Here is a 72,089-nt window from a genome sequence, read left to right on the forward strand (position 1 = left end):
GTATGTTTAGGCATTGCATTTGGTGGACATGTCTAATGACATACATGCCACATGAGTTGTTGTATGATATGATAGGTGTCATGGGTGACCAGTAGAGAATGAATATTACCTCTGTCAACATAGATATCAAACCTTATGTACTGTTAGCATTCAGCAGCCATGGACTTATCTTTCATGTGCATGTGTGTAATGAATGTAGCCACCTGTATGTACAAAGGACAACAACAGCTATGGTATTTTCATTTCTGTTGTATGAGTGTGGGATGTACATATCCATGGCAGGTACATCTGGGTCATATCCAACCATGAGGGTGTTGTTTACTGGTGTACATAAACAGTCAACTGTGTTAATGCTGACAACATCTAAGGGACCCTGGTATGTGTACAACTGACCTGGTTACAAACAGTGGTATTATTGCATTGCATAACACATTATGCAACTGTGTCAGTACATGAGTACTTTGCACAGTTGATGTAGGGCTAGGTACAGTTCACCAGTCAAAGGTTATTTGGTGTTCTACCATACTATTTCATACCACATTTATGGATGTGTGTTGGTAGTCTGAGGACATGGTGGTGGATGTATATGAGGATACAACCTGGAATGCAGTTTTTGCCATGGTCACCTGTACCAGACTCATCTGTGATGAATTATGTTGGAGTAGTGGTCTTTACATGTGACTAGCCTTTATGAATATGTGGACACTATCACATGGAGTGGTCCGTACCAGTGTTATGGCCCACATCTGGATCTGAGTTATATGGTGGTAGTGCTATTGTGAACTACAGAGCATTCAGCCAGGTGTTTCTCACTGCACAGATGTCAGTATTCACCATTGTAGGTTCTACATTGAGCAAATGGATTATGAAAGCCACACATCTAGCACTGGTTAGCATAAGCATCCAATGCAATTGTCTTGTAGGTGTCAGGGTGTTACTTCTGTGTTTAGGATATTTGCCTTGGAATGGCACTATATGGGTAAATGCAACCTAGGTATTATCCACACTCCCTTGAATCATGGATGCATGTGATCTGTGACAAAGGCTTTTCTTCTTTCAGTCATGACATCCTGGAATGACAGGCACTGGACAACCTCATAATTACAGCAGGGCATTGGCTCATTGTTTTGGTCAAGCAGTTGCCACAGGTACCATGACATCACTGTGAGTGGCAGTATTGTGCTTGGTATCAAATGCTACATCTAAGGTGATGGACAGCAGCAGACATTGTGTAGATGACCAATGTCAGATATACTTAGTGGAGTGGTCCTGCTAATAATGACATCTACTAACACAGCCGGGAGAGGTCATCCTGACACCTGCCCCTCAGTAACATTAGACAATGGGGCTCACATATTATGCTTGCACATGCCACTGCTCCAAGTATAATGCCACTGTCCACAACCTGATATCAATGTATGCCTTTCAGGGCAGCAATGCGTGTGACACATGTTGTACTTTGCATCCACCTGTGTGCCCCAGTTAACCAATTGTCTGTCATTTCCACACATGCATGATTGTGTATACTTCACATATATATGGCAGTACTTCATGTACATGTATGCATGTGTATCACACAGCACAGATGCAGATGTATCATTTACAGGCCACATACAGGTATCTGGTAGTAAATCTGTATGATGTGCATATATACTGACAGTTAAGATGTACATAGCTGTAAACCTGTGTGTTTACAATAGGAGTCCATTACAATGCGTTCTGTACATCTAAGTGTTTGAACATGCACACTGTGGCCTTCTGTGGTTAGAATCAGAGTGCATCCCGAACAGCCCTGTGCTACTAAGTGTATGTGCATACCCACTGCCACCTTGTGTAATTTGAGTCAGTGCGTCCAAACAAACCCTTTGTTTTTAAGTGTATGAACATGCCCAGTATATCCTTGTGTAGTTGTAGTCAGAGTGCATCCCAAACTGCCCTGTGCTACTAAGTGTATGAGCATGCCCACTGTCACCTTGTGTAATTGGAATCAACGCATCCAAACAAGTCCTATGATTCGATGTGTATGAGCATGACCACTGTAACCCATTATAGTGATAGTAGTTGTCCATTCCACAGATAGGCATACTCCATTTCAGGGCTTGTTGTGCTACAACTATACCTCTAAGGCCTACCTGTGTCTTACCTGCAGATGTTGTGTCTTGTTTGTGCATACAGGTTGTAATGGACTTCTACTTTAAACACACAGGTTTACAGCTATGTACATCTTAACTGTCAGTATCCCTGTTGATGTCCTCAATTTTAGAAGGGCATTCTAAGTGCCTTGAAATTTGTAATCTCTGTAGTGCATCTCGTAACTGCATAGTACTATAATAGTGGCCTTTAGATAGGCAAGAGTTCTGATCCCACCACTGGCAACTGTGTGTGCATCAGTAAATGGCTGAGTGTGGTTGTGTGTGTGTATTTGTGTCTGTATCTTGTCATAGCAGTGGGTTTTATTGCTTTCCAAAGAGAAACCACCGTTTGCACTGGTTTTTATCCATGTCATCTGCTAAACCACCCTTTTGCCCCCTCCCCACTGCAAATAGTCAGTCCTGTGATGTCACCCAGATCAGAAGAAGAATGAGATTAAGAGTAATTTTATGGGTTCTGTGGCACATACCCCAACTACATACCACTCTACTAGTTAACTTTACATAGGTAAGACTTGTAAGCACAATACTGGCAACTATGTGTGCATCTGTGTGTGTGTGATTGCCATGTAGCCAGGCATACACATGTGTTATGTCTTTTAACATGCTGCACACCATGGTAGGAATAGAAAAGAATAGACAGTCAAGAACGACTACTGTTGGGTATGTTATTTTCCTGTGCCACTGTTGAGCAGTGACACAGAAGTGGTCCCCGGGGTATATGCCCATACCCATCATTCCCCCACCCAAACTCCACAATCCCCGAGGTATATTTCCTTAGCCATCATTCCCCACCCCAAACTCCACATACACAACAACCATCCCTTCTCTGGTGAACTGATTATGATTTAAATGTTATAACACAAGAGTTGTCTCTGTTTTGTGTACACGCCAATTCCTTTGGAACCCTTCTGTGTCACAAAGGGTGTTCAGACATGTATATATATATATATATATATATATATATATATATATATATATATATATATAGCTATATAGCTGTGTCTGTGTGTGTATATATATATATATATATATATATATATATATATATATATATGTGTGTGTGTGTGTGTGTGTGTGTGTGTGTGTGTGTGTGTGTGTGTGTACACACCCCGTAAGTGCATATATGTATTTAATATTTAGTTATGACAGTTGTACATAAGTAGACTTGTCTATGTTGTTTCACAGAGTACAATACATTCAGGGGTACTGTACATATATATATATATATATATATATATATATATATATATATATATATATATACACACAAAGTGACTGTCCCATTTGTTTTCAGTACTGTGGAATACCTGTAGTAAAATGTGTATTATAAAAGCCATGATGCATGTATCCAACACGATGGCTTAGTGATAAGTCCAGTGACCTAGAAATACACCTTTGGGAGTGCTGTAACTCAGTAAACTCTGTAGCATGTCTTGTAACTGTGTAATGGTGTAATGTAATAACCTAGTTTGGTAGGTGTTCTAATCTCAGACTTGCCAACTGTGTGTGTGTGTGTGTGTCTATCTGCCTGAGAAGCAACAATGCTTTTTCGAGTACCCACACTGCTTACAAATCATATACTCAATTTTTGCAAGGATGCTGATGTCACCCATCTAGATATACACCTCTGGGAGTGCTGTAACCCAGGAATCTCTGTAGTGCATCCTGTAACTGTGTAATGCTGTAGTGTGATAAACTAGTTTGGTAGGTGTTGTAATCCCAAAGTTGCCAAGTGTGTGTCTTTCTGCCTGAGAAGGGAACAATGTTTTTTTTTTTTGAGTACACACACTCTTTACAATTCATATACTCAACTTTGGCAAGGATGCTGATGCCACCCATCTGGATATACACCTCTGGGATTGCTGTAACCCAGGAATCTCTGTAGTGTGTCCTGTAACTGTGTAATAAACTACTTTGGTAGGTGCTCTAATCCCAGAGTTGCCAACTCTGTGTCTGTCTGCCTGAGAAGGGAACAATGTTTTTTTATAGTACACACACTCTTTACAATTCATATACTTAACTTTGGCAAGGATGCTGATGTCACCCACCTGGATATACACCTCTGGGATTGCTGTAAGTCAGGAATCTCTGTAGTGCCTCGGGAAACAGCGTACTGCTGGAGTGTGAATTAGAACTGTGGTAGGGTTCCATCCACAACCATGGCAGTTATGTATGTTTTGTGTGTATTTCAATGTATGTGTAGGGAGCAATGCATTATAGCCTACTCACTCGCAGGACATTTACAATGCCCTACTTTGGTAATTTTGCTGATGTCATTCCTTGTCAACTACACCTCTGGGGAATGATTTCTCTAGTAATCCTCATGGTGTGTCCTATAACATCTCCATGCAGTAGTGTGATGTAGATCTTAGTCATCGGTTCTATATCTACACATATCAGTTATGGATGTGTTGTGTGTGTCTCACTGTCTGCTTTGTGAGCAATGCATCTTGGGCTACTTACTTGCAGGAAATTTGAAATGCCTTACTTTGGTAAACCTGCTGATGTCATTCCTTGTTAATTACACCTTTGGGGATGAGGTAGCTCAGTAATGTCTGTAGCGCGTGCTATAACTGTGTAATGCTCTATTGTGATAAACTATTTAGGTAGGAGTTATATTCCAAGACATGGCAGATGTGTGTTTGACAGTCAGAGCCTGTGTGGAGGTGGCTGTGAGTGTCTAACCACTGGACATGTTGAGGAGCGGGTTTTGTAGTTTTCCTATATAGTGGCCATATTATATGTCACAATGTCCACCTCACGAGGATTACAGATTTCAGTCAGTCAAGAGACTGGGTTGGCAAGCCATACCCCTACATCTGGCAAAAGGCCTGGTGAACAAAGTAAGCAACCCTACTATTACACAGAATACGGTCTAAACCCATGTGTCATACACAAACACACTTGCCTAGAAAATCACGCTATGTTGCTAGAACCCAGCACATTGTTGACAAATACAATTGTTGACAAATAGTAGGCATGGTGTGACTGCAGTGGGCTGCAGAGGGCATGGTACCCTGTCCACCAGTACAATAGGCACATAATTGCAGACAATGCGCCTTCACTATGTTCCCCACTGGACACCTGCAGCATATGTGGTGCCATCAAATGTGATCCACAAAGAGCATACAATGCCTTACACACATGCCCTGTATGGACAGATGCCACTGACACGAGGGAATACCTGTATCATGATATCAATGCAGGTGAAGTTCAATCTGCTGTCTATTAGCAGGTCCTGCCACACCAGGCCAGGATTGACACCTCTGATGATAACAGTCTGTGTACATAACATGTGCCAGGCAAACCAAGTACACTTAAACATGTCACTGTACATTAATGTGGGATGTGCAAATCCCAGGCAATGTCCATGTCAAGGACTATCAAACACAGACATGGCATGCATTGCAAAGCAATGGCCACACACAGTAGTAACCAGGACGACAGGATGGTTAATACAATACCCATCTCTGTGGGACACTGCAGACACTACACCCCTGAACCACACTGCAGACCATTGTCAGGTGGCCTGATGCCAAGGATTACTCCTTACCCAGCCTTTTACAGCCAACCACTACACACCCATGAAGCCATGCACACATGCATGTCAGTACTGGCACCTTGTGTCTGCATGTGGGGTATGATGTTCCCAACCACAGTCACACCCAGTATAACTCCCATTGGCATACTGACTGATGTCAGACACGTTCACATGCCCTAGCCCATAGAACCTCAGTATAACCCCTGTGGTGCATGTAATACCTGTGCATTACTGTAGTGTGGCAAACTAAGTAGTTAGGAAGTGTATTTGTGAGCCTGCCAAAGTGTGCCAATGTGTCTGAGTCCCTTAGACAGTGTGGTTGTGTTGACACTGACATCTGTTCATGTGGACAGCCATATGTGCTACACCTAATGTATGTCTACTATATCTCTGCTGCAGATGTCGCTCACCAGCTCACATTTATGTTCTTACAGCACACCAACATGTCAGCTATGTGGCACATGGAGTAACTGCATGTACTTGTAATAGTAATGGCTAGTCAGTCAGGGGTTTGAACCCCTGTACTGGTAGGTCTGTGACAGAAGATGCTTGGGTTTTTGTCTCCCAGCCCTTCTCTGATGTACTTTGCCTCTGTCTGTCCCTCCCACACACTCTCTGGTGGATGTGGAGATATACATCTGCTCAGCAGCAGCTTGTGTTTTGTAAGTGATGGTCATGATCAGGTGATGGCATCTGCACCTATTGCAGTCCTTCTGTAGCGGATTGCATGTGGAACAGCTGTGGTGACATTCCCATAGCCAATTGCATGGAAACACAGTTCAATATCTAGGAACATCATGCTGGTGTTTTCCATGACAGTCGCTGTGAGTGGAACCTGGATCTGATGTTTGGTAAACAGCATCACAGATGAAATCTGGATATTCCTCAAACAACATACACAGTGGAAAATAGCCTAAAGACAGGAGGGTGATGTGCCAGACATGACTACAATATGTAAGTGTAGCTATGCTTCATTCAGACTACTGCCAATTTAACAGGTTGTGTGTGGTAATGGCTAGTCTGCATTTTTTAATAACTGACAAGACAGTGCTTTGTTTGTGAGGAAACCCCCATCTGTAGGGTCATCTGTGGACTGGTCAGTGTGTGGAACCATTTGTTTCTTGTGTTACCCACAGAACACACATCTGTGAACTGCAGAAGCATAGTGTGAGGATTGCAGTCAGTACACGGTGACAATGATGAGAGTTACTGCCATCACATCCCTGATTGGACATACATCACATGAAACAGTGGTATGACAGTCACTGTCTGAGGTTATCACAGTGACATGCCAATAATGGGCCACTGTTCATAGCTGCAGTCACAAGTTATCTACGCTTTGGACTGATGTCATGCAGTATATATGCATGTGTTGTGCTCCCTCTGCAAATGTATGACATCTGTTGTCCTGGGTTGATGGTAATATCTATGCATGCTGTTATAAGTAATCCTGAATGCTGTTGACTATTACTAAGCCTTATCTGTGTTAAAACTGCAACACCATAGGCTGTATGGGATTGGAGGTCCCGGCGGAACCACTTGTCACACTTCAGCTGGCCATGGCACTGGGCACCAGCACATCTGGGACCCAGCCTTGGACCTCCACCTCCGTTGGCTCTGCACCACCTTCTGGTGGAACCACCACTGATGATGGGGCTTGCCTCCCCTGGGAGCAGGTCCAGACAGGAACATGTCAGCCGTCGTATAGTCCAGGCCATGGTGTATAGGGGGCTGAATAAGGGGTTTCGAGGCCAGCTATGCCAGCTTGAGGGCAGAGTGGCACATTTAGAGGGTGAGCCTGCCCCTCCTAGACAGCCCCCAGCACAGCCACCTTTGCAGCTGTGAAGGTGTAGTTGTGGCTGCCCATGAGTGGGGACCTCCATCCCACTGTTTCCATTTGGGGGCTTATGGACTTGTGACTGCCAAACACCCCTCCCTGTCCAAGGTGTATCCCCCCACATGTGTCATATACCACCCCTGTGTGCTGTCTTGTCTGTCTTGTCTGTCATCCTACCCAAACTATCCTCCACGAGCATACCTACTCTCCTTCCCCAACATCCCACTCTCACCATAGGAAAACGGAAACAAAAGGCCAATCTGTTCCCAGAAAAACTTTTGCCCCATACATAGCTGTCCATTTCACACACGTGTCCACTAGACACATGTAACCTTTTTAATTTGCATCACAATATACTACTGTTGTCCTCACCCCTCTCTCAGGCACACGATCCTGGTATGCACATGACTCCTAAAGGCTCCAGGTACACGTGATGCAGATGACCCCATTGTACACATGACACTACCAGTCTCTCTATTGTTACCCCATTAAACTTTTTAATGATGATGATGTTACACACAGCACCTTGCAAAAGTACTGTTCTCACATAATGATTGGACAGGAACTGTTTTGTTAATGTAAATAAAATGCTCAAAGTAATGTATTTGGGCAATGTAAAAATGTTTGCGTGTATTAATGACACATGTCTGTCTGAGGGAGTCTTGATATTACATAGGACAACACCACTACATAATACAGGAGTTGCTGGTGTTTCCCTTTTCATTCTTTTTTAATGCTTTGTTGTCACATGGTATGTTCTTGATATATCTATACATATCTGTATCTATGTATGTATATATATCTGGACATAGACACACACACAGCTACATAATGAAATATATTTACTATACTGTTGAATGACTGTGCTGGATGATATGTTGGTGATAACATCCAATGTCTCTATATCTGCCATGGCTTACTGGTAAATCACATTGGCTGTGGTGTACAGGTTCCTGGTTTTGAGCCTTGCAGAGGCTGTTTATTTTCTTGCTGGGCAGAACAAGGGCCATAGGATACGGAGTGATTAAGGCACTTTTAAGCAGTTGTGAGCGGGTGTGCGTGGGTTTGCGTGACGGTAAGTAGTGGTTACTTTTGGTTACAGTTCCTAACACTCAATTACCTTCTTGATTGCTTAACCTGTTTAGGCAGTGCTTACCCCCTGCACAAACAGGCTAAAACCTGCTCACTGCTACTTAAAGGTGCTTACTCCTGCTTACCCCCATGCTAATTTCTTTAAAAGAAAAGAAAAAAAGGGTTGATAGGAAAGTGATAAAAAAGGGGTACAAAGAGGGAAGGACAGTAGGCAAAGTAGCTAGGGGTGTGCAGGAAGGGTGTAGGGCGGGTTCATAGCTGTCCATTTCTTCTACAGCAACGGCTGTGCATATGCAATAAATTTGGCGGTACATTTGGACACTCGCAACCCTGAGAGAGGAGTGAGGACAACAATAGTATGTTGTGATGCCAATTTGAAATGTTTACATGTGTCCAGTGGACATGTGTGCGAAATGGACAGCTATGTATAGGGCGTGCTTTCTTTGCGGGAACAGATTGATCTTTTTTTCTTTTATGTTTAGGTGAGAGTGGGATGTTGGGGAAGGAGAGTAGGTATGATCAGGGAGGATAGGTTGGGTAGGATGACAGACAAACAAGACACATACAGGGGTGGTACATGACTCATGTGTGGAGGAAACACCTTGGACAGGGAGGGATGTTTGGAAGTCGCAAGCCCATGAGCCCACAAATGGGTACAGTGGGACTGAGGTCCCCACCTATGGCCAGTCACCACTGCACATTCACAGCGCTGAAGGTGGCTGTGCTGGGGGCTGTCTAGAAGGGGCAGGCTCACCCTCTAGTTGCACCACTCAGCCCTCTAGCTGGCATAGGCGGTCTTGAATCTCCCTGTTGAGCTCCCTATGCAACACAGCCTGGAAAGTACCACTGGTAACAGGTCCCTGTCCGCTCCCACTCCCAGAGGGGCTGAGCCCCATCCCCTGTGGCAGTTCCACCCGAAGGTGGTGCAGGGCCAATGGATGAGTAGGTCCCAGTCTGGGCCCCAGATGTGCTGGTGCCTGGTGCCATGGCCAGCTGAGGTGGGACAGGTGGGTCCACTGGGATTGGCCTTCTCATACAAGCTATGTTGTAGCATGTTTTAGGCAGATATGGGTTAGTAATGGTCAGCAGCATTCACAATTAGTTTTAACAGCATGCATAGGTATTCCCATTACCCAGGGCACAAGATATAAAATAGTTGCAGAGCAGGCAGAACACATGCATATATGGGTAAACAGTTGCCATTACAACATGCAGGTTTCATTGATGGCAACAGGACACCAATATTGGGAGTATTTTAACATGGAACATGCATAGAAACAGATGTGAATATTTATAAACCAATAGGCCATATGTCCCAACAAAGGTTAGGAGTGTAGACATACCAACTTGAGTTGTGTAAATCAGTTATTTTTGCACATATGGTAGGGGTGAGAGAGAGACAGTTCAATTAACAACTAATAAATCCTTGTAGTTTCCACAACATTCATATTCACTGCAGTGGTCTGTCCCTTACATGTATTATTACACTACACATTGGTGTTATATTGTGCAATGGTATGTTTTTAGATTAGTATGTAAAGGACCTGTGTCTTACGTACAGGCTTGACAAGATGCAGGTGTTAATGCAATATGTTTTGAGACTGCTGTCATATACTTTTTTTGAGATGCTGGGATGACAGGTATGTTTGCATGTACATTCTCTGACTATGTACAGGTCTAACTATCAGTTATGTGTCATTAACAGCTGCCTACATTTCTAGGATCATCACACTGATCTGTCAGGGGAACAGGGTAAAAGGCAGGTGATGTGGGTCATTTATCAGGACATACTGGGTAGACTGGAACAGTTGAGGGGTATGAATATGCATACCACTTTCTATATGAGCATTCTAGCAAACTCTGTACGGTTGTTAGGTGTATATATGCATACAGCTTTCTCTCTGAACATTCTAACTAACTGTGTGCAGTTGTGTGGAATGATTATGCATACAACTTACTGGTGCTTCTGGGATCCAAAGCCCTGCTGTGTGTGACAAAAGCATTACAGTTAAGATCACTGTACACTATGCTATCAGGCAATTGTTGTGAGGCTTTGCTATGTATTTAGTCTAATATGACTGACCTGTTTGGACTTCCAACATTGTTATACAGCACTTCATACACATTTTATCTGCATACCACAGTGTGGGTAACACTGCTTACAACAGTACTATTTAATAACTGCAACAGTACAACAACATATGTCTGCAGAGTAAACAGAAGCAATGCAGATGGGTTACACCTTTATTCACAGCATATTACACAATTCTGCATACTAGAACAATACTTTCTGAGGCTCTCACATTTATTTGTTATGACAGTACATGCAGGCTATTTACTAACCTGCCACACGATGCATCCTTTGCAGCCTAGCATCATAGGCTTGCTGGTGTGCAGCACACTCATCTGCAGCTGTCAGAGAAGTACAGTGATATTTAGCCATACCTATCCATAGTATACACAAGCTAGGCAATTAGTGACTACATAGTGGAAGGGGTACTTACTCAGTTCTGGGGCATTCTGCATCTGCCTTGCTTCCTGGATCCACTGTTCTAGGACATCCCCCCTCCACCACTTCAGGTCTGCATGGTGGTGCATGACCTGCTCACCAGTCTGGGGGATACCTGTGGCACTAGTGAGGTCATGGGCGAGACTGTCCCAGGCCTCTGTTTTGTACTGCGAGCCCTGGTACTGGCCTTGCAGTAGTCTCCTGTCATGGTGCTTTACCAGGAGCCATACCATTAATTTGGACTCCTGGATGCCCCAGCGCTGCTCTCTAAAGCGAGTGCCTTCTCCCACTCCAATCATTCTGCCTGCAGGGGGATGCTACAACCAGTTATGAGCCGTATTCCCGCCTCATTGGTTTAAGTAGGGCCAGATTCCCACACTTTTCCGTAATTGGCCGGATTCAAAAAGGCTAAGCTATGTCTTATTCATTACAGGTTATATATGTATCTGGTATCCATGATTCATGTGTACATACACTGTATGGGGTCCTGGGGACTTCATAACTTTATTACAGTGGCAGCTCAACTCTATGTTTACTGCAGTACTCCAGTTCACATATTTATGGCCTGTGGTGGGTTATAGAACATTACACTGTACATAGTCAGTTCACATTTGTTTCTTTTCCCTGTGGTGAGGATTAGTTTGCTGATACCTCCTTTATATGTATTGCTATCATGGCATAATGGTTAACTATTGTGAGTGTGATGTACATGGTCCTGAGTTCTAGCCTTGCAGAGGCTGTTTATTTTGTTGCTGGCCAGAACATGAGCTGTTGGGTACAGAGTGATTAAGGCACTTTAAAGCAGTTGTGAGTGGGTGTGCTCGGGTTTACGCGCAGCTAAGCAATGTTAACCTCCCGTTACAGTTTCTTACACTCAGTTAGCCTCTACATTGCTTCACCAGTGTGGTACTCACATACCAGCAGCCAAACAGGCTTACACCTGCTTGCTCCCACACTTGCAAATGCACTGCATTTGGTGTTTGCATCAGACACTCACACCCCTGGGTGTGGGTAAAGACTACAATAATACCTTGTGATGCCTATTACATCGGCTTACATGCCTACAGTGGGGTGTTGCGACCATGTGCTCGTAGGTTTTATGTAGTGGGTTATGCAATGACAGATATGGTTATACTGTACTTAGCCATATAAACTGGACTGTGCTGCGGTGGGACCCATATTGGGAATGGCTGCCCATTAGGCATAAGCATGCCGGTCGACTGTACATAATCCGTGGCCTGTCCAAAGTTTGCTTCATACTATTGGTGTGTTCCTCTTACAATCTGCACCTGTCTGGCAAATACCTGGGAACTGACACCATTAAATACAGACAAGTAATTGGGTTTAGGACCCCACATCCTTCAGCCGAGTCATACTAATGCATAACTTATTATTCTATCAGATTTCTAAGGTTGTAAGTGGAATATGTGCTTTCTGTCCCTATTTGTTGTCCCTATTTGTTCCCCCAATGGTTTATGTTCTGTCCTATGATTTTGCTCCTAGGGGTTGAGAGGTATGGCCGTGACTTCTGCCCATTTTGGAATATTACTTACATCCCCAGGGCGGTCGTAATACAACTGCGCCAGCCAACACCAGCATGCCTATTCCCATATTTGCATACCCATAGTTCCCCCACCTGCCCATCCTCTACAGCACACATCCTTACTGTGGGTGCGGGTGGGGTCTAACCACACCACTACACACTACCCACTCTCCAGATGCCAGGACCCATGCTGTACGTTGTGTTGACCCATGGGTCATCAGGCTTGCACAACCTACCAGTCCGTGTACGTATACAGCCTGGTTGGATGAATCATTACAGAAACTGACCCCGATGATCATTCATTTTTGGGGTGTCCCACAAGGGGCATTGATGTCTTTGTTTCAAGATTAGACCTGGCAGGTCTCTCCCACTGGTAGTATCCTCCTGACTGTGGTCCGGGAAGCAGTGGTGTGTTTACTTGTATCTGTGTTTGTATGTTTCACCTGTCTAGGTGGGGGTGGTTGATGCAACATGTTACATGTTTGTTGATTGACCCCTCACCTCCATTTGCACGGCCTGTGAACATATGTAATTCGTAACTGCTGTATCATATCCTAGCTATATATTTACACACGCACACACACACACACACACACACACACACACACACACACACACACACACACACACACACATATATATATATATATATATATATATATATATATATATATATATATATATATATATATTATTTATTTATTTTATTTTACATTTGTTGACCGGGCTAGTCTAACTGGATATATGTCCATTTTCAGTAGAGGCCTGGGGAGATAAGCTCCAAAACAGACATGAACAGACAAGATCCATAATGTTACAAAGACAACAGACACAGAAGAAGTATTTCTACACATTTCATAGAGACTAATCACAATATTTAGAGCTAATTTTTAAACATTTACTAAGAGCTAATACAGCTTCAAATTTTTTGCATATGTACTTTCAAGTTGCACTAAAGCACAGTAATTAGAAGAGTGAGTGGAGTTAGTAAAAATACTAGAAACAGTAATGATTGTTTAGTCAGGGTTACTACAAAGACAAAGCCAGTGAGTTTTCAGGAAGATTTTAATTTTTTGTTTGAAGTGTGATAAGGAAGGAAGGGAAGTAAGTTCTCTAGGTAGAAGGTTCCACTTTTTCCCGACTGCATTTGAGAACAGAGAGTCTCCTGCTATGTTGTTTGCCTTATTGAGGTTAATTAGTAGTTTATTCGATGAACACAAGGTGTTAAGATTTCTATAAGGGGTAATGAGGTCTCAGAGTATTGGAGTGTTATTAGGTTGGTAAAGGATTTTATGGGCAATAGTTAGTTGGTTGATTTGAATCTAATTTTGTAGTTCAAGCCAACCTAGTTGTTTGAGATTATGACAGTGATGGGTTCTGAAAGGTTTACCAGTGGCAAATCTGGCTATGCTGTTATAGGAGGTAGCTAGTTTGAGAAGATTATTTTTAGAAAGGTTGGTATATATTGGTGAGGCATAGAGAAGAGTAGAGATTAGATGGGAGTGGGCAATGGTAGTTCTTGCTGTTGGTATTAAGAAGGGTTTAATTTTATACAGGGAGCCCATTTTTCTGTTAACTGATTTTATAGTGTTGTTAATATGGGTATCAAAGTTAAGGTTGTTGTCTATTGTAATCCCTAGTAGTTTGGTAGTAGAGTCTGGTGATATGAGGGTGCCATGTTTAGAGATTACTGAGAAATCTATTGGTACTGACCTGCGATTAGGTGTAAAGAGCAGGAGTTTTGTTTTTTTGGGATTCAAAAGGAGGCACCGCTTTGAAAACCATGTCTAAACTATGTTAAATGCCTTTTGGGTTTGGAATTGCAGTTCAGGTGCAGAGTTGACCATACAGACTATTGTCGAATCATCTGCATATTGTATACAAGTAGCATTGGGAATAGCTAGGTAGAGATCATTAATGAAAACTGAAAATAAGAGAGGACCTAGAATGGAGCCCTGGGGTACACCCAGTGTGACTGGCAGGTGAGATGATAGGTTATTTTCCCAGAGCACTGCCTGTTGCCTATTGGTCAGGTAGGAAGTAAACCATTTTACAGATAGAGAATCTAGGGAAAGTGATTTGAGAAGATAAATAAGCAAGGAGTGGTTTACCATATCAAAAGCCTTAGAAAGATCAATGAATAAAGCTGAAGAGAGTTTGTTGTTATTGTGGAATCTATTAATGGTGTCAGTAAAGGATAAGAGAGCAGTAGTAGTACTATGATATGGCCTAAAGCCATGTTGGCATTTGGCTAGTATGCTGTGTTGAGTGAGATAGCCTATGAGTTGATGATGAATACATTTTTCCATTATTTTTGCTAGGGGGGATAGTAGGGCTATGGGCCGATAGTTTGAATAGTCGTTGGAGTTACCACCTTTGTGTAGGGGGATGATGTGGGATATTTTCCAGATGGCAGGGATGGAACCTTCCTGAATGGTCCTATTTATAAGGATGGCAATGAGATAAGATACTGCTTTAGCTGCTTTTTGCAGATATGCAGCAGGAATCTGGTCAGCGGAAGGGGTACAAGGTTTAAGTTTAGCTAGGAGTTTGAAAATGAAATTAGTAGAGATGGGTTGTAGTAGGAAGGTAGGAAGTGTGCTATTCTTAGGGGTTTGTAGGCTGGAAGTGTCAGGGGGTAGCTGAATGGCTAGAGACTGGATGGTTTCTGTGAAGAAGGAGTTAAAGTTATTTGCAGTTTGGAAGGGAGTGTCATCATTAGCTCCTATAGAGGTTGGTGTACTGGAGTGTCCTGGGTAAAGGAGTTTATTAATACTTGCCCAGAATTGTTGAGGGTTGTTTTGGTGTGTTTTCTGTATTTTACAGTAAAAGTTTTTTTTGTCTAAGAGTATAGATTTTTTAGCTGTATTTCTCAGATGTCAAAATGTTTGCTGGTCATATGTACTTTTATTAGTTCTCCACTTAGTCCAGGCTTTATTTCGGAGTAGGATTTTTTTGCCTAGTGTCTTTGGAGAGCCATGGGGCTGGTTTTGCCCTGATTCTTATTTTACATTTGGGTGCATGGTGGTCCAGGATAGTTAAGAATTTAGAGTTAAAGTATTGGACAGCCTCTTCTATTGGGAGAGTTTTTAGATTAGTCCAATCACAGGCACTAAGTTCGCTTTGGAATAGAGTTTGGTTAAATTGTTTGTTGGAACGTATAGTCCTGTATACTGTTGGGTGAGAGATATCTAATCTTTGCCTGACTATATAGGTCAAGCAGTGGTCACTTATATCATTAGGGAAGATACCTACTCTATAAGTTTGGTGATGATTATTAATGAGTATCCAATCTAAGGTGCTCTCTTTTTGGTTTGGTTTGTTTATTCTGGTTGGGGAGGTGATGGTCTGAGAAAAGCCATGAAGGTTAATGTGAGAAGTGGGATGCTCAGTATTGATACATTTCCAGTCAATATTGACATCACCAAGGATTATAGTTTCCTGTGAGAAAGTTACTGAGACCCTGCTAAGAATATCTTCCAAGGAGTTAATGTTATTTCCAGGTGGTAGATAGATACATATGATATTTATGGATTTACTAGAATTTAACTGAATCTTTGAAATTAGGATTTCGGCATTACTATCTTTAGGTGGGTTATAAGGTGAGGTGGTAACTTTAAGCCCATCCTTGAAAAGAATAGCTACTCCCCCTCCTTTTTTGTTTTTACGATCATATCTCAATATATTATACCCTGGTGGGATAATTTCATTATCTTGAGTATGTGGCTTTAACCAAGTCTCTGTGAGGCATAAAATGTCAAAAGAGTGTATGTGCAAGACAGAATGAAGATGAGGTACTTTATTATTGACACTTTGGATATTGAGATGTGCTATCAGGAGTGAGTTGGGGAGTTTATTAGGGTTGAGTGTGAAAGTGGGATTAGTGATAGGAAGATTAGAAGGTAGGACACTGGCAGGGCCAGCATTAGGATGGATGTCACAATTTTGTAAGGAATGTATTTTTAGAATATGTAGTTTATAATTTAGATTACTTAGTAGAAACTGAGCTTTCTTGGTTGAGGGATTATAGTATTTGATATGGGATATATCTGTATATGTATGCATACATGTATATATTTATATATTGCTGTCTATGTCTATCTAACAACATATGGGTGCATGGGTGTCTGCATATGTATATATCTATATGTGGGTATGTATATGTATTCCACCTCTGTATGTATACATTTGTACTATGGAGAGGAAGAGGTATATCTCCATGTAGCTATGGGTAGATAAACACACACATTTCTCTACATATTTACATCTACATCTGGTTATTCCGTTCTTTGTCATGTAGATTAGACTTTGCTGCAGTGGGACTCGTAGTGGGTGTGGCTGCAAGTTGGGTGACACCTCTGCTCAATTAACACTGTTGCTCACATCCCTGGGGCTGTCCATACAGACCCACATCAGCCAACACATGCACACCTAGACCCATAACTAGTTACCCATAGTTGCCCCACCCGCACCTCCTCTACAGCACCCATCCTTCCTTTGGGTGCAGGTCGGGTCTGAACACACCACTACACACTGCCCACTCTCCACTTCACAGGACCCATGTCTTACATTGTCTTGACCCATGGGTCATCAGGCTTTCTCACCCTTGTATTCCGGGTATGTACCCACCCCAATCAGAATGGTTGTTGTATCACCGTACTTTGGTTATATGTCAATTTTTGGGGTGTCCCGCAAGGGACACTCCTGTCTGTGTTCCAAGATTAGATTTCACGGGTGCACTCTGTACCCCCCCCCCCCGTTTCAGTCCTGCCTGTGGTCTGGGGAGCAGTGGACTATTTACATTGTTTGTGGGTTTGTGCGTATGTTTGCTCTGTCCGGTTGGGGGGGGAGGTTATGCTACATGTTACGTTTCTTGCTTGGGCCCCTCACTTCCATTGACATAGCCTGTGAACATATGTCATTCTTGTGTGCAATTTCCTATCATAGCTGTATAACTGTGTATATCTATGCACACCACACATACACACACACACACACACACACACACACACACATATATATATATATATATATATATATATATATATATATATATATATGTCTGCAACTATATATATATATATATATATATATATATGTGTGTCTGTAACCTCCGGTTACAGTTTCTTCCACTCAGCTTCTACTTTGCTTAATCTGTGTAGGCAATGCATACCCCTGCGCAAACTCACTTTAACAAGCTTTACTGGTTCTTATATATGCTTACTACTGCTTATTTATGCTTAAACCAATACACTATTGCTGTGCTGCTTCATTTGCATATATACCCATATACCCATGGATCCTAGTTCCCGAAACACCCACCCCAACACTTCACTGATACAGCAGTCATCCATTCTCCAGTTGGATAGACGGTGTATCCAGTCCACTACACATTGGCCACTCCATACTCCTGTAGACCCATCCCATGGGTTGACTCACTCCACATATCCTCAGACATCCCAAACTTTTAGTCCACAAACAGTGGTGAAATGAGTGACCAATTGGACACTATTCACAATTTTTGGGATGTCCCAACTGGGACACACATCTTTATTTCAAGATTAGACTCTGTACTTTATTACACCATTACTCCCGTTAACAAGACACTACAATAAATTAATAACTATGACTATGTGGCAACACACACGTTACACATGGCAGCTAGTAATGTACGAGTTTGGTGACATTATATTACAAAAAGGACCAGTTTAGTGAATGACACTGTAGCAGGAAGCTCACAGGAATGATTCCACTATTTCATAGTGAGAAAGTCCTCACAATTTATTTTTTGATAACAGCACCGACTTCGGACAAAGTACACACAGATTCGTCACTTCCCTCTTATGCACAACCTATTATTTTATCTACTGTCAAGGTTTGTAGGGGCACTTTCATGTTATTTATGTCTGCAAAAGGAACGCATGTGTTACATGGAATGTACTTCTAAATATACATGTATGCATGTGTGTATGCATATATACATATAATGAACTCACTGACCTCCACGAGATGGTCCAATTCGAACCAGGCCATCCAACCCTGACACATCTGGATCCATAATTTCATACCTATGGTTACTCCACCCCACCCGAGTTCAACATACATGCAAACCATCCATTCTCCGGTTGCTATCACAGCCATGACAAACCTCCCCACATTGCCCTCTACCCAGCATTAAGGACCCTACACGTATATTGTCCCAACCCATGTATCATCAGGCTCTCCCACCATTTGGTTTTTGAACATACCTGCCCTTGCTTGTGTAATGGTCGGAAGTCCACTCCGCCTAGCAGTTTTTGGGTAGTCACACCAGGGACTACCCTGTGATTGTTTGTAAAGTAGACTTAGCAGATTGACAATGTTGCTCCCACTGGTAGTGTCCTGCCAGTGGTGTGGGTAGCAGAGATTTGCTCACCCCTGCCCAGCTTGATAAGACATAAGCTGACAGCACTAAATAATACTGGGGTTGCTGTTGATTCCCTTCTCATTATTTTTGTAAGCTTTACTGTCACAATGTTCATTCTTTATATATATATATATATATATATATATATATATATATATATATATATATTATATATCTGTACATACACATGCACATACACATACATCTACATAATTATATACATTTCCTATGTTGTTGCATGCCTGTGCTAGACGATATGTTTGGGATAACATCAGATTTATGCATATCTGCCATGGCTTAGTGGTAAATCACATTGGCTGTGGTATGCAGAGTCCTGGGTTTGCCTTTGCAGAGGCCATTTATTTTGTTGCTGCCACAACAAGGGCCATTGGATACAGAGTGGGTGTGTTCGTGTTTGTGTGACGGTAGGCTATGCTCTCTTCCAATTACAGTTTGTTAAATTCGGTTAGTTTCTACTATGCTTAATGTGTGTGGGCACTGCTTACACCCACGCAAACGGACTTAGACTGACTTACTGGTACTTATATATGTTTGCTACTGCTTATTTGTGCTTACACCTGCTTACTGGTGCCTTATTCATTATGACATTTCCACTTTGATTGAATGACATTAAACATTCCATGCAGTACTCCAGTTCACATTTACATGTTATTATGTAGGTTATACAGAAAAAGGATGTATACATATGTTCATATACACATTCCACATGGAAAATGATATGTGCTATAATGGGACTCGAACCGTGCATGCTTGTTCATTAGCCGGATACTCTAACCACTACACTATTGACTTTACCATTGATTCTGCATGTTATTTTCTTTTTGGATGATTTTGATGTGTAAGCTACGCTAAGCAGAGGCCAACGATGTGCAAACACTCTGCGCTTCCCTTGCACTTTCAGTAATGAAGCAATACAAATGAAGAATAAGGGCATGGGGAATCTAATTGTAATAGTTCTAGGGACAGGGCTCAACATTCCACTACGTGCTTGTGTGTTTACTACTTTGATTTTATTTCAGTGTTTGTGGACACTCTTGTATGCTTAGCATACATTTCAGTATCCACGGACACTGAATTAATTGCTTACTATTAGAGGCGGGCTCTAATAGTTAGCATTGTAGATTGTGCACCTGTGGGGGCATGTTTAAGCCTCTAAAGAGGACTTAAACACGCCCCCTGCACTAGCATTCATTTCCTGTGCATGTTGAGGGTGCAGCAGTGCGCCCTCATAAATATTCGTATGGTGCTGCTGCACCATCTGTGAGGAGGATGCTTGGCGCAAGGCTAAAACCGCCCTTGTGCAGAGCTTCATGAATCCCGGGGACTGTTATTTGTCTCTCCATCTCTGTACGCCTCATCACCTCTTCTGGCTCATCTCATTATAATGTAACATATTTAGTAGGCTAATGTATGAAATGTTCATCGTATATCATTTGACTTCTGTCGTTACTGAAAGGAAGCATAATGCCCTCATTTCACAAGACATACTTTCCATAATTAGGGTATGTGCTGAATCATAATTATTTCAAAATACATGCCATCCTTGTCATGTTTACTACACTGCATAACCAATTAACTTGTGATTTCCCTTGAAGCATGGTTGCTATATAGTAGGTATAAAAGATTATTTCAGAAGACATTACTGACACAATTTTAGGTATTATTTAGGTATTATTATTGATAGGGTGTTAGGACATAGATCAATGAAAAGTGGTTGTCATAGTGTTTTGAACAAAAAAGAAAAGTCTTGGATAGTAAAATAGGAGGAATTGTTTCCATCTGGTCTTAATGAACATTTGTAATAATTGTTTAATGGATATAATTATTCTATTATGTTATGATATATAAGATGGGGAATGTACTGATGTGTTTTACATTGAAAAAGGCATGTGGGCCGAAACAGGTCTGTTTTTGTACATTAAAACTAGATATTTTCTCCACTTGAGTGTTGGCTGTTTTGTTTTTTGATATTGCCTTTTGAGCCTGTGCACCTGCCATCCTTGCAGAGGTTTTAGTTTGGGAAATTCCTTTGTTGCAGTCTGCTGGTGGCATTTGCTGGAGCATCTACCTTTTTATCCAGATGGGGCTTTCTTCAAAGTTACTATTGGAATTATTTGAAACAGACCATTTTTCATCTATGGAAGATTTATAAAAAGGTTTGGAGCTTCCTGTGTATTTGTGAACTTTCATTGGTTTTGTTGGTGTCGCTAACAATGGAGGGTACCTTTTTCTAATGTTTGGCTATGAAAGTTATTTGTTCTTATAATGGACAGAAGTGAGATATTTATTTTTTGGTCTGGGACATTTCTTTCTCACTTGGGCAAGTACTGATGATTTATATTAAATATTATTTAGTCTGTTGTGCTTTATGACTGTTTGGACTATCTCCGTTTGCTACGTCGCCATTTTCATGACATGTATTTGGTTCAACTGGAAAAGTTTGGCACTAATATATTTCTTTGGAATATGCTAGTTATCATGGTGTTTAATACTATAAAACTTATGTTGGGACCTTATTTTGTAAGCTGACTTTTGAAAAAGAACATAATTCTCATTGCTTTTAAATATTTTCACTATGCAGATGTGTGGTCTTTGTGAAAATACTTTCTGGGCATACCATTAAGATTGTGCCCATGATGATTGTTTGTTTGTGAAATGGGGGGGGTGCTCGCTGAAAGTTTTCTTCTTGTCAGCAATTTTTCTCCTTGCATAGGGGGAATATTAGTGTTAAACAATGGTTCATGCCATAACAGAGGTGCTTTTGGAACATTTGTATTGTGAAATATAGTTTTGTTAAGACAGTTGGGCAAATTTAAGAAGGCCAGAAGAGGTGAATACCGTTGGTTCTTCGGAAGTTGTGAACAAGTGAATGGAAGAGGTGAATACCATCCTGTTAGCTTTAAATAAAAGCTCAATGGACTTTTGAAAACTTCTCTAAAGCAAATTTCACACTCCTCAAAACTGAGGTGCAATCCTTCAAAGCCCCCGGGCCTGTGGAAAATACGGCCCAGACCGCAGAATCCTTTATAAACGCATTCTATAAACACCTTCAGGAATGCATGGATCATGCAATCCCAAATAAAACCAAGACCCAATCCTCCAAAGGCAGACGTCCTGTCTGGTGGACCACAGCCATAAACAAACTATACAATAGAAGGAGGAAGCTACTACATGATAGAGCAAAATCCCAAAAAGGGAAGGCATCTCTGATCAGTATTAGCAAAAAACTATGGGCACTCATAAAATCGTCTAAGGCCAGCTTAGAGAGAAAAATTGCACAGGACACTAAGGATAATCACAAGGCTTTCTTTAGTTATGTTAGGAACCTGGGTGGGAATTCCCAGATATGCTCAGAATTAGTCCAAAATGGCAAAAAATACACCGAACCCACAGACATTGCCAACATCCTAGCTGACAGGTTCAGCGCAATCTTCTCCTCCCCCACCAAAAGGGCAAATATCTATCCCAGCAGAGTGCTGCCCCCTGACATCTCAGATGCTCAGGTAAGAGCTGCCCTCTCCAAAGCAAAAAACACAGCATCAATGGGACCAGACGGTGTCCCGGGCTGTGTCCTACATGAACTCCAAGAAGAGCTAAACCCAAACATAAAACTACTGTTCAATCTCAGCCTTACTACAGGATATGTACCCATAGAGTGGCGTACAGCAACAGTGGTCCCTCTCCACAAAGGTGGTGCCTCAACGGATCCTGGAAACTATTGCCCCATAAGCCTGACTAGCTTGGTCTGCAATGCTATGGAAAGGATCATCATGGACCTCATAAATAATGATATTGGGGACCTACAGACACTGGATCCTACCCAGTTCGGCTTTGTTAAGGGCAGATCCTGCCTCTTAAACCTGGTTGATTTCTTTGAAACAGTCACCAAGGCCATAGACGAGGGAAAGGTGGTCCACACAGCCTACCTGGAACTCGCAAAAGCCTTCGATACAATACCCCACTCGGGCATTATAGATAAGCTCACCAGCTTAAATATAAACCCCTATGTCACTAGATTGGTTGCAAACTGGCTCAAGGACAGAACCCACATGGTTAGAATTGCTGGAGCCATGTAAGACTCCAAACCAGTTACAAGTGGCATCCCACAAGGCTCAGTCCTGGGCCCTCTGTTGTTCGTTATATATTTCTCTGAGTTACAGGCCAACATGGAAGGACTGTGGCTGACCAAGTTCGCAGATGACTGCAAACTGGGTGCCATAATCGACTCTCCAGCTGACACAAGCATCCTCCAAAAGGGCATCATAGAAACAGACAACTGGTGCCAGAGCCATGGCCTCAAGCTAAACGCCAAAAATAGTCATCCCCTTTGGCAAAAACAAAGTGCCCACAAATTACCACATAGGTGGTAATCCATTAAGTACAGAAGAAGTAATTAGGGACCTGGGGACCCAAGTTGATAGCAATCTCTCATTTGACAACCACGTGGCCAAAGTGGTTAGAAAAACATTTTATATAGCCCACCTAATCATGAAGGGATTCACATCTAGATCAGGGGAGGTCATTGTGCCTCTTTACTCATCCCTCATCAGGCCCATAATTGAGTACAATGCCCCTTTTGGGATGTACCTTACCAGACACCTGCAGCAACTGGAAAGACCCCAAAAGTACCTCACCAAGAGGATCAAAGGGCTCAAACAGATGCCATATGCTGCTCGGTTAAAGAAACTCCAGCTCTACTCAGTGGCATACCGCCTGCTCAGAGGCGATCTGTGCCTGACATATAAAGCCATGTCCAACCCGGAATTAATGGATATGCTGCACCTCAGAAAATCCAAGTCCCATCAAGCTACGCACTCAAGAGACTTGAACCTCAGCACTGAAATAAATAGGACATGCTGGAGGGACAGATTCATAAACCAGAGGCTCCCTTCACTCTGGAATAAAATCCCAGTCCAGGTTAGGCAGAGTCCCTCATTGACTCTCTTCAAGAGGAATCTTGATGAGTGGATGGGAGATCGTAGGTTTACCCTGGGTATCACTTCTGTGTCACTGTTAGACAGAGGCACAGTATACTAACCTCGAAAAAGGGCATAGCAAAATTAATTTAAAATGGGTTTCGAAAGCCAAACACACTCTGGCTAGGTTTATAAATGCCCTAGGGCAGATAGCCTAGTATGAACCTATGAACTTATGAACCTATATATGGACATGAACTTTAAATGTTTTTCTTGAAAAAAGGAATGTTTTTGAAAATTCAAGGAGCCTCATGTTATACATATAATCATTTAGGGTTGGGAGGGTGGCCTAATGGTTAAAGTGTTTACTTTACAAACACAAGGTGCAGGGTTTGAGTCTCACAAGAGATAATTGGCTAGGCTTAAAATTGCTCGCAAGGCCAGCTAGCTTAATACTAACCTATGATTTTTCTGGACAAATGCTTTAATTAATATGTGCATTATCAATAGCAGTTTGATATAAGATATGTTTATTACATCTGAAAGTAAATGAACGTTCAATAGAAATGCTCTATCATTTTAAAGCAGGGACTGCATTAATATTTGCCATTGGTTGGTGGGATTTATATATGAGCATAACCACATTTTTATGTATGCATAGTGAATTGTGAATGTTTGATTCAATTGGTGTATAAGTCATTTTTTCAAGTATGGATTTAACAGCTATGCTAAAGGGGCTGTCAGTGGAGTGAGAGAAGAAGGGAGCCACTTTTGAGATTTTAAGTATTTTTTCTCTGTTTATTTGCTAAGTTTTTCTGCATAGCTGCCTAGCTTGAGCATTTTCTGGATTGTTAAACTTGATTTCTGTATTAGTAGCTGTATTTAGAGCACAACCAAAAGCTGTTTGCTGAATTTCCTGTTTGCACTTAATTTTAAATCGTTTTTTTCTTAAAACTTGCATATTTTCTGTCCTTGACTTAGCAGTCTTGTGTGGGGTCATTTACTGCACTGTTATAACTTGATATTACTTGTGAACCTCTGCTATCTCTGTAAAAAACAAAAAAAAAAAAAAATCTTGCTTTTTTCCCACTTTTCTGAGAGTTAAAAAAGTTCAGTTACAGGCTTGCTGTTCCTGAACTGTTTGAAAGGTTCTGTGAGGCCATTTTTGCTTGGACTGAAGGAGGGTCTCTGTGTTGATCAGTGGCAGTGAATAACATTGAGCAGCTTCCCTGCCCCCCGTAGAGGTGGTTACTGACTTGAAACTGTAGTTTTATTGGCCACTAGGGGTAATTTCCAAAACTCCTTCATCTTCCTCTCTTAAAACCTAGTTGCCTCGTGGTTTGGGCATCTTTTCAGGCTTGTTGGCTGTTGGTGAAGCACCCTCCAAGAGGAAAGAACGCTGAGAGAAGAAGGAGCCACTTTTGAGATTTTAAGTATTTTTCTCTGTTTATTTGCTAAGTTTTTCTGCATAGCTGCCTAGCTTGAGCATTTTCTGGATTGTTAAACTTGATTTCTGTATTAGTAGCTGTATTTAGAGCACAACCAAAAGCTGTTTGCTGAATTTCCTGTTTGCACTTAATTTTAAATCGTTTTTTCTTAAAACTTGCATATTTTCTGTCCTTGACCTAGCACTCTTGTGTGGGGTCATTTACTGCACTGTTATAACTTGATATTACTTGTGAACCTCTGCTATCTCTGTAAAAAACAAACAAAAAAAATCTTGCTTTTTCCCACTTTTCTGAGAGTTAAAAAAGTTCAGTTACAGGCTTGCTGTTCCTGAACTGTTTGAAAGTTTATGTGAGGCCATTTTTGCTTGGGCTGAAGGAGGGTCTCTGTGTTGATCAGTGGCAGTGAATAACATTGAGCAGCTTCCCTGCCCCCGTAGAGGTGGTTACTGACTTGAAACTGTAGTTTTATTGTCCGTTTTGGGTCTATTCCTGCTTCTTTCCAGCCCCTGCTATCAAGCATGCTTTAACGTGCTTTAGCGCGAATTAGCGCGGAGTTGCCACTAGAGCAGCATCGGGCAGCGCCGGTTAAACAAGGTTAAACTCTTTCTGGCTCCAGAAAGTCTGTTCTTCAATTTTTCCCTTAGAACTGCTCTGTTAGGAACCTAAACAGTTTACACCTTCACTAAAAAGTGCAGCACTTGTTCTAATTAGCTTTTTCTTCTCAAAAAGCTCAGCACTTGTCTTATAAGCATATCCCTTGTCTTATAAGCATTCTCTTTGCAGGTCAAGCACTCCTATATTATATAAATCTCTCACTAGCAAAACCCCCCAGGAGTGCCCACTTCCCTGCTAAGCCCACTACTTTTTTGTCTCATACCAACTCATAATTCTTTCTAGCATGTCGAAGGGTCAGATGCTGGCGTCCTCTCCTGCCCAGTTGGTGAATCTGGGAATTCTGAGACAATGTTACAATTGCCTCATGTACACGGACAACCCTCTCCTCCTCCCACATAACACTAACACTTGTGAGAGATGCAGCTATTTAGCCAGACTGGAGGCTGAGCTCTCTCAGCTCAGGACTGGCAAGACCAGGCAGGAGGAGAAGGCAACCACACACACCACAATATCAGTCTCACATAACTCAACCACACCACTGAATCAAACACATAAACACACTAAGACATACTCGGAGGCTCTGAGTAAAAATTTACCTAAACAGCAGAGGCCTCCAAAGCAGACACCCAAGCAACTGCAAACTCAATACACCACACAAACAACACATAAACAACAAAATCAGTGTGCAAAGCAGTCACTGCCCTTAAGGCCAAATACAACACCAAACATACTTGTCATAGGTGACTCCATAGTCAGACACACTGACGTCCCGCTCACCAGACTGAGTAAGGAGAAGGTCACAGTAAGCTGCCTGTTGGGCGCTAGAATCCACCACATAACGCAAGCACTCAGGTCTCTCAACAGCAGGTACAAGTACGACTCAGTCATTGTCCACGCTGGTGTCAACGACCTGAGACGTACCTCCTTGGACTACATGAAAAGAGACATTGAGGAGCTCTCTGATTATGTAGCCCAGGCAGGTATGACCCTGACCTTGAGCAGTATCCTACCTTCACCTAGAATGATGCCACAATACAGTGATAAGATGATCAGCTTTAATAATTGGCTTAAATTCTGGTGTCATTCAAAGGGGATCCAATGTCTGTCTGCCTGGGATGACATGCTGGACAAGCCACGCTGCTTCGCAAGGGATGGCTTGCACCTGTCACCCCTAGGCTTCTGGATATTGGCAAAGGCTCTTGCCACCCCCATAGTGCCTTTTTTAGGCAAGGCTCAAATTCTAAACCTACCACCCTAGAACACAAAAAAGGAAAAAAACTAAGGGTAATGCTGCTCAATGCCAGAAGTCTCAATCTCAAGATGCACGCACTCGAGGCCCTTCTCAGTATGGAGAACATCGATGTCTGTGCTGTGACAGAAACCTGGTTCAAGGCTCCTGAGAGCACCCCAGCACTATCAGGTTTCACCTCATATCATGCGTTCCGGCCCCAAAATCCGGACAACACCATGAAAGGAGGGGGGGGGTCCATATTCATAAAGGACACCCACACCTCAAGGTTGGTGGCAACGCACGATGCATCGGAGACCATCCAGGTGCAATTAACCATAGGCAAAACTGCTCTGCAATTTGTAGCATGTTACAGGCCACCCTCTCAAACTCAGGAACCTCACATGGCCTTCCTGAAAACATTGGAGGGGATAAATGTATCTCCAAACACCATCATACTAGGTTACTTCAACTACCCTAATATAGACTGGGAACACTACTCAAGCCCAAACACTCTAGCCCAAAGGTTCCTGGAGTTCATAAACTCAAATGCCATGGAACAACTAGTCACCATCCCCACAAGAGGAGAAAACATACTTGATCTCATCATCACGAACATGGGATCACAATGTTCAACACCGGAAGTATACCACTCACTGGTGAGATCAGATCATAAACTAATCTCGCTGGAGGTCCTCATCCCGCCCCCACCTGAAATAAAAAAGACCACAGTGGAAAACTTCTCAAAAGCCGACTTCACACTTCTAAAAACTAGTGTGGTCTCCTTTAAGGCCCCTGAGCCAGTGGTAAACATTACTCAAACCGCTGAATCACTTACAAATGCCCTCTACCAGCACCTACAGGACTGCATGGATCAGGCAATCCCAAACAAAACTAAGACTCTTTGTGCCAAAGGCAAGCGTCCAGTCTGGTGGACCCCAGCCATAAACAAGCTCTACAACAAAAGGAGGAAGCTACTACAAGATAGAGCAAAATCCTTGAAAGGTAAGACACCTTTGATCATTATAAGTAAAAAACTAAGAGCTCTCATAAAATCATCCAAGGCAAATTTTGAGAGAAAAATAGCCAAGGACTCAAAAGACAATCATAAGGCCTTCTTTAGCTATGTTAGAAACCTAGGAGGAAACTCCCAGATATGCTCAGAATTAGTTCAAAATGATGTGAAGATTACTGAACCTACACACATTGCCAACATACTGGCTGACAGGTTCAGTGCAAACTTCTCCCCTCCCCAAAAGGAGAGATATCTATACCAGAGGATTGTAGCCCCCAAACATCTCCAACGCCCAGGTGAGAACTGCTCTCCAAGGCAAAAACACAGCATCCATGGGACCGGATGGTGTCCCCGGCTGTGTGCTCCACGAACTCAATGAGGAATTAAACCCGCAGTTAGGACAGCTGTTTAATCTTAGCCTCACCTCAGGATACGTACCCAAGGAGTGGCGCACGGCGACTGTGGTCCCACTTCACAAGGGCGGTGCCTCCACCGACCCTGGAAATTACCGTCCCATTAGCTTGACAAGCCTTATCTGCAAAGCCATGGAGAGGATCATAATGGAACTCATAAATAAAGACATAGGGAACTTGCAGACTTTGGATCCAACCCAGTTTGGCTTTGTCAAAGGCAGATCATGCCTTTTAAACTTGGTTGACTTTTTCGAGACAGTCACCAAAGCCATTGATGAGGGAAAGGCAGTCCATACAGCCTACCTCGACCTGGCAAAGGCCTTTGACACAATACCCCACTCGGGTATCATCGAAAAACTCATCAGCTTGAATGTAAACCCATACATCACAAGATGGGTTGCAAACTGGCTAAGTGACAGAACCCACAGGGTCAGAGTTGCTGGAGCCATGTCAGACTCAAAGCCTGTCACAAGTGGTGTCCCACAGGGCTCAGTCCTGGGTCCACTCTTGTTCGGCATCTACTTTTCTGAAGTACAAGCAAACACAGGAGGGTTATGGCTGACAAAGTTTGCAGATGACTGCAAACTGGGCACCATAGTCGAAAACACATCTGACACAGATATCCTTCAGAAGGGCCACACAGAAACGGATAACTGGTGCCAGAGCCATGGCCTAAAGTTAAACGCCAAGAAATGCATAGTCATACCCTTCGGGAAAAACAAGGTTACCCCAAGCTACCATATAGGTGGCAATACACTGAGCACAGAAGAAGTCATCAGGGATTTGGGGACCCAGGTTGACAGTAGCCTTTCGTTTGACACTCATGTTGCTAAAGTAGTTAGGAAAACCTTCTACATTGCCCACCTGATCATGAAGGGATTCACATCTAGATCAAGGGAGGTCATCGTCCCCCTGTACTCATCACTCATTAGACCTATGATTGAGTACAATGCCCCATTCGGAATGTATCTGACCCGACACCTGCAGCAGCTGGAAAGGCCCCAAAAGTTCCTCACCAAAAGGATAAAGGGTCTCAAAAATATGTCTTATGCTGCCCGACTGAAAGAACTCCAGCTCTATTCAGTCTCATACCGCTTGCTCAGAGGTGACCTGTGCCTGACATATAAGGCCATGTCAAACCCAGATTTGATGAATATGCTTCACCTCAAAAAAATCTAGATCCCTCAGAACCACAACAGCGGGAGACTTAAACCTTGACACGGTTATTAATAGAACGTGCTGGAGGGACAGATTCATCACCCAGAGACTCCCTATGCTGTGGAACAAAATCCCGGTATATGTGAGGCAGAGCACCTCGCTGGCCTTGTTCAAGAGGAATCTTGACCAATGGATGGGAGATCGCAGATATACCCCAGGGATTACTTCAGTGTCACTGCTTGACAGAGGCACAACAAAATAATAGGCATAGTTTTATTCAAACTAAAGGGGTGGCAAAAGCCACATAACTATGGGCTAGGCTTATAATTGCCCTTGGGCAGATAGCCTAGTATGAACCTATGAACCTATGAACCTATGAAGAAAGACATCCTGGTTTTTGGAATGGGGAAGACAAATATGATGAGTAGTCAGACAGCCAATAATTCGGACCAGACTTGTATTTCTTTGTTTGACCAGCTTATTAAACTTATGAAAAATTTGAGATCTTTTGTGTGGCATTTAAGATTCTTTAAGGCCTATTTAGACAAAGGGATTACTCCCAGAGGCCTAAGAGTCTGTATTAAACCTTTAGTTAGTCAAGCAGATGATATGTTATTGTCATCTTGGTAAGATATTCAGTAGAAAACTTCTTTGCAGTTTGTAAAAACCTTACATGATTTTTATGAATGAAAGATAGCTTTATATATACCAGAAGTTGCTCTTATTTGTGAGAAACTTTAGTCTTTTAAGGGCTCTGTTATTTATAAAGAATGTTTCAATAAGTTGAGAGAAGAATTACTTCTTTTTGAACAAAGTTTAAAAGAAAGAAAGATAGGCAAATTCAATAGAGACTCAAGGGACTACCAATTAGGTAAGCCCTTTGAGTTTATTAAAAATGGCAAACAAAGTAAGAATATTAGATTTTCTCAGAAGGAATGTATGTCTACTGGGCAGAAAAGAAAAAGAAATGTCTATTTTGAAAAAAAAAATCTATGAGTGATACTTCAGGAGAAGACTCATCATATAATGATATAGAAGTAGATAGACAGCAAATGCCACCAGCTACCAAAAAGTCATGTATGGGAATGCAGAACAATTTGTTATTGAATTCTGACACAGCCCCTTTACCTTTAGGAAAAGAATGAGGGGGTAGAAAACATAAGTCCAAAAATAGGGATTGATGGATCTCTGGAAGCCATGCTGAACTTCCTGAAACCCAGATAGTGTCTTCCAGTAATGTGATTAACATCTCTTAAGTGGTTTTGTCTGAATCTGAAAGTTTGTTGCTGAGCAAGGGCCTCAATTTTATTCCAGAGTTTTTTGTTCCTGAGGATGTCTTTGTAGAAGATTTATATGCTTTTTCAAACTGCTTAATTTGAAATTATATTTTCAGAATGGGGAATCTGTTAGTGACAATAGTGGCTTTAAGTTCAATAAATTAATATTTATTCCACCTATGAATAAAAATGTAGAAGTATTTCAGGAATGTGTACTTAAGGAGTTACATTTTGGGCTAAATAGTCAACAATATGTTTCTCTTCTAATTTATCTAGTGAAGAAAGGGATGCTTTGACACAGCTGAAAAATAACAAAAATATAGTTATAGTTCGAGCTGATAAAGGTGGAGCAACTGTTATTATGGATAAATCTTTATATGTCACTGAAGTTGACAATTAGTTGAAAGATAACAGATTTTATGCATGCATGCCTTATGATCCTCACCCATCTATTTTATCAGATAAAAATTATAGGCAAACAAAGTACAGCTGATTTAGTGACTTCATAATGGCAGAGTTCAACAGCTGTGATGACAATTCCTCTGTGGTGCATGCTTTTAATATCCATTTTATTAGTTGGAAGAGTTGTACAGCCAGATGTTCAATTCTAGCACAGGGAATTATTTTTTGTGAGCATACTGATGTCACACAACAGCCATTACATGACATCATCTTACCCCTTGATATGTTGCATGACCACATGTAAAAATAGCCTTGGATTTCATGGCAGTAGACATTTGTTCTGCCAGTTTCATGGTGAGAGTACTACTGTGTCACATGCTTTGAGTGCTCTGGTGTACTCGCTGTGTGAGCTGGTGTGCTCCGGTTCTTGGGTGGTATGTGTACAAAAATAGAACTGATCACAGCTGTATGCATATCAACATAGTCAGTTAATTGTCATCAGTCTGACATGCTGATATAACATTTATTGTAAATACATTTTTGCAATAGAATCATGGGAGGTATCAACTTAATGTTTCTCTAATATGTTGTAACTATACACTCTACTGTCTATGCTGTATTGTATGATTTTGCGGAGCTTTTCTCCCCGGGCCTCCACTGATAAAGGACACATGTCCAGATGGACTTTCCCAGTTAACAAATGTAAAATAAATAAATAAATTATTGTCAGGGATCCTTTCTTAATTCACACATTAATTTCATTTGTTTGTGACAATACCCATTGCTACCTCCAGTGGCAGATGCAGACAATACACAGCACTGGGGAATATATTACATCATGGTGTGGGGTTTGCATCTGCACAATAACTGTATCAGGCAGGAGTGCCTTACACAAGGGTAATATGTATGTCACACTCTGCTCCCATATTTGTAACATCACATAGACCTACATATGGGATGCATAAACTTTACAATATTAAATTGCATAATTCCCTTCAAGGGTGATCCTCCTCATACATGTGTTGTGCCTATTTCTGTGGTATATGCAGTTAATACGCAACACATCTCAGTGGTATCACTGATGGGATGTGTTATATTCTTGCAAATGAAGACTGTGGCTTCTGAGCCTTTCATATTTCTTGACATTTTATATGGACGAAATGCATGCAATACAAATATCCCATAATGTGCATACTCTCATTGCTGTCATCTCATCTCAGCATGTTAATAACATTCATATTTCATGTAATTCTCTCTGTTACAATGTTAATTTGTATAACTGTCACATCCTGTAATATCATGTTATTTACCTATATTTGCTCAGGCAGCATGACCACCATTAATTATTATGATATACATATTGCACAATTTCATTTTTACAAAATTGTCTTTTTGACATAAGCACCTTTAAACCAGTTATCTGAACATTTACTCTCCACGTTTATGTATTTCTGCATACATCTCTTTGATTTTTGTGCACATTACCCTCAGTACATGTTCACTGCCTGGTAACCTGTTTATTGTAGTCGTACTTGTCATTTACCCTCCCCACTTAGTTATTTATTTATTTGTATATTTCATTTATGTGCACATTGCACTCAGTGCACTTTCTCTACCTTGTACAGCTTGCATTATTTGCCCTATGCAACTTGTTGTGCTGCCCACGTGAGCACACTTAAAAGGTTTGCCCATAAGCAAGCTTGTTTGTGTATTGTGTGTGCTTGTGCTGCTCAACATATTTTCATGGCTTCCAACACATGCTTGTATTCATAAAAGTATGATGAGCTGCATGCATAGGTGAATAGCATTGCTGCTGATTGCACTGACATATAAGCATCATGTAGGCTTAGCAGGAAGCCTACACAATTTTTCATAAATCCTAGAGTAAAGGACAATAAAGAGTTTCAGTCATTTCTAAAACAGTGTAAAAACATGATATTTTACATCCTCATGCTTTGATGCCCTGCAACCATCATTATGGATATTTCTCGCTCTTTATGTAGGTAGTAGCCTGTCAAGACATGGTCATTTTGCAGACCAGAATCCTCTACCTTGGTTGAATGACATGAATGGCCACAAGTGCAAGGGCCTGATATACCTCTTCCTGTGAGCATGTGCATTCTTGGATACCTACATAGATATAGGCTAGCACAGCCAATGCCACAGGGCATTTTTTTCTCGCCAATAGCCTGCATTCAAAAATTCTCTGATCAGTAGCTGTCAGCACTGTAGGAAGCTGGACATCTCCCTACCCTTAAAACTTTTGAGTCAGTTCAAGTTACCACAGTCCTAATTTGTCTCCTCCATCAGCCAGATAATTATTTTATCCCAGTTCAGTTAGAATGCAGTCAGGGTTTTAGTCATCTTCACAATGATGCAGATTTGCCATTGTCTACCTAGACAACTTGCCTTAGTATTTTAAAGCAAGGGGTATTTTTCAGATCATTTGAGCCACTTGTGCCATTTCCCTCTCTGTGTCAAACACTGGACCTTATGAAGATGTCTCTACTTAATTTGAGAAGTCTGAACAACAAACCGGCAGACATTGTGGTGCTCCAGCATTTAGAGCACATCCATGTACATGTTGTTTCAGAAACCTGGTTAAAAAGCTCTTAAAGCATTGCCTCATTACCTGGGTTTTATGCTTATCATTTGTAAAGGTCTGATAGAAACTGTGATGGTGTATCTGTATGTGTTACAGACCACACTACCTTGAGACAGATACTTAGAGATACACAAGGAGAACTTCAGAAATTCAAATCACGCTTAGTAGGAATCATTCATCAGATCATAGTATGTTGCAGGGTCCCTGTATTCTTAATGAACTTCTTACAAGTAGGAATGCTGTTTCCCTATGTGATTTTAGCTACCCAGTGATAAACTGTGAGAAATATACCATCAACATAGGATTTATGTGGAAATTCTTAAGATTATACAAACAAGAACTTCCGGTGCCGGATTGTTAAGAAAGTCACTAGAAGACAGAATATATTTGACTTTGTTATAATAAACCTAGCATCTGTATGCACCACCCCCAAGGTAACAACCTCAATGACAAAGTCAGACTACTAAGAAGTAGCCTTTTCCTTCAAAATATCAAAATCTTCAGAAGCACATATCACAGAATTTAAGGATTTCAAATGTATAAATCCTCCACAATTATATGGTGAAGGATCCAGGTTTGAATGTAATGATATCATCCAAATGTTGATACGGCAATGAGTAATGCAGGCAAGCTCTACTCATACCTAGACAAATATATTTACTCCGCATTCCTGACTAGATCCAAGCAAATGAGGAAGTTTAAAAGCAAACCAGCATGGTGATACATAAGCATTAATAAACTACATAATAAAATGGAGAAAATCTTCATCTATATAGCAGAATGAAAGACTTCTAAAGAAAGGAGAACATAAAACAGCAGGATAAGAAACTATAAAAGGGCATCAGAAAAATAAAGGCATCCTATGAATTCAGACTAGTTATGGAAGCGAAAGGCAACTACATATTCTTCTTTAGTTTTGTCCTGAAAATAAGAAATGACACTCAGCATTGTTTGGATATAAATAATAGTGCTATCCGCTCTGATTCAGTGCGTATTCCCAGCATACATGCAAATAAATATAATGCTACTTCACCCAAGAAGCATCACTTCCAAGCCCACTTATTCCAGACAGAATGAAGCTACCAACCCTCATGAATGAATGTGTACTAAAAGTACTCCCAAAAATAAGAAACACCATTATCCATGAGACCTGAAAGACTACTATTGGTTGCCTAATTAATAGCACCAAACAAGCATCTGTGCACCAACTTCTCATACTCTTGAATGTGAATCTAGCAATAGGCTTTGTCTCTCAGGTGTGGCGCACACATATTGTGATGCCACTCCACAAGTGTGGCCCCACCATTGACCCTGAGAATTACAGACCTATCAACCTAACATGCATACCTCTCAACTTCTTAGAGCAAGAAATCTGGACAAAGCCATAAATTATAGGGGACAAATGTCCAAAAATAAGGACAATTTTTAAATATTGCTGATACAAATTTAGAAAGTTGATAGAATAATAGGTTTTAGATTACCATGAATTTTATGAAGGGTATGAGGTTTGGAAGCTCAGATATCTATCATTATTATTTTTTACTTCAATCCTCAATGATTTTCTGATGATTTTCCAGAAAACCAAAATTTTATGGGGAACAGACCAAAATATGAGGCAAAAATCTGGACAATTGAAAGGTATGCTAACAAGTACTTATTTGCAATGCCAAAGAATGTACCATATCTGAACTAATTAACTATACCATTAGAAGACTTATCAGACTTGACCACCAGCAGCTTGTTTTGTTTTTTCAAATGAAGATCTTGTCTGATGAATCTAATGAACTTTTTGGAGAGGATTACTCATCCCATAAATTGCATACAAGCTCTTCACATACCTTGACCTCAATGAGGCATTTGCTACCATATCACATGAAACTGATACTAAACAATTTGAAGAAGCTTTAAATCAATCAATATAGACTTCTACTATTCAGTATATGCTATTGAGAACTCCATATATTAAATGAGGGTCTCATTCACAAAGTTTGTAGATGACTATAAGCTGAGAGTTATTGTCAAGTCCCCCTCTAACACACAGGAATTCCAGCAAGAGATTACAATTGTCAATAGCTTGCATACAAAAAGGGCTCAAACTCAAAGCACCAAAAAGTGCAACATTGCACTATGTAGTAAGCAACCCCTACTTCTGTGTGGTACTTCAAAATGAAAAAATAAAGCGATACCTGGATATTTTTGAGAAGAATACCACCTTCATATCTGACCATCACATTTCAACAGCTGTTAAATTATTTTACCTTGCACAGTGTATAGTAAACAGGTTATCCTCTAGATTGAAATAAGTTCTCACTGCCTTGTATTCTGCATTGCTTAGGCCCATCGCTGAGTACAGTGGCTCCTTTGGGATGTACCTTACTAAGCATATCAATCAGTTGGAAAGATCCCAGAGGTTTATAACTACAAGTTCATAGGTTTAAAATACTAGAGAACTAAGAAAGCCTGGAGGCTTTATCTCTATATTCAGTGTCATATAGACTCTTTAGAGTGATCTGTACCTTGCTTGTAATGCCATATGGGATCCAGTCAGAAAAAGATTTTATACCTTCAACAATCAAACACTCTTACTAACACAAGGGTTGGAGAGCTAAATCAGCTCCAACAAATAAGAAAACAAAGTGGAGGATAGATTTGTCATGCACCACTGACACTGTCTCCCTTTAAAAAGGAGATGGACAATTGGATTCAAATTGATAAATTCACCTCTGGTATGACTGGACTGGCTCTCCTTGAAAAGGCGACAAGTCAAAGGTATGTACTGGCAGTTGGAAATGGCCTTGATGCTCAGTTGCCTTGTATCTCCAATGGTTGTATGATTTTATGATCCAGGTAAAGTTAAGTACATTAATTTGAAACCAGTTTGCCTGCTGCAAATTAGGTTACCATTTCACATGAGAACTAAAATGAGAAAGATATTCAGAGGTTCAAAAATGTATACTAATACAACAATCATTGGTACTGCATCATGGGTTTCTCCCATTGTGATATCTGTCAATCTGACAAATCAAGGAGTAAAAAAAGCAAAAAAGACTCAGGCAAACTAGAGTCTTCACTGTGTAATACGTTAAACCTTCTATAGTGGAAGTGCATTGGATAAATGCAAATCACCCCCTTAAGAACATACCAGTGTTTCAGCTTCACCTTCACAGCCTGAATGCTGAAAGATTTGAAAAGTAACAACTAAAATGTCATAGTCTTTTAGAAGCCATGTAACTGAAACACTGGTATGTCCCATACACTATTAGCCAGTGAAGACTCTAACTTGGCTGAGTCTTTCTTGCACTTTTTGTTGAATGGTAACCTTTTTAACCGATGGTTAAAAGTCAAGGCATAAAAATATGTCCAGATAATGTACCTTTGTTAAAGTTATACGATATTAATATTTACTATAAACTCAGCAGTTATGTTTTCAAAATCCTATACAGCAGGTATTACTTATAATGTAAAAGCATTTCAGTGATGATTTATTTGGAAAGACAGGTTATATCAGGATGCCAGATTAAAAGCAGTCCTACAAAGACTTGGAGAAAATGAACTGACAGTAAACAAAGAAATGTATGAATTAATAACAAACAGTAGAATTATATGCTTTTCAGTCATTGCATATAACCAGATCCAATGAAATGTGAAGTTATCAAAATGTATGTACTCCAAAAGACCCTAATGTAATAAAAAAACTCACAGGTATGGCAAAGTACATTCCTGGACCTTTACTAAACTTAAAATCAATACCTTTGATATGAATTGCAGCACATGTTCATACACTGAATACACTAAAAGACTGCAACACATTACAGCCAAGTGTGACTCCAGGTGGTATATCCTACTGTACCTCTAGGCATCAATTATTGCCTGTTCATATTTGCATTAATAATTCCAAAACCATGCTACATACAAGGGATTAGAATATTTTATATTGAAGCATGCATGATGGCAAACACGATTATATTAATATTTGACCTCTGTCAATGACTATTTGTTAGAATTGTAAGGTGATAACTTTATTTTTTTAAAGGCTCAAGTCACACCCACTGGGAGTTAAAAGTATACACTCAAAAGAGCTGTACTGGAGGGAATAAGTTAATGTTATATATACTTATTAATTTATAATTTTTGGTTAGGGTAGTGTGCTGATTCACAGAGACCTATTTCGATCATATCAAATGATGTGTTCATTTTATTATGCTTTATAGGACAAACATGAGAAGACCTGAGACTTTTTGAAATGTTATTCCCTCTTTTGGTCATAAATACGGATGTACAGTTCACTGGGTAGAACTCTGTTAAATAAGTCTGGTGGGATGAAGAAATGGAGTTCTGGCTCTAGAACAGGTAACCCAGTCTCAGTTACAAGCTCTAGGGATTGATGAAGCTGGCAGGGTGGGTGGTGATGCCCATCCTTGGGGATGAACACACTTGTAAAGATGGATGATTCATTGAAACTCTGAAGAAGACCAAGGTTCAGAACAATTGCTGAGATGGGCATAGTGGTAGTTGAGGCATTGTGGCTATTCTAGGGTCTAAGGCACGTGAGTGTATATACATATTTTATTTATTTAACATTTGTTGACTGGGAAAGTCTGACTAGAACACAGCCTATTTTCAGTGGAGGCCTGGGGAGAAATGCTGCAGGCACGTCTTTGGAATGTGGGAGGAAACTGGAATCCACAGAGAAAACCCATGTGAATGCAGGGAGGACATGCAGACTCTGCACAGAAGCACCCCAGCTGAGAATCGAACTAGAGAACCTCTTGTTGTGAGGCGACAAAGCTAACTGCTGCACCACTGCACCACCCATAGTTTTGATACATTGGAATTACAGAGTAAGAAAAATCCTTATGCAAATAGCATATTCTGCCTCCAAGCTGCCAGTCTTCACCTCCCTTTCATCTCTTTTGAGCGACCTACCCTAGGGGTAGTACTGTGATCGTTGCCACTATTGAGATCCATAGGTAGTTATTAAGCATGCAAGCCAGAAGATCATTGAAAAGCCTAGATAATTGAATTTCCTTTTCTACCTCATACATTTTCTTTGCATATGTCTCCATTGTGTCCAAAATACAATCCTGACTCTCAGCTTTTTCCCTTTTCATTTCTTATGCTTTACATTCCTCCTTCCTCTTATTTCACATTTTTACATAGTCATGTAAAGTTTCCTTATTTTTTCTCATCTAGCTATCTTTGTTTCTGTAGTTTAACTTTCTTCTTAGCCAACAACTCCTCATTCTCTTTAATCAGTTGCCTTTGCTATTTTTTTTTCAAAATTCACTTAATTACTTTTCTGCTTTCGTAAAAAAAATCTTTCTATATTTCTGCTTAGATGTCAACTATCATTCTATCCAATTTCTTCAAAATTGTCTCAGATTTTGTTGATCTTCCAACAAAAACTCATTTTTTTCTTTTGTTATGGCTTTATCTAGTATATCCCCTATCAATTTCTTAATCATGTTGCTTGTTTTAATATAATTTTCCTCCATCCGAATTCTGGCCCATGCTGCCATATTATAAAAAAAAAAAGCCCACATTCCATTTTCCTTCCTTCATGTCCTGTAATCCTTCTGATAATAATACATAATTTCTGTTCTACTACTTCCCCTTTTATAAGTAAATTGCTTTCCTTTGCCTAATCGTAACTTCCCCAGTCCCTTAACATCTCTAGGCATTCTTATATCCTGCATTATTTTCTCAATGTTTGCATATTATAGCAAAAATGCTTACTATTAATATATCCATATTCACAATCACTTTTTTAATTTCTTCTAACAGCTCTGTTCTTTTTCCAAACATTGTATATTGATATACCACAATAACTAAACTCCCCTCTTCTACCTCAAACAGGTACCCTAACTTGAATAACTATTTTCATACCCCCCAACAAGGCCTTAATTTAATCTTTTTGTGTCTGTGATACCAGCTGCATGATATAGGCGTTTACCTCCTTACATCATTTATGCAGTAATATTCTCCTGACTTCATGTCTAACACTATTAACATTCATTGTTCTGATGGAAACATTATCCTTTCCAATTGTTTCAGTTTTTTTGGTCATCCTTATTTCAACTTTCTTTTTATAACTCTAGTTGCTATCAGATTTACGAGTCCACCTTAATTTTTCAACTGGAAAAGTAGTCCACACACATGTCAAATGGGAAACATCAAACAAATCTAAAAAGTATGTATGTATAAAACATGTTTTGCAGGGTTTAGCCCTTTCTTCACTGCAATGTGATCTTGGAGTTAGAATATCTAATTAGCAGACAGTAGGGGTGCAGGGGAGCTTGCAAAAAATAAGAATAATAAGAGGGATATAAGAATGTTGAGTTGACAATTTAATATAGATCCCAAATTCACCCCTTCTTCCTTCTCACTCTCCCATCCTTCCTCTACATACTTTTGTAACACTTCACATTCTTAAAGGGTGAACTGTCACACAAGTGCCCCCCTTCCTTTTGATCTACTTTGCCTTCTATACCCACTTACTCCTTAGGCAGATGTTCTTTGTGTTTTTCTTCCATTTCAGTATTTTCCCTCTTCTCCATTACTTGGTTTCCCCTCCTTCCATGTTTTTACTTTGAAGCACAATATGTATTGCTGTTTCTTTTTGAAAAATTCCCACCTGCTTTAATAACATTGGACACTCAAACCAAAAATGGAATGTTTCCAATAGTTCCCTTCCTGTTCCCATTTTCTACAATTTGTCCCACAGTTTTTAACTGAATGCCTTCTTTCCCCTGCAATATGCACATACTTCATTTGTTCATTCTTGAACTAAATGATTGTCTTCTCCACAATAAAAGGAAAAAACATGGTTTTGGCTGCCCTCACCTTCCACATTTTCCCTGTGTTAAACAACATTAATTAGACTTTGAATATGAGCAGTATATCCTTCTTTTTACAGTTAATGCAACATCTCTCATAACCCAATCAAACCATTTCTGTTATTATATATATATATATATATATATATATATATATATATATATATATATATATATATATATATATATATATATATATATATATATATAAATGGGCTGCACAGCAGAGACTGAATTTCACTTATGCCACTCTCTGTATTGTCGACACACTTTGAAGGGTATAAACAGATTGCTGGCAGATGTGTAAGATCAACAGTCCCCATGGTAGGGGGATATGCCCTTTCTCTAGAGACTGTGCGATCTCTGTGCTTGTATATATACTTAGTGGGGGCTAGCACCCTTGAAACAAACCCTTTATTTCTTTTGCATTTTCTGAGGATTAGACTTGGAGTATGACCTTTCACATGTTGATGTGTTTTTGTCAAAGTTAACTATTAATAGTAGACCTTATATAGATATATATATATATATAATTTCATACACAACATAACAGCATTATTCAAAGAAGAGTCAAAGTACTTTCTAAAGTATTTCTTCAATATCTGTGGTTCTAAACTGCATTTTCTTTTTTGCATTAAAATTCTTGCAAACCTTATACTGCCTTACAATTTTTTTTGTGTTAATTCATAGTTTTCAAATGAATTTTGCAAAAATGCTTCACTTTTCTAAAATATTATAGCTCTAACTTCTTTACAAGTAAAACATAAAAGCACAACAGCAGTGTCCTAAAAACATACATATCTGTAGAAGATCCATTTCACTGCAGCATTCTCACAAATTGACTCCTTTCTTTTGTTGTCTGCATTGCTGTTAAGTAAATAAATGGCTATCCAGAAATCACAGTATGAGCATGTAAACACCTTCTGTTCAGCATTCTTCATTTGCTGTTATTTCCAGCTCCAAAACAAATAAATCATAAAAGACTACAACATTTTATTGCACAGTCAGTTCAGTAGTTTTTCCATTACTGTGATAGCCTGCTGCACTTTCTGAATTGCCAGTATCAAGAAATGCAGCCTCTGTTTCAGTATCAGCAGATTCCTACACAGAAGCAGTTCCAAAAACAATCATAGTTTCAGTATCAGCACATTCCTGGCTGCATTTTGTGTATAATATTACTCCAGGTAACTGCCAATGCATCATCCAGTTTGTCTGCCTCAATCATCTACAACATTTTTTTCAGTTTCCAGTCGTCTTTACTTCATCACCACAACATGTCGGTCACTCCCATAGCTGCACAATGTGAATTTGCCATTTGTCCAGCAACATTCTCTTTTATACTGTATTCAGAATTCTCTTCCATCTTTCCTCTGGTTACAGCTTTCTGGTGTCACCAAGTGAAAAGATGTGGGGATGATCTCCTGTGCCCTGGACAAATTTCCCATAGTCAGTATGAATACATACTTGGGTCTTCCGTGAAAATGCCAGCAGGACTAATACAATCTGCAAGACTCTTGAGATTAAAATCTCTAATCGGGCCAAGTACATAAATTAACAGCATGGAAAGTCTGTGTGTTATTAAAACAGAATAAAGAAGTGAGAGAACAAGGGAGGGCGAGAGAGAGAGAGAGAGAGAGAGAAAACCAGAGAAACACAATATGAGACATAAAAGTTAAACGCTAGATAGGTGATGTGAGGTAATCAGTTCATATTATTTACAAAGTATAAAACCAAATATAAAACAAAGTAATAAGTCACTATGTACTTTCCCAAAAATGGGAATGAGAGAACAGTGCTTATGCAGAATGACATAACTTGATCATTGTTAAACATGTACGGCCATTGATACCATTTAAGCCTCTCATTTTATTATGGTATTTTTTTCAGAGCTACAGAAAAGAAAGACATGCTCAAAAATATTTTAGGTTCCAGCTGACTTTTTTTTTCCTTTTGTGGGTGGAGGTACTATGGAAAAGAGTGAGATGAGAGAGAAAGAGACTGGGGAAGACAGAGATGGAGTAAGAGAGCAACATAATCCATTGCAGGTGGACTATTAACAGGTAAAAAAGAGAGTATAGTGTATAAATAGTATATAAGGTCAGTTCCCTTTCTTCTTAGGCACACACTGTAGAAGAAACACAAACTACTTGATGGTTAAGAATGCTGATCCAAGTGCATTTGCAATGTTGTGATAATGGTGCATGCCTAAATTCCAAATGTAGGCTATCTATCGACTATAATCAGATCTAGTACTAAGGGTATTTACAACTGCATTTTGTCCAACGCAGTTTGTATTGGGGCTGGTGCTGCCATTAATCTCCAAATAGCTTTTGAGTAAGTAGTGTTAAGAGTGCAACACTCCCACCCATAAACAGTATTACTGAAAATGAATTTGATTGAAAGTGCAAATTATTATTAAGTCATATCTGAATAAATAAATAGATGGTGATTTCTATTGCTGTTACTTTAAAAGGTTAGTATTGTTGAATGATTTTTTGAATAAGGTTCATAGGTTAGTACTAAGCTAACTGCCCTTGCGAGCCATTTTAAGCCTAGCCAATTATCCCTTGTGAGATTCAAACCCTGCACCTTGTGTTTGTAAGGCAAACACCTTAACTATTAGGTCACCCTCCCAACCCGAATGGCAGGACACCAGAGCAGATCCACACAAACACAGGGAGGAGATGCAGACTCCACACAGAAGGCACCCCAGTCAAGAATCAAACCAGAAAACCTATAGCTGTGAGTCAACAATGCTACCACTGCACTATCAAATATGTAAAGTTAAAAAGAAATTTGCCCTGACATTACTCTTGCAATTGATTCACAGATTGCCAGTTGGCAAGATGCAAATATGCTACTGAAATAAAATTTCTAATTTAATTCAAATTCATAACACAGTCTGATGTTCTTAGCTATTGCTGACTCCTTGACAGTATACTGATGACTTTTTGCACCAACCGAGTTGCATATATCAGGTATGAGCTAGAGCTATTTAAAGCACAATAACACAAGAGTTTATTGTACAACATAAATAATGAACTTATCCTGCTTCAATATTCTTTTTAGTTCTACCTTGAATTTTTGTATAACCACATTGCAGTGATTTTTCACAGCTTACAAATGTAAGTTCCTATCATAGCTTTCAAGTTGTCATTTTTATTCATTTTGAATTCCAGATGGAGTTCATCAAGTACCAGAAGATAGTTTATGCTACATACTTTGCTTCCAGCCTTGCTTGGTACTCTGCATGCATTAATGTATGTATATATATATATATATATATATATATATATATATATATATATATATATATATATATTGTAAATTTACTCTGTGCCATTTCTTATACAAATAGTTGTTTGAATTTGTGAGGATAAACTAGCATGGTATTCTAAGAATGTTCTAATTTAAGTAGCATATACATTGATTAGTATAATCACTTCCCCTTGTACTTATGGTTTTGTAAATTAATTCCAGTACCCGGTTTGCTTTATCTGTCATTAACACATTTGACTTGAAATTCTGGAAGTTCTATATTGTCAGACCCACCTCTCTAACATCAGTTACAATGAGAGGGTCTAGTTATTGACAAAGACCTGCTGTGTACTCCAGTCTATTTATTAGTTTAAACTCCTGATCCGTAAAGCTGAAGTCTGCTTTATTTTTGTTTTTTTGAAATACGGATTCATTATAATACCTAGGTCCTGTGTACAGTATACCTCAGTTTCACAACCATCTGAAATTTGAGTAGCCAACAGATAATGCTTTGAAAAAATATGAAAACAAATAATTCAGCAGAACAGGTACCAGCACAGATCCTTGACAAATCCTTCAGGCACATCTCTGAGTGATAACTCTTGTGTATCGTGTACTAGTGTCTCAGCCCCGTACTGTCCTTTATCCAATCAGCTAGCTATCTCAGTAAGTAGTCATTCACTAAATTCAGTTTTAGGAGATTGATACTAACTGTAAATGAAATGGAAACATCTTGGCTAAATCCAAGCACACTGATATTATACATATTCCAATATGTGAAACACACCTGCCTCTCTCTTAAAATTCTACTCTGCATTTTTTAGAGGCTGGTGAAGTTGAGCACCTTTTAGATAAAGTCATGTTGAGCTATGTCTAGTGGCAACATATAGTTAATTGCTTTACCATTATGTTAATTACTAATGAAAGGGTTATGTGCTTATTACTTGTTCACAGAGTTTAAGCCCCTTTAAATAATGTCACCATTAATGACTTAATCCAGGTGCCTTGTACTTGTCGCTTTGTAGCAACAGTCCAAAAAACTGTACACTGGGAGGAGAATGCTAGTAGTTGGAATGAGGAGTCAGGAGTCAAGAAAGAATGAAAGGGTTTTTGGGTCAGGAATTGCGGGACAGGAAGAAAAAATATAACATACAATATGGTCTAAGAAAGAGTACGCAGCTGAATGATTTGTTTATTTTTTCAGCAACATATTTCAGACTGACTCCTATCTTATATGGAATGGAACATAGAAGTATTTCATTTTACCTATTTCTTGACTACATGTCCAGTAAGCACAATTGCCCCTCTTTGGGGTAAAACATTATGGTGGCATAATATTATTAAGGCAACTTTTGTAGGCAATTAGCCACATTTCATCTATATACAGTAACAGACTCGTTAATGGGTTTAATACATTCATGCAAAACCTCTGTAAATCCATTGTGGAGTACTCTTTAGTTTTCTCAGTGAGCTATTCATTAGTTAATAGGTTTTGTGTACATACAGAAATTAAACTGGGGTAGAACGAATGGATTATGAGACTGAAAGAATAGATAAGGCAGGAAGCAAATAAAGTAAATTTGAGAGGAAGTTCTTCTTTACTTAAGCAGGTTGAGTAAAACAAATGAAGCGAATATGACTTTAAACAAATAGAACATTACACCCATCAATAGGAATTACAGAAGCTGATTACTACTGAATAAACTTGAATAAAATCAACTCCTTCAGAGTATTTAGCAGTATCTTATCACTCAGAGATTAGTAGAAGCATGAAGACTGCTTGGTCAGAACTGACTGAATAGTGCTTGAACAAGTCTTTTAATGAGTCTTTTATATAGACACTTAAGACACTCTACTCTGAATATTCTTATTATTATAATATCTAGCTATGAAATCACTAATTCCTCTATAAAGATATCAAATTTTAAGTTGCACTAAAATACTGTCTGGCTGGTCATTTTTTGTCTCAGTGGTCTCCAAATAATAAAACATCACAGACGTAACACCTTCCAGATTTTAAGTATCTTTCAGCACTTTCTGATGCAATTTTATTTCCACTACCTGAATGAACTTCATCTTGGACTGTGAGTGTCACGTTTTGCTTATCAACAGTTTGAAGCAGATGTGCATCAAAAGTCATACATCAATCTGCTTTATATTCATAGATTGCAGATTCATACATATTCCAAGACTATTGAGAATCATGACCATTTGCTCCTTAACAGTACCCCCAGACTGCAACTCTTTCTCCAGGAAGACCCTACTACTTACTTCCAGAGTAAATGTGTAGGTACTCACCCAATCATCTGTGCTATGTATAAAGGAAAATAATGAATTGAACTGATCACTGTGTAGGAGAAGTTTATTGCAGATGTTTTGCAGGCACTGGGTTATAAACATGTCCCTACACCATGTTTTATTTACCTGCTGGTGAACATTTAGGGTGTTGATTAAAGTACTGATAGATATTTTGGACTTGTGGATATACAGATGGTCCACAACAACTGGGTATCTAATGGCATAGTAAGTGAGATAGAGATCTCCCCTCAAAAGTCTATATTATACTGAATAAAGAGACAGAACTTCCCGTATTTCCTAATAGCATCAGGACTTTGTACCCTGTGAACTTTTTGGTTTTCATCCTTTGGAGTCTTTCTAGTTGATGGATATGTTATTGTATTATATCCCAAAGGGGGCATTATAGTCAATAACTGGTATGATGAATGATGAGCATAAAGGAGTGATTACCTCCTTAGCACATGCTACATCTTGGACAATTACCTGTGCTACTAAAGTATTTCCTAACAACCATTGACACATTATGATGTAAAGATAGGGAGTTATCAGCCCAGGTTTCTTGGTCCCTGACATTTTCATTTTGTAGTATGAGAAGGGGAGGGGTTGTCTTCCAAAAGTGATGAGAGTACAAGTTTTAGCATTTAGTCTAAGCTCATTTTAGTGCACTAAGAGTTTACTAGGAGGAATTAATTCTGGAGGCTATGGGTTTCAGATGGGGACTTAACAACAATCCCATTAATAGTGGTCTACAAACTTTGTTAGCCATATCTACTGGCTCTCTGATTGGATCACCTAAGTTTGTTTCACAGTTGTTCAAGTATAACAACTCCACATTTAAGTTGTTTATTTTACTTTTATTCAAAACACATAATTGATTTTAACTGTGTAATCATATGTCACACCTTCCAACAAAAAGCATGAGGAAGACTTTTCACCATCAGTGGTCACTCTTTCTCTGAGTTGCAGCAACCTCAACTGTAAATAATACAGTTTGGGAGTATGAGGGACCTGTCCCCACCTTTGAAAATGAGGGGGGCTTATACCTCACAAAAAAGATTTTTCAGTAATGACTTATTTGCTGATATTCCTCATAAGACTGAGTATGGGATTATCTGAGCAACTAAGTTCATAAAATCTCAGATATTATTACTGAGATGGTGTGTCCCAAGCTCCATTGATTCAAGGAAATGTAGAAAAATACGATTAAAATATGTATTTCTTGAAATGGGTAGCATTTTTGTGAATAATCATTTCTGGGAGCTATATTTTTTGTAACCATAGTTTGCTCTGCTCTGATGTCTTGCTTGAAAGATGACAGAAATATAGTCCAGATCAGGGAGAATGCAAATATATATAGTGTTTACTCTCTGTGTACAACAATTTGGTTATACTAAAATATTTTTATAGGTGATTTAGCAAAAAGTATATATACATATATATACATTATATATAAAAAGATGCTGGCGTTGTAAGCAGAAACTAGTCACTATATGTAAAGGTCGAGCCATAACTGTAACATAACTTATAACGATACTGTCATCTTCTCACAGGCAAGTGTGCTAAAGCTTTCATCTCATATCGCTGTAAATATTGGTTATTGATGTGCTGGTGTGGTGTTTGGTAGTTTGACTTATTTGGAATCATTTTCTACTTTTGAGGGTGTCACTATTTTTGTTATATGTAAGGAAAGCACCTCTTTGTATGGGACATGTATGAGGATAGTCTTTTTGAAATAATTTGCTTCTGGCCGTAAATCTAAGGATATTATTTTGAAATCACTAGTTGTTTAAATTAATGGTTGACTATAGAATATACAGGGAGTAAGGGGAGTTTGTGTTATCGTCACTTCCGCATTCGATGTTGTGATATATGTGTGCTTTTACTTAGTTTTTAGAGTTTATGACGCTAAGATGTTTTCAGGAGCAGATTTGACATTGTGTGTCTCGATGTTCTGAATTTTTGATATTTCATGTATCTGACATTGTGGTCTTGACATTTTGCAAGTGGAACTATACATATATATATATATATATATATATATATATATATATATATATATATATATACATATATATATATATACAATGTGCATAATTACTTTATTGCATGCTAATTCTGCTGAATTTATAATTCTTTTGTCAATCAAATCTCTAACAAATTTATGTTCTTCTTTATAGCGTAGCTTCATGGACATTGTGTTAAGCAGTTGTACTATTGCATTTATGTGCAGACATTATTTGATATTACACTGCAGCCCTGTCCATTGATAATGAAAACTGTTTAATTTTGCATCTTTTGTATTCAGCTCACAAAGCATATTGCAGAGTGAAAACGCCGTCAAGAATAATGAAATTCCAATGAAATATGCCAGCTAATTGAACCTCAAAATATTTATCAGCTTCAAAGGCTGCACTTTATCACTCTGCATTGCAAATTGTATAATTCCTAGTGTAACAGAAATATACTTGTCTTGTAATTTATGACATTTGCAGTGATCTGCAAGACTTTTGCTGTCTCAGCTAAGTCAACTTTCAAAAAAGAATTTATATAGAAAATAAGTGTAAAATATGTATTTATGCCATATTGTAATAGGTTTAATATAAGTATTGCCATATATTATTTGAAATATGTATTGCCTGGAAACAAATATATGAAGCCTGAAGAAAGTATGGTAATCTTTCAAATTAATATGTTTTACTGCAAATTGTTCTAATCTGAAGTAGAGCAATGCTTTGGATATATATGTGAAAAAGCTATTAAAAGGAGACTGTCATGCATTTAAATTCAATTCAAGGCCTGTTAAACTGATATGGTTCTTTATATCTTAGTAAAGCTATATTAAGAACAAGCACATCTGGCATTCTTTCATACAAGAATATACATGATACATAATATGGAAAAGAAATTATCATCTCTTCATAATCACATTTAAAAATAGCATCAACTTCTGTCAACAGGCTAGTCATTACAGGTCATATTTGCAGATAACTATCAAGTTGTTTAACATTTCTTTCAAAAAGGAATGAGACAACTGGATGGGTGTCCACAAACTGAACCCTGGTACAAAAGGTCTGTTGTTCCATGAAAAAAGGAGGTAAGGTCTAAAGGCCTAAGAGAGGTCCACATTTCTATGATTCTATGATTCTGTATGATTAATGTCTTAAGCTTTGCATAAAGACATTTTTGCAGCTCATTCACTGCAAAGCAGCTTTACATTTCATAAGTAAGCATTATAACCTGTTCAAACAACAATCCTATAGTGTAAGATAGTGCACAGTGTAACATCAGATACAACATAATCCTGGTGCTCTTAATCTGACACAACATAAAGGCACAAAGAATACTTAATTGTCAGAATCTGAATGTTTTGGAGTCAAGTCCTTTTGGAAGTATGACTATTGTAATGTCTGGTATGGCTGAACTAATTGTACTTTACTACATGAAGGCAGTGAGCACAAGCCCTGCATGTAATTCCATGATATTCTACAATATGCAGCACTGTTGAAGGAAAAGCTCTGGCATGCTAGCAAAACAGGAGATTGTGTACCACCCTTGGGTCAATATGACCTTACTCACTAAGTAATAAGGCATGGCCCAATCCATTAAAAACTGTACATTCCTATGTTTTCTGAGTTATGGAACACTTTAGCATCCTTCTTGTAACATACTGGGTACCTCTAAGATTCCCGTTGATTACTTTGATGCATTCCTTAGTTCTTGCTGAGGGGCATGGGTTTATTCATATTATTTCTCATAAGCATTCAAAATATTTTATCAGTTGTGCTTGCCATTGTCTTCACTCTTGAGGATATCAGTAGACACTGAGACATGAAAGAATGGCATAAGAAGGAAGGGATTCCTTTTAATCAACTGTTAACTTATCTTATCTGTAGGACAAAGGCACTAACACATGCATTTTCCATATTCAGTTGTATGGTGCCTATAAGGGAAAAGACTAAAGAATTCTTTACTCTCAAAACATTATGGACGTCAGATTTGTATGAGAGTGTTCAGTTATTCATTCTAAGACTATATTTGTTCTTCATAATCCTCTTCCCATAATACATAAACGACCATTTGGAAATATTGCATGGCCAAAACAGGTCTAGTAGTTCGCCAGTTCCACGTTCCATTTGTTCATAGTTAGAATCCTTTCCGAAATGTGGTCCTTTTCATTTTGTAAGTCAGTTTTTAGTCATTAATGTCATTTTCCATATATGTTTTAAATGTATTGAGGTGTCTGACTAATCTTAACAAACTAAGAACTTGTCCTACAGCCTAGGAAACTGATCATGAAGTAAAGCTCTCTTTCTTAGTTGTTTTACTAGCCTTAACAACCAATCCTTAAGACACTAAAAGACCAAGCTGAGTTTATTGCACACAAGGAAATAGCCCCATGACATATCAGGAAAAATTGTTTCATACTCTCTGCTTCCTATTAAAAGCAGGAGTACCTCATGAAGGTATTCTCTATATATATTTCAGCATCTTAGTTTAAAAGAAATAAAAATGCTGTTTGGTTTTGAAATCACACTAACCACCTATGAGTACTGAACCATGTCACTGCTCTTTCCTTGCAATTTAGTAAACTGTTTTGTAAATTTGAGAAACTAATTGCTTGTGGTTGATGTTATATGTCTTACTTATAAAGGATAATGTCACACTACTGGTATGACTGTTGGCATTCATACATTTTGAAAAGAGCATATTTAGTTATTGACTTCTTAAATTTAATGTACCAGTTGTCTCTTTGGAATAATTGATCTGGTTTGTAGAAGCATGTACTCTTAACAGAGCTGTAACAGGCTCATCAGGCTAATGGGGCGATAATTCCCAAGGTCTGTAGTCACTCCCCTTTATGGAGATGGATGACTGTAGCAGTGCACCATTCGGTAGGGACAAAGCCTGAGGTGAGGCTGTGATTGAACAGGGCACACAGATGTGATGCCAATTCACTTTATAGTTCATGTCGAACACATCCAGGGATATTGTTGGGTCCCATGGAAGCTGAATTCTTGGTCTTGGACAATGCAGCTTTAACCCGTGCTGTAGTAATGCTGGGTGCCTGGCATTCCTCCGGTATTGTGATTGGTCCTTTAGTGGGGGAGAGAGGGGTAAAGTTGGCACTGAATCTGTCGGTCAGTGTGTTGGCAATATCTGTTGGCTCAGTATAGGAGGTACCATTGTGCAGTAACTCAGAGCAAACCTGGGTATTGCCATGGAGATTCTTGATATAACTATAGAAGGCTTTGTGGTTGCTGTTAGTGTTTGCCGCAATTCTGCCTTCAAAACTGGCTTTAGAGGTTTTGATGAGAGATCTCAACGTTTTGTTGAGCCTAATAAGGGAGTTTTTCCAGCCTTGGGACTTCACCTTTTTCTGCAACAGTTTCTTCCTTCTGTTATAGAGTTTATTAATGGCAGGAGACCACCAGATCGGCTTCCTTTTCTTGGAGGAGAACGTCTTGGTTCTGTTGGGTATAGCTAGTTCCATGCATTTATGTACATGTTCGTACAGTGCATTGGTGTATGATTTGGCAGTCATCCATCTATTTTCCAGTGACATGGGTGCCATGAAGTTAGTCACCTCTGTTTTTAGGAGCCCAAAATCAGCTTTGGAGAAGTTTTTCATGGTGGTTACCTTTGCAAGGAGGTGTGGGTGAGATGTGGATTTCCATGGTGATTAGTTTGTGGTCAGATCTAACCAGGAAGGAAGTGACTATTGATGTAGAGCAATGGTTGCCCATGTTTGTAATACATAGGCCAAGGATGTTGCTTCCTCTAGCTGTGGGTAAGAATGAGCTGGTCCAGGGCATTGGAATTCATGAATTCCAGGAAGTGTTGGGCTAGTGTATTGGGGCATGAGTAGTTTTCCCATTTTGCTGGAGGGGCAGTTGAAGTCACCTAGTATGAGAGTGTTGGGTTGGACCCTATTAGTTTCCAGGGTGCTTAGGAACATGGAATGAGGATCTTGGGACATGGTTGAGGACCTATAGCAGGCTACTACCTGAATCACTGTCTTACTCAATGTTAGTTGTTAACTGAAGTATCTCAGATGCGTTATGCTGGGCTACTAGTCTGGAGGTGTGCATATCCTTTATGAATATGGAGACACCACTGCCTTTGGAGCTTTGGTCCATGTTCTGGGGCTGAAAGGTGTGGAATGAGTTTTAGCCTGGTAGTGCAGGGGTGCTTTATGCTCCTTTAAACCAGGTCTCCGTTACAGTACAAATGTCGATGTTCTCCATTTTAAGGAGTGCTTTGAGCAAATGCATCTTGAGATTTAGACTTCTAGCATTGAGCAGCATGACCTTCAGATTGCATTTATTTATAGCTGTTATGGAGGTAATGTGGTCTTTGGAATATCGCCTAAAAAGGCACTATAGGGGTGGCAAGAGCCTTAGCCAGTATCCGGAAACCCAGGGGTGACAGATGCAGGCCATCTCTGGCAAAGCATCGAGGTCTGTTAATCATGTCATCCCAAGCAGACAGATACTGGATCCCCTTAGAATTACACCAGAAACTTAGCCAATTGTTGAAATCAATCATTTTCTGCTTGTACTGCGGTATCATTCTGGGTGATGATAGGATGCTACTCATGGCTAGGGTCATACCTGCCTGGGCCACATAATCTGAGAGCTCCTCCATGTCTCTGTTCATGTAGTCCAGGGAGGTGCATCTCTCGTCATTCACACCCACATGAACAGTGGCAGAGTCATACTGGTAAGTACTGCTTGATTTCTTTCTAACTTCAGAAAATCTAACTAAATACTTCATCCTTAAAGTTTCTGAGTCTACGTATCGTGGAGTGACTTGAGTGCTTCTGTTATGTGTCTGATTCTGGCACCTGATAGACAGCTGACTGTTACCTTATCCTTATTCAAACTAGTGAGTAGGATATCAGTGTGCCTCACTATTGAGTCACCTATAATTAATTTATTGGGAAAACTGTTTTGCCTTAGGGGCTTAGGTTGGGGGGGCACACTGTGTAGGTGAGCTATGTGTCTTGTGGTTTGTGCTATGTTGTGGTGGTTGAGTGCATTTCTGCCTTGGAGGTCTTTGCTGTTTGGGTAGATTTCTATTGAGAGCCTCCATGAAGATGGGTGTGTGGTTTGTGTTTTTATGTGAGGGCTGTGATGGTCGGTGTTCTGGAGGGCTATATCTTGCATGTGGTGTGGTGCAGGTGTTGACCTTCTCCTCTTGACTAGCTATTCCGGTCTTGGCTTGAGAGTGCATGGCTTCCAATTTGGATATATGAGTGCATCTTTCACAAGTCTGAGTATTGGGAGGTAAGAGGAGAGGGTTGTCTGTGTACATGAGTCAGTTGCTACTCTGCCTCAGAATGCCCAAGTTCACCAGGTTAATAGGAGAAAGCACAGGGAACTGACCTTTAGACATGCCAGGAGGGATGGTTATTAATACTAAGTACTGGAGGTGTTTCCTTATATATTCCTTTTACAGGAAAAATGTCAGTCAAGGTGTCTGAGTCTGTACAGAGCACTGCCAAACACTTGAGGGGAAACTAATACGTAGACCCAGAAACTTTAAGGATGAAGTATTTAGTTAGATTTTCTGAAGTTAGAAAGAAATCAAGCAGTACTTACTGAAAAATAAAGAATTAGCTTGTCAAGAATGATGAAAAGTGGGGAGTCACATGAATGGCTACTGCCTGGTTACTACTAATGCTGGTCTCAGTACAGCTTCACTCTGTTAGGATACAATACTCCTTTGCTTCTTCTCTCACCAAAAGCAAAATGTTAGCACCAATCCAAAGAAGAGAAGCAGGTCACTGCCTGTTTGGTGATCCACAGTCTTGTCCCAGATGATGCAAGGGTCTGCAGGCTTGTAGCCTTTTTCTGGTAGCTGCCTCAAATAGCAACCAGACCATTCAGGTACGGTGAGTACAGTCACTCACTCTCCAACCAGAAAGAGTCAGGAATCAATGCACTCTGCTCCTACTCTCACCAGCATCAGAATATAAGCACAGATTCCAAGTTGTCACCTATAAAGCAGTTATTAAGCTTTCTGATGATCAGCAGTACCCAGGAAATAATGTAACTGCACTCCTTTTCTCACCAGGTGACAACAGAAGCACTAATCTCAAGATGACTACTGAGAGGCAGAATGTGGGCTCTCCAATAACTGGTGGTCTTGCAATAGATGCTTTAAGGTAAGATGAAAAAAATGGTTTATCCTAAACACTGCAGTGTGCACTAGAGGAGTTAGATGTAAAAGTAGGTAACTTAAGTTTTGCCTGTCTAAAAAGTTATGTTTTAGTGGAGAGTCACTATTTTTAAAACAGCAAGATAGAGTAAAAGGGGGTGGTCACTTTTTCAGAGCATTACTCTTTTTACATGAACTACAAAGTGAACTGGCACCACACCTGTGTGCCCTGTTCAATCAAAGCCTCACCTCAGGCTTTGTCCCTACCAAATGGCGCACTGCTACAGTCATCCCTCTCCATAAAGGGGGAGCAACTACAGACCCTGGAAATTATTTTCCCATTAGCCTGATGAGTCTGATATGTAAGGCTGTGGAGGGCATCATTATGGACCTAATTAACAAGGATATATGGAATCTCCAAACTCTAGATCCCACACAATTTTGTTTTGGAAAGGTAGATCATGCCTTCTCAACCTGGTTGACTTCTCTGAGTCAATCACCAGAGCTGTGGATGAAAGCAAGGCAGTTCATACAGCCTACCTTGATCTGGCCAAGGCCTTTGATACCAATCCTGACTCAGGAATTATTGATAAACTCAACAAGCTAAGCATCAACCCCTATATCACTAGGTGGGTTGCAAACTGGCTCACAGATAGAACCCACAGTGTGAAAGTAGCGGACTCCAAGTCAGACTGCTGACCAGTCATGAGTGGAGTCCCGCAGGGATTGGTCCTGGGTCCTCTCCTGTTTGGCATATACTTCTCAGAAGTCCAGGCCAATACAAAGGGACACTGGCTGACCAAGTTCACAGTTGACTGCAAGCCGGGAGCCATTATTAACTCCCCAAGTGATGTAGACATCCTACAGAAAGGCCTCACTGAGACCAATGACTGGTGTAGAAACCATGGCCTTAAACTTAATGCCAAAAATGCATTGTCATCCCCTTTGGGAGAAACTCAGTTCCCACTAACTACCACATTGATGGGAGCCCACTGAACACTGAAGGCATTAGAAGAGATCTAGGGACATGGGTTGACAGCAACCTCTGCTTCAACCACCACATTGCCACTGTGGTCAGAAAGTCCTTCTATGTGGCACATCTCGTAACCAAGGGTTTTGCATCCAGGAAGAAAAAGGTCATAATCTCTCTCTACTCTTCCCTTATTAGGCCAATCATAGGTTCATAGGTTCATAGATTAGTCCTAGACTAACTGCCCTTACGAGCCATTTTAAGCCTAGCCAATTATCCCTTGTGAGACTCAAACCCTGCACCTTGTGTTTGTAAGGCAAACACCTTAACCTTTAGGCCACCCTCCCCTCCCTTATATCACTTATATCAAGTATAATGCCCCATTTAGGTTCCTAGGTTCATAGGTAGGTACTAGGCTATCGGCCCTGGGGCCTCAAGCCTAGCCAAAAAGGTACCCTGGCTTTTGCCATCCAAGAAAATTATTTTCCTGTGCCACTATCAAGCAGAGCAACAGAGGTGATCCCCAGGGTGAATGTCCTATTTCCCATCCAATCATCAAGATTTTTCTTGAAGAGTGCTAATGAGGAGCTTTGTTTGATATAGATAGGTAGTTTATTCCAGAGTATGGGAAGTCTCTGGGACAGGAATGTATCCCTCCAGCATGTTCTGTTTATTGTGGTGACAAGGTTTAGGTCCCTAGAGCGTGTAGCTCGGAGGGATTGGGATTTCTTTAAGTGGAGCATATCCAACAGCTCTGGGTTTGACATAGCTTTGTATGTTAGGCAGAGATCACCTCTGAGTAGGCGATATGTGACAGAGTAAAGCTGGAGTTTTTTTAGACAGTCTGTGTACGGTATCTGTTTGAGGCCGGTAATCCTCTTTGTGAGGTATTTCTTTGGCCTTTCCAGTTGTTGTAGATGTCTTGTGAGGTACATACCAAAAGGGGCGTTGTACTCTATAATGGGTCTAATGAGTGATGAATAGAGGGGAACAATGATCTCTTTTTTTCCTGGATGAGAAACCTTTTGTGATGAGGTGTGCCATGTAGAAGGATTTCCTGACTACTATGGCGATTTGATTATCAAAGGAGAGACTACTGTCCACCTGTGTCCCAAGGTCTCTTATCACACTTTCGGTGTTATGTATACTACCGCCTATGTTGTAGTTCATGGGTACAGAGTTTTTACCAAATGGGATGACAATGCACTTTTTGGCATTGAGCTTGAGGCGATGGCTTTGACACCAGGCATCTGTCTCAATGAGGCCGTTTTGTAGGATGTCCACATCGTTAGGAGTTTCGATTATGACTCCTAGTTTGCAGTCATCTGCAAACTTCGTTAGCCAAAGACCTTCTGTGTTAGCCTGTATTTCAGCGAAGTAGATACCAAACAGGAGAGAACCCAGGACTGAACCCTGTGGTACACCACTTGTCACTGGTCTGATGTCGGATTTGGAGTCTGCTACTTTCACAGTGTGGGTTCTGTCAGTGAGCCAGTTGGCAACCCATCTTGTGACATAGGGATTTATACCTAGATTACTGAGTTTATCTATAATTCCAGAGTGGAGGATGGTGTCAAAAGCCTTGGCAAGATCTAGATAGGCTGTGTGAACCACCTTACCCTTGTCTATGGCTTTGGTGACTGCTTCAAAGAAGTCTGTCAGGTTTAGGAGACATGATCTGCCTTTTAGAAATCCAAACTGGGTAGGATCCAGAGTTTGGAGATTACCAATGTCTTTGTTTATAAGTTCCATGATGATACATTCCATGGCCTTGCAGACCAGGCTCATCAAGCTAATGGGGTGGTAGTTCCCGGGGTCTGTGGTTGCTCACCCCTTGTGGAGTGGGATAACAGTTGCTGTGCGCCATTTAGCAGGCACAAAGCCTGAGGTGAGGCTATGACTGAACATGGTACTTAGGTGGGGTGCCAGTTCGTTCTGTAGTTCATGTAGAATGCAGCCTTGGATGTTGTCTGGTCCCATGGATGCTGTGTTCTTGGCTTTGGAGAGTGTGGTTTTTACCTATGCAGCTGTGATTACAGGAACTTTGCATTCTTCTGGTCTAGAGATGGGCTCTTTAGGGGGTGAGAGGGGAGTAAAGTTAGCACTGAACCTATCTGCCAGGATGTTGGCAATACCTCACAATTTGGCATGTACCTCACTAAACACATATGCAACAGCTGGAAAGGCCACAAAAGTACCTCACAAAGAGGATCCTAAGCCTTAAACGCATGTCCTACAAGGGCAGACTCAAAAAAACTCAGCTATTCTCTGTCTCATATCATCTACTAAGAGGCAATTTCTGCTTGACATGCAAAGTCATGTCTGGCCCAGCTCTGTTAGAAATGCTACATCTAAAGAAATCCCACACACTCCAGAGACCTTGCCCTCATTGTCACAATCAACAAAACATGCTGGAGGGATAGGTTCATGACCCAGAGACTGCCCATGATCTGGAATAGACTTCCCATACATATCAAGCAGAGCACCTCACTGGCCCTCTTCAAGAGAACTCTTGATGAGTGGATGGGAAGTAGAAAGTTCACTCTGGGGATCACTCCAGTGGCAGTACTTGATAGAGGCACTGGGAACTAACATTGGGCGGCATGATGCCAGGGAACTTCTATGGGCTAGGCTTGTAAAGGTTCTAGGATCATTAGCCTAGTACACACCTATGAACCTATGAACATGGAAAAGGAATACAATTATTGAAGAGATATTAGTAGGCCCTCATGGAAAATATTGCGTATGTCTAAAATAGCTTGAATATGTCTTAATTCCTGTTAGTAACTTTATACTAGAAGACACTGGGGTTAGAGGGTAATGTATAGTAATTATAGCAATTTTTTGTAGCTATACAGTGTACAACCTATTTGAATGTGGCAGCTGCTAGTCATAACCCACAGTAGTGTTATTACAAGCTACAAGCTTTAAGCTGGGATAGAAGCATGCTCAGTGAATGTTTTCTCTCTCTATTTACTGTCTATTTTTAGGTAGAGAGAGGTATCACATTATCACATGAGCATATGAATGAACTGACCTACAAAAGTTCAAAAGTTACCACTGAGCAATATGGTCTTAAGTATATCAAAACAGATAATAATTTAATTTCCTATACTCAGATAGTTGGCAAACTCAGTGGCGGTTGGTGATTTCAAATCAAAGGCGGGGTGCAGGAGACAGCTGAATGGGTAGGGCCAATAGGAATGGGTGTGGCCAACTAGAAAGGGCTGGAGCTATGCTCAAAACCACAAAAACTGGGACTTTAATTAAATATGCTGCCCTGGGTGCCAAACTGTCATTATGAGAGTCAAATCAAGACAAATGAAGTGGAGAAGAAAAAAAAACATTTCAATGCATTGACTACATGAGATGGAAACAAAAAGGATGTGAGGCATGAAAAAATAAATTACTTTTTAAATACATTACTGGAATGTCAGTCAAAATGAAGTATAAAAAAACAAGCAGCACTTAACTCAAACCACCTCTCCTTGCACGGCAGTTCTAATTATGATTTATATTCAGAAATCAGCTTTATAAAAGTACCAAGTAACATGCTGAAAGTAGCAATCTCTGTGATAACCCTACTTGAGGAAAATGTTTCTTATCCAGAAAAGACCTGCTGCTTGAACTATCTACTTGTTTCATGGGGAAAATATGATCAAAGTGAAAAAATGAACTGTAAATAAGAAACAAGCTGAAGATAAATTGCTTAAAGGATTACTACACAGGTTATGGACCACACATGAGAGATTGGCATTCTGTTTAGTTTACAGTAAAGCCTGGAAAGATGACTGCAAGTCTCCAACAAATGTAATGAGCTTCTAAAATTACTATAATCCTGTCCTTTATTACAAATACTGTCATATGCATTTCAGTACCTAAGGCTTGTACGTTATCTAGTTATGTAAATATTCTCTGCATGACAACAACAAAAATGTTTTCAATGATGATAATTATTTAGCAGTATGCTTATTAAAGCTTAGTTGCATCTTACAATCTCAAACAAGCTTACCTGATGGTCATTAAAGCATTGCTACTTAAACACAGAGCAACAGGCACTGCAACAACATGTATTTTCTGAATAATAAGAAGCATAAATCAACAGTATAAAAAAATATGACAGAAAACCAGATCATTCTGCAAAACCAAATGCAGATGAAAAGCCACTGTACTACTTATGTCTACCTTGGATGGGGGGATACTCTGCACACTTACACTTCATAACTGCTGGGGGAGTGGGGTTACAACAAGTATGTCACTATTTGAAATGTCTCTGGCTAGCCATGACGGCCCTGACACATTTGCCATACCTATCAACCTCAGAGCAAGAAATCTGGACAAAGCCATAAATAGAAGTGGGATAAATGCCCCAAAATAAGGACAATTTTTAAATATTGCTCTTATAAACTTAGAAAGATAATAGAATAGTAGGTCTTGCATTAGTATGAATTTTCTGAAGGGTATGAAATCTGAAACTCAAATGTCTATCATTATTTTCTAACTTTAGTCTTTAATAATTTGCCACTAATTTGCCAGAAAACCACAATTTTGTGAGAAATGGACCAAAAATGTAATGCAAAAATATAAAATAGCCACACAATACAGCTGATAACCAATATTTACACACACACACACACACACACACACACACACACACACACACACACACACACACACACACACACACAGACACACACACATGCAGAGAGAGAGAGAGATATCTGAACATCACTAATTTAGAACTTTGCTCTCAAGACAGTTTTAATCTATTAATTTCTATAATAATGTAAGCAGGCCACCAAGTACAGCTAAGAATTATATTATCGCAACAAAGCCAACAATACAAAAAAGCTTATTCTACAATTTTTTTTGTATCCCCCTTCACCTTCACTTACCTGCTGTTTTCCAAGTACAACTAATAATTATTGCAACAAAGCCAACAACAAAAAAAGCTTATTCTACAACTTTTTTGTATCCCCCTTCACCTTCACTAACCTGCTATTTACCAAGTACAACAACTAAGAATAAAGCCAACAATAAAAAAAAATCTTATTCTACATGTTACAACTTGCTTTTGTATCCCCCTTCACCTTCACTAACCTGCTATTTATCAAGTGCAACAACTAGGAATTAATAAAGCCAACAATAAAAAAAAAATCTTATTCTACAAGGTTTTTTTATCCCCCTTCACCTTCACTAACCTGCTATTTACCAAGTACAACAAACTACTAAGAATTAATAAAGCCAACAAAAAAAATCGTATTCTACAAGTTACAACTTTTTTTGTATCCCCTTTCACTTTCATTAACCTGCTATTTACCAAATACTTTACAACAATGAAGAATTAATAAAGCCGAAAAAAAATCGTATTCTACAAGTTGCATGTTACATCCCCCTTCACTAACCTATATTTCAGTTCATATCCTCCTTCTGTTCTTTGAAGTGCTGACCTCTTCTTTCTTCTACACCAGCCAGGTCAAAGTGCACTGCTCTGCTGCCTGTATCCACTGTCCTCCGAGAGTCCTCACTCCTCCAATTAAACAAACTCCAAGCCTCCAAAAAAACAAAAGTATACTGCTGCTGTTTCTCAGCTCGCTCGCTCTCTTTTTCCCAGCATGCAAAGTGCAGGAAGAGAGCGAGAGCCAAGACCCAATCAGTACCCATTCAGCTACCCCGCATCACGTACATGTCTGCGGACATGGCTGTCCAAGTCCCTTCCATTCACTGTGGTTAAAAAATGCATAGACTTGTGGGCATGTGTATAGTAAACCATTTATTAATCTGGACTACTTTAACTACAGTCTGGATTGAGAGAAACTATTTTTTTTTAAAAAACCCAGAACTCTCCGAGCATGCATGCGCAGTTCGAGTTCCAGGACTTAATGAATCAGTCAAACTTGCATGCATCTAAGGTAGCCTGTAGCCAAGCTAGTGAAGCAACTAAACCAGTCAGTATTTTTTTTAAATAAATATATTTTTTATTGTTTTTCCTTACTTTTAGCGGGAGGGGCTGCAGTCCTACAGTCCAATAGCATGAGCAGCCACTGGACTGGGCAAACTAGTTTCTTTCTTTCTTTCTGTCCACTCATTCTTAGAACTCAAGCATTTAATGTAAAGATACACAAACATACACAGACACACATATGCCATGTATGCACACATGCACACACACATGCACACACACACACACACACACACACACACACACACACACACACACACACACACACACACACACACACACACACACAGACACACACCCCCAAAGACACACAGTTTTCTAAGAACATTAAATGTAATATTCAAACACTAAATGCATGTCTGTTCAATACATGAAATTGTAAGCTATGCAAGTTGCTTACTTGAAAAAGAAAAAAAATCAAAACAATTGATCAGATCACTTCCTATTTTCATACAGATTATTGCTGGGCAGGCTAGTTTCTTTCTGAGAACTCCTTCCTCAAAACCAAACAAATGATATACACAACTTTAACTTTCTTTCATTTTTCTAAATATAAACCTGCAGAAACACATGTAAAAGCCAAGTATTCCAAATGCAAACAAACACAAATCAAAATAGCACTGTCACAGGATTAAGAAGTCTTCCAAATTGATTCAGTGCTTTCATTCCTTATGAACTTCATCTGAATCACTCTGTTGAAGTTCATAAGGAACAAAGTACTTGATCAGTCTGGAATACAGCTTTATCCTATGGCAGTGTTATTTTGATTTGTATTTTCATGAAAATGCTAATGAAAGGATTTTTAGATCAGTTCAGAGCTTGTTAGAACAGTTGCCACCTGAAAGTATAAGCTTAAGTGAAGCAACCAAATGGGGTCAATTTTTAAATAGATTGCTGATGGGCAGAGCATTCATTTCTTTTTTCTCTGAGGAGCCCAAGTTTTTAATAAATGCACAGACACTGAGATACACACTCATATAGGTAAATATCAGAGAAAAGTATTACACTCTCAGCCAATAACAATTCACTGACCAAAGGTGAGACACAAACCCCGTACCTTGATTTTGTGAAGTAAACATCTTAACCATTATGCCAACCCTGATCCCAACATTTTTTTTTAATTCAGAAAGAGGCAGGCTCATAGCAGTTTTAGCTCTGGCCAGCTTAGATTTTCTTTCTCATCTGTTCACTATTTATCTAACGATATAATCTTTTTAGTTTAAAAAATAAAGGACAGCTTTGGTTATATTTTTAGGGTTTTTTATCAACGTGATTATTTCCAGGGGTGGTCCTCTTTCCATTGGAAACTTTTATGCATTTTTTCATTGAGTTTTAGCCTATGGCTCTGACACCAGATGTCTGTCTGTATCAGGCCCTTTTGAAGAATATCTGTGTTTTTAAGGAATTCAGTGACAACACCTAATTTGCAATCTCCTGCAAACTTGGTCAGCCTGATCCCTTTGATTGTTGTTCTTGACTTCAGAGAAGTAGATGCCAAAATGGAAAGTCCCCAACACTGATCCCTGTGGCACTCCACTAGTAAGTAGATTATTTTTGAAGGTGAACTCCCTTATTCTAACTGATTTGTCCTATCATTGAGCCAGCTGGCTATCCTTCAGGTGGCAGATGGCTTTACACCTAATTTTGGAAGTTTATCTTCAATGCCTAAGTGTGGTATTGTTTTGAATACCTCGGTCTGGTCAAGCTAGGCAGTGTGCACTGATTTGCCCTCATCTAGAGCTTTAGTGAACTTCTCAAAGAAATCCACCTGGTTAAGTTGGCATGACCTGCCTTTGATAAAGCTGAACTGCATTGGAAAAATACTATAGGGAGAATTTTTTCTGCACAACTCAAAGTTCATCAGAAAAGCAAGTATTGCAAAAATTAGCCTTAGATCAAAACAACTAATTAGATCACTTTCTGGGTTCCCATGGTCTGTTGCTAGGCAAAGCACTTCATGTCTTCTTGAAAGAATCATGGTATAGTAGGCCTGCAGGAGTCTAATTGTATAACTCCTCTGGTATTCTAGAACAGCATTAAAGTCAATATAGGAAGAAAATTAGCAAACTTTGGACACCTTTTGCTAGCCTTCAGATCTGTCTCAGTATTTTTCAACTATCCCTCAATGTACCAAGTTTCAGTGTGATCAGCCCATCCTTCTTTGAGTATTTAGCATGTAAGCAAGTAGTTATTATTCTAAACTTCTGTTCGATGTCAGCAAAAATGTTTTTCTTCAGTGGTTCAATTTCCACAAGAAGTCATTCATTTATTCATTCATTCATTCCACATAAAGTCCACATAAAGTTATTCAGCTAGTGGTTTCTTATATCACAAAGCCTACTACCTGGTTTATGAATTTCAGTATGGTGAATTGTACAGTAGTACTGTTACTAAAGTCCACCAATGTTTTTCCTGTCCATAGTGGTAGCAAATCTAATCAAGTTAACAATGCAAACTCAGTATGTCCCTGTGTCCCATGAAAAAAGGAGTTGCAAAAAGTAGTTCACTTCCTGCTCTGTTTTTTTTCTACTAAGGTACCCTCTCCTGTCTGAAGCACAACACAGATTTCAGACTGATCAAGATGTAGACACTGCTCTGCTTGCAATAACAACCCATATTGTAATACAACTTCATTTAAGTAACTGGATGTTCAGTGTTTCTGGACATCATAACAGCATTTAACATAGTAGAATATTTACATCTTTTCAATACACTGAGGTCAGATGCTGTTTACTTCTGATAATTTATGTTGTTTCATAGTCACCTACATGGTCATACCGTGATAAACAGGTCAGGTGGGATCCAGCTGCACAAACACTAATTTGTTCTGGACAAGAGTTGTTTCGGGATGAGTCTAGCACTATTTTTTTTTTTTTTTTTTTTAGCATTTGTGAACTGGATGTAGTTGTTCCTTTCTAGATTATTACCCTTTCAGTAGGTTAATGACTTGCATCTGGGGTAGATAAACCTATGTCTGAGTTGCAGAAATCCCAACACTCTCTGCAAAGCACCAACTAGAGTTAGGCTCAAAACTTACTAAATGAAATATAATGTAACTTTTTGGTTGTTGTGTGCTCTGCAGTAAAGTCATGCCTGATTACTGTGGTACACTAGCTAAGCATATATGAAAAAGACATAAAATAAAAACACATAATTAAAAAAAGGTATAGCAGGTGCAAGCTACCTGATAGAGTATTTCATTTATGCCTTGATTCCTCTGGGAAAGAGACCTATAGGATAGCTCAGATTAGAAGGGTGATGCACACATAATATGGCATCAGAACACATATCAACACTATTTCTAGATGTTCCAGGCAAATGATGCACTAGACAGGATGGTACAGATAATGACAGATGGGTTGCATCAACTTTAGGCCACAATTGCATTGCAAGAGGCATATTTGTGGCGTTGCATGAATCTATTAACAGCAATAAGTGCAGCAGACCTTAGGATATTGATATTGCATAAACCTTTCATGAAATATAGAGGATTATGATAACGTGTCTGACCATAACTGGATTATTATGTGTTCAAGATATGGATGCCAACAAATTCACCTTGACAGCAAAACTTGCGATGTAAATCTTGGCATCCATGCTGTGAACACATAAAAAAGGGTTATGATCTGAGATCTGATCATAATTCTTCATAATGCATGAAGCTACACCTGCCCTATTTACTACATGCAAAGTGCTTTGCTGACTTTGAAAGCCAGTAAAGTACTTAGTGAGCATCGACAAACAGACAGCAGCACATGCCTCACATTATTTACTTAAGAATTCTAAGGGGTACAAATGATTTTAATTAGGGATAGTTTTTAAAAATTCCTCCAATTTAGTGAAAAAAATGTTTACACAACAGGTTTTGCATTGATATCTATTTTCTGAAAAGTAAGGCGTATGAAATAATTGTAGCATTTCTGACTGATTGCAATTTTCACTGATTTACCAACAGAAAAGACTAATAAGCAGGATGGCGAGAAAAATATGTGGCAAACTCAAGAGACATTTGACAAGCATAAACATCAGGTAGAAACAAAGTTCTTTAACTTCTGCCACTGTTCTTTGTCAACTTGCTCGGTCAATTAGTCTCTTGTGTGAGTGCTTGACAAGTTTATCTTTTTCTTGATTTTGGAGCATAGTTACCCGACTCCATGTACTACTAATTGATTGGTAACAAGTTATCTTTAGTAACACCTGGAAGCAACAGGGGCTTATGCATAATGTATATAAGGTAGGGCAACAGCTCACTTTCAACACAAGCATTGACATAAACATCACACATGATATTCATATAATGTAGGACAAAGCAATATACAGCTGCCATGGGTGTAAAATGTTGCACAGACATGGAGATTAGGTACTGCTTCAGTCTGTGCAGAACTCTTGAATACCTCTCACCCTACCTCCTCCTTGCTGTTGTCTGTTATCAATAATGACTCCAAACCAGATTAACAAGAAGTCCCAGTGGTTGACTGAGAAGGTACAGGTGTAGATGTTGTGCCCCCAACTCCCCATCATGCGCAGACCCACTGTATATCTTATCCATGGAATAATCACAGCCCTCTAATTTGTACACCAAACATAGTTAGTCTGATCACTTGGTTGCCAGATCACATACTTATTCTCTCTAGAGTCAGAAGCTGAAAATTCATAGCCTGTGTCTGAAGATCACCATAATAACAGCACATATGATTAATGTAATGTTACTTACTATATCCTGAGAGTCCTTGTTCTGGTATTATCGTATCATCTGTTTCCTTTTGTCTTACCAAAGTTTGGTATTATGGGCTCAGTATAAGTGTTTATTTGGACAGTGGGACATCTGGGCAACTCTGCATTAGTGAAGGTTTCTAAGCAGGTGTACTGCACCCTACACTACTGCAACTTAGTACTCTGCCTGGCTTCCCTTCCATCACTGCACACATGGATGCATTCATGCTCCTAACATAGTACTGTCAATCTGGAAGGCTTATATAATGAGCCACAGGGACCACAGATTCGCTAAATGGGAATGCAGTATCTTTGGACACAAAAAAGCATATATTGTAAAAAGCTTGTTCTTCTAATCCAGTCTCATGATATGATCTGGGCTGGGGCAAATGGAATGTCTATAACTGTCAACCAAACAAAAACAATGGTATGATCTGTCATTTAACTATTGAAAAATATTGAACAGTTTAGAACTGTTTACAATTTATAATCTTGGTGGATAATTTTTTTTATCGTTTTATGTTCATATTAATTACAGCTGTAGTGGAGCTGCCATGTTAAGGTATAAGAAAACAAGAAGTGCTAAGGTCATTCAAAACCTCTTTAGATAAAAACTAAAACACCACAGCTACCTACAGATTCTGGTAACAAAAAATATATGAAGACAATTAAAAAGTTCATAAAATGCTAACCAAATAAGTTTTTATTTTGAAAGATTTGAATTGTGAAGAAAGACTAACCCCTGGATTCTCAAAAGCCTGCACGGCGTGCAAGATGAGTGCAGTAGCTCACACAGGCAATATGTCTGCTGTGCAATCCAGGAACAGCCGGCAGGGGCATGCACGAAAGCTCCAGCACTAATCTTGCACGGACTAAGCCCTGGTATGCAAATCACCTCATTTGCTAGAGAAATCCATGCAAATGAGGAAATATTGCAATCCAGGAAGCTTGCAATAGTCCGTGCAAGACAAGTGCAATCTGCAGAAATGTACTCGGTTACTAACCGAGTACATTTCTGCAAATTCCAAAACGGAGCTATGACAGCTCCAAATAAAGGCTGCATATTATTGAGGAAGCATGCCAATGGCCATGTAGAAGGCCATTGGCATTGCAAACCATAAAAAAAAAAAATAAAACAACTTTAATTTTTTTTTTTGACGATTCCAGCTGTGTAAGCATAGGGCAGCGGTGCGCAAACGGGATCGGGGAATAATAAAATAAACTGAAAATGAGCATTCAAGCAAAAATCAGTATTCTGTCCTGCAAGTCAATGGCAAGAAAAAGACAACTAAGCCAGTGAGTAGTGGTTGCTAAGGGGGGAGGCTCAGTGTGGGACATGTAAGTATGCATTAGATGGCAATCCTATGCAAATGAGGGAAGGGTTAGTGAATCCCAGATTTTCCCAGAGTGTGAGGCAGGTCCCAAGAGTATAAGAGTATAAATAGCTGGGTGCAAGACTAGGTTATAGGTGACATCATGTAGGATATAGGTGACATCATGGGGGTATGTGTCAGGCATACTGTAAGCAGATTGGAGACCTGTGGCTCGAGATTGCTCCTAGGTTAGCATAGTTAAGCCAGGGGTGTGTCTAAACCTGCCTAGCACACTTTACAAAGTTTAAGCAGGTGTGCATGCCTTGCACCAGGTCCTACAGGAAGAAAAAAGAAGTTAAACCAGGAAAAAGCAGCTCTGTGCACATATGAGCACTCTGTTTGCACAGCGTGCACACAGGCTTAAACAGGGAGGCAATGGGAAGGGAAAACAGCAGTAGGAAGGTAATCAAGAAGAACTAGCTTAGCTGACAGGTGAAATGTATCAGAATCAGCCAATTACACAGGCAGCAGACCAGCCCAGCCCAGCACACCACTATAAACTATGCAAACACCTTTCCTCCTTATTTTTCCCAAAAACCCTGCACCACCGGTGTATACAAATGGGGAAATTTTACAAAACGAAAGCAAGAGAAAAAATGTTAGGGGCTGCTTTTGCTATCATAAACTAGCATGCGCAAGAGGCTGTGGGTGGCAAGGATGTGAATGCTGTTGAGCAACCCACAGTGAGGAGACAGAGAAGAGTGTACAGACCCAGGATAACCTACCAAGGGCTACATGAGCAGGAGATAGTGGAGCGCTATAGGGTGAAGAGGGACGTCCTACAGCAAATTGTTGAGCTGTGCCGGCCACGCCTCACACACAGAAATAACAGAGGGGAACCCATCCCAGTGGATACAAAGGTATGTGTAGGTCTAAGAATACTAGCTAAGGTACCTTCCAAAGGTCAAGTGGGGATATGATGGGGATTTCACAGGCATCAGCATCCAGGGTACTCCACCAGTTCCTGGATGCCATGTCAGCATATGTCAGTGAGCATGTATATTTCCCCATCACCCATGAGGCGTTGGCTAGCAATATGAGTCTCTTTCACCAGATAGCAAAATACCCTGAGGTAGTGGGTGCAATAGACTGCATGCACATATGCATTAAAGCACCACCAGGTGAGCGGGGTAGGGTCTACATCAACTGCAAGGGCTTCCCCTCCATCAACTGCCAGGTCATGTACGATGCCCAGGGCATAATAATGAATATGTGTGCTGGCTGCCCTGGAAGCTACCACAATTCCCACATCTGAAATCTGACGCAGCTGTACCAGATATTTGCCAATGGGGACATCCCACATGGTCACCTAGTGGCGGATGCTGAATATGCACTGAAGCCATGGCTGATGACACCCATCAGAAATGGACACACACTCAAACAGGAACTCCATAATGATGCACACGCACAAACACGAATCATAATAGAACATGTGTTTGGGATGCTCAAGTCACGGTTCCGGTGCCTGGACACATCCGATGGAGCCTTGCAGTACTCACCAACTACATGTACCCAAATTGTCCTTGTATGTATCATGCTACACAATATGATCCTGCAGAAACAGCTGCAGCAGGAACAGCATGGGGTAGGGCCATACAGCCCCCCACCAGTGCCAAGGCCTGCACAGAGTGACTCAGATGAGGAACAACCTGAGCCTGCTCCAGTAGGCAGAAGGAGGCATGCCCAGTAAGCCCTGGCCTTGGCCAAGAGGCAACGCATTGCACATGCACTGACACAGTAGGGACCCAGGGAATAACACCTCTCTCCGACTCACACATACAGTAAAAGGGATGCCAAACATGACACTACCTGTGCTCAACCATGTATAGGGAGTATACTATGTGCATCCGACATAGGCAGCCCTGCATCACCACCCTCAATACTGGGACACCAACAAGGTAAGTGACTCACACATGCCAGTCATGGGGGGCACATATCCAACAACAGTTACAACCAGCAGGATAGGTGTAGACAAACACAAACAAATGCTGTACTATGGGCTCTGAATGAGCCCCATGGATAACCACTACCCCACCCCTATACAGACAGACTACAGCAGGCCAGCCAGTTGGATGTCAGTTGTGAAGGCTATGAAGTCAGAAACTAATATGTAGGTAGTGAAAGCTATGATCTGTAGTACACTGGTATGCCTCTAGCCAGCACGATAGGTAAGACTACAGATTGAAATCGTGTACCTGACATACCAGTGCAGTCCTAGCAACTGGTAAAAGTGTAAGGTGTGCCCCACCATCCTATGTATACTTAGGGTAACACTCAGGTGTGACCCCCCCCCCCTGTGTATCAATGTAGAAATGGTTTGGTGTCTGTCCCCCCCGCTAAGCAGAAATGTAGCAGCAGTCAATGCCAAATGACTGATGTATACCCTGCAAACACAGCAAGCTACCTGTTGGTGTACAGCACAAAGGTCAGCACCACAGTACAAGCCACCTAGACTTGATCCACACATGCAATATAGATGGCCATACTGGGCATGCTCATACACAGAGGAATGAAGGCAATGTCAGTCAGCAACATACTTAAAGCCCATACAGGGCATGCTCACACACTTAAACACAAGAAGGCCATGTCAGCAAACAACAGTGGACCAGACATAACTGACAGTTGCAGTTCTCAGTGCAGACACATGTCAGTATGCACCACTCCTGCCTTGCACACACAGTGGATAGGAATACAGACATATATGTAAGGACAACACACTATAATAAGCCAAAGGTAGACAGACATAGATGTGTTGAAGTGGGTGACCATGACAAGGAGACATCTGGGCCTGTCCGACCCAGCACACAGCCAAAGGGCCCCAAACACATGAGGTGCATGTGTCACTCACTGTAGATACTAGCCACCAGTATCTGTCAGCATGACGGGGTGTTGCATGTGCCAGCTGTGCAACATGACTGTACAAGGAAGATGTCACCTAGTAGCTGTATACACATACCTGTGCCATATGACCCTGTGTGTGCCCGCATGTGGCATGTCAACCCCAACATGAATGGGTTACGCCCCATGCACACACCGCCCTCCCCATAGCAGTATCATGACAAGCCTGCTGAGGTCATCCAATGTGAAATACACCTTTGGGGGAGCTGTAGCTCAGTAAACCCCATGGAGCATCCCATAACTGTGTACTGCTGTAATGATAAACTAGTTAGGTAGTAGTCCTAACCCCAGACTTGGCAACTGTGTGAGTGTCTGTATGTGTGCGTGTCTTGGTCTCTGCCTGTGTAAAGAGAAATGCTTTCTAGGCTAATCTCACTCAGTACAGTTCATATACACAACATTGGCAAGGCTGCAGATGTCACGCACCTAGAAATACACCTCTGGGGAAATCATAGCCCAGTAATTTCCATAGCGCGTCTTGTAACTGCATACTGCTGTAGTGTGGTAAAATAGTCAGGTAGGTATTCTAACCCCAGACTTGGCAACTGTGTGTGTATGTGTGTGTGTGTGTGTGTGTGTGTGTGTGTGTGTGTGTGTGTGTGTGTGTGTGTGTGTGTGTGTGTGTGTGTGTCTCACTGCATAGAGAGCAATGTTTTTTAGGCCACTCACACCCCGCACAATACACATACTTGACTTTGGCAAGGCTGCTGATGTCACTCACCTAGAAATACACCTCTGGAGAAATCATAACCCAATAATCTCCGGAGTGCACTTTGTAACTGCGTACTGCTGCAGTGTGATAAAGTAGTGAGCTAGGTGTTCTAACACCAGATCTGGCAACTGTGTGTGTGTCATGGTGTGTGACTCTGTCTGTGTTTGTCTGACTGAGTAGAGAGCATAGGCCACTCACACCCCGTACAATACACATACTTGACTTTGGCAAGGCTGCTGATGTCACTCCCCTAGAAATACACCTCTGGGGAAATCATAGCCCAGTAATTTCCGTAGTGTGTTGTGTAACTGCACACTGCTCTAGTATAATGAAGTAGTGAGGTAGGTGTTCTAACCTAAGGCCTGGCAAGTGTGTGTGTGTTGGTGTGCAAATCTGTTTGTGTGTGTGTGTCTGACTGAGTAGAGAGCAATGCTTTTTAGGCCACTCACACCCCGTATAATACACATACTCAACTTTGGCAAGGCTGCTGATGTCACACACCTAGAAATACACCTGTGGGAAAGTCATAACCCAGTAATTTCTGTAGGGCATCCTGTAACTACGTACTGCTGTAGTGTGGTGTAGAACTGTGGTAGAGTTCCATCTCCACCAATGGCAGTTCTGGATGTTTTGTGTGTGTTGCAATGTCTGTGTATGGAGCAATGCATCATAAGCTACTCACTCGCAGTACATTTCAAATGCCCTACATTGCCAATCCTGCTGATGTCAT

This window comes from Protopterus annectens, chromosome 6.part0, assembly GCF_019279795.1.
Source record: "Protopterus annectens isolate FY-2018-M chromosome 6.part0, PAN1.0, whole genome shotgun sequence".
NCBI lineage: Eukaryota > Metazoa > Chordata > Ceratodontiformes > Protopteridae > Protopterus > Protopterus annectens.